Consider the following 72089-nt stretch of genomic DNA (forward strand, 5'->3'; position numbering starts at 1 on the left):
AATTTACTGGCATAGGCGCCAACATAAATATATTCGAGGGAAAGGGGAGCAAAGCATGTAGCTGTGTTGTTGTTGTTTTTAATATTAAACTCAAAACTATACAACAGGCTGTTTGAGTTCTGCCCACTACGGGTATCAAAACATATAGTTGTGCCACTGCAGGGGGGAAGAGTATGTAGGGGATCAGCTTTTACAAAGTAAGCCAACAGGCTATAAAAATAAGTGTTATGTGTATTTAAACGCAGTTACAAATTTACAGTTTTAATATAAATTACTCGTATTCATTTAACTACGATATTAAGTTTACACCATAATACATGCAATGTTTTGAAATGTAAGGGAAGACAGACGCCTTTTCCTGTCCCTTCCTGCAGCTATATAATAACTGTTAACTGGTACTAAACTTTCTCATCATCACAGGCGTCTGCTGGAGGAGCCAATGCTCGTGACTGATTGCTTGAACCTATATCTTACTGTTATTTCTACATATTACATTAATTTCCGTGAGCTTTCCAAATCCTAACATTATGGGTCCTCTAGCAAAAAAATTAAATTAATGCATTGAAAATATAGCTTTAATAATCATGAATATGACATTCAGTCTTAGTATTCCGCTCAAAGGGTTCGACAAAGTTCTTGTAGCGGTGAGCGCTACTGGCCTTCTTGTTCCATTTAGTAGCTAGTTCAAAATTAGAAACAGTATACCTGAACACCCAGAGTCTCTGACCTAACTGTTTAGCTTATACGTAACATAATGTGTCATTGAGGTTGATATCTCTGTGTCGAATCTCACTCTTATTTATGAAGTTTCTGTTTTTCCAGGGAACGCCATACAACCACCAGCCACAGATATCGCAAAATCATACTATAGCAAAGTTTCACACATAAAATGGCTATATAATAAACGTAAAACTACTTTCTACCGCTGATCTTCATGCGATAGGAAATATTTTCCCAGTGTAGTGTTAGCTAGTAGAAATTATGATATTTTTATTCAGTTTTAAAATAATTACACGAAAATTACGATGTTATTGTTAAAGTTGGAACTAAAAAGATACTATTATATTTAGTCAAAATGTTTAATGTAAGAACATAATTAGTGAATAAATCAGTAACAGTGAATTTCGTGTAAGTTTCTAATTAGAGTCTCCCCATATGTAATATGTATTGTGCATAATATGTACATGACTGAAACTTATATAGTAATGTATAAAAAATCTGCAATCTAAATTCAATGAAACAGCAATGAGAATGTAACTGTTTTGTTGACGATGAATAATGAATGTGTGTGTTTTACAGCAAAGCTAAATCTGGCTGTTTACTGTGTCCACCAAAAGAATCAGTTCACTGATTTTAGACTTAAATCCGTAGACTTACTGGAAACTTAACAATGAAGATGTAAAACAGGTACTTTTAAGTAGAAACTGATTTCCCGACAATTATTATATTGTTATACCTGTTAATAACAGCAAATTCAATCAGGAAATAAGTAGAGTAATCCGTGTTTGATAACTTGATTGTGTTTTTGTAGTGTGTTTTAAATAATGAGAGTGTACAAAATGAACATAATTTTTATATTGTGTGTGCTTTTCTTATAGCAAAGCCACATCGGGCTATCTGCTCAGCCACCGAGGGGAATCGAATCCCTGATTTTAGCGTTATAAATCCGGAGACATACCGCTGTACCAGCGCGGGGCTTTTTATATTGTAACAGTTTAATTTGTTTTGTTTTGAATTTCGTGCAGAGTTACACGAAGCTATCTGCGCTAGCCGCCTCTAATTTAGCAGTGTAAGGCTAGAAGGACGGCAGCTTGTCATCACTAACCACAGCAAACTCTTGAGCTACTCTTTCTATCAACAAATAGTGGATTAACCAATATATTACAACGGTCCCACAGCTGAAGGTGTGAGCATGTTTGGTTGGATGGAAATTCGAACTTGCGACCCTCAAATTGTGAGTTAAGTACCCTAATCAGCTGGTCATGCTGTGCCTGTTGTAACATACAAAAAGAAAATTCAACCCACATATTGATGCACGCATGAAGAGACAGTTACTTCTACTGAATTGTGATTTGTTCCACACTTTTCTTTTATCTTGAGATATATCTCTGCTGAACAAAACGTACTATTTTTCAAATGGAATGACTTTTTTTACCTCCAGGTAGAAAATCATTTAAGAAAGCAGGCATAAATTCAAGAAGTAAACTCACTGTTCTTGTCTAATAGACACCATCACCTCATGACCTTAGTTCTTTTAAAGCATTTTTAAAACTAAATCCTTTAATGGGTTATGTTTACATTATTAATTCAAAAATAAAATTAATTAGAAATTGCTTTCCACTTTAGGGCAAAATTCTCTGTACTATGGATTGTCTTAGTATAACTACATTCAAACGTAGGTCGATTGTAACATACAGACAATGTCGATTCGGTCAGAAAAGGATGTAGCAGTCACTGCCATATCCATCTAGCAAAATAGATATTATTTACTTTATATAACAAAGAATAAAAGCTGCTAGAACGTAATCACGTGTTTATAATAAAACTGCATATGGACGACATATATATGTAGTTTAAATTCATACATAATTAAAACAGATAGAAAGCACGAAGTTCATTAATATAGGTGTAGTATTCGTGTTCATTGATATCCAACAGAAAAGTTTAAGAGTATTTGAAAAATTCGGATTTTGGAAATGTTAAGCAGCAAGTAAATCAAACTCAGAGAGTAAAGAAAATAAATAAATAAGGGAGAATTATTTAAAATAATTGTTTAAGTCTTTTTTTTTTAATTTCACGCAAAGCTACACAAGGGCTATCTGCGCTAGCCGTCTCTAATTTAGCAGTGTAAGACAAGAAGGAAGGTAGCTAGTCATCACTACCCACCACCAACTCTTGGGCTATTCTTTTAACAACGAATAGCGGGATTGACAGGAATATTATAACGCTCCCACGGCTGAAAGGGGCGAGCATGTTTGGTGTGACTAGAATTCGAACCCATGTCCCCTCAGATTACGAGTCGAACGCCTTAACCCACTTGACCATGCCGGGCCTATATAAGTTTTCACTCATAGGCCAAGTTATAGCTTTCTGTTGACTCTTACTGACTGTCGTGATGAGAGGCTTTCGACAGAGAAAACTCTTTAACGTCCAAGAAGATAACTGATTTATTGCTAAGATTCAGGCAAGACGTAGAAGTGTTATCTATCATCACTCAATGCTGCATACATCATCAACTTTTCCAATAATATCTATAGAGGAGAAAAGTCGTAACTCACATCAATTGTACAGCTTTTGAGAGTGGCTCACCTCTTTCTAAGGGAGGTCGCCCTGTGGAACAGGGGTGAGTTTACAGATTTATAACTTTAAGATCAGAGGTTGGGATCCCGTCGGTGGACACTGTAGATATCTTGATGTGGCCTTGCTATGTAAAAACACACAAGTTCTTCACATGTGGGAGATGCCAAAGATATATTATTTTCAAGCAGCTGGCATCTGCAAGCTAATTTTTACCTCATTAAAATAATTAAATAAATGTTTACAACCTTTTGGTACTGATTAATAATAATAATTCCATGTTACCTGAGAATACCTAATATTTATCCTAATTCTTGAAGTGTGAAATTCATAACGAGTTTTGTCATTATATTAGATGATACAAACTGTTTATATTTTTCATTGCATTATTATTAGTGCTAACTTAGTAGGCCCGGCATGGCCAAGCGCGTTAAGGCGTGCGACTCGTAATCTGAGGGGTGCGGGTTCGCATCCCCATCGCGCCAAACATACTCGCTCTTTCAGCCGTGGGGGGGGGGCATTATAAATTTACAGTCAATCCCACTATTCGTTGGTAAAAAAAGAGTAGCGCAAGAGTTGGCGGTGGGTGGTGATGACTAGCTACCTTCCCTCTGGTCTTACACTGCTAAATTAGGGACGGCTAGCACAGATAGCCTTCGAGTAGCTTTGTGCGAAATTCAAAAACAAACAAACTAACTAACTAACTTAGTACCACAACGACATTAATAAAATCTGAAACAACTAAAAAACTTAATTTATGTATTCGAAGTTTTGTTTCAACTACGTCAGTGATAGAAGTTCGTGTGTGTGTTTGTACTCTTACATTGTTGTGGGATAAATATGGTGATTTTTAGTAATGCAGTATTTGAATGACATTTCGAAGTGCGCACGGTAGAATTTCAACATTGATGGGATAGCTGGACGATAATCATTAGTAACTTAAACTCTTAAGTATGCTTAGATTTTTACGAGATAAACCACTTTTTAAAAGGAATTCCTAGGTCATTGCTAGTACTATTACGGTAATGTATGCGTTTTGTTAAAGTTTCTTGTGTTAATGACGTAATTTGCTCAGAAACTGTGATATTTGAAATAATAAGTTTCGTTTACAATTGAAAAAAATCATGATATCGCTATTACGTTTACGTTACACTGTCACCCTCACTGTACTGTTAATGTCGCACGCTAATTGAATCACTATTATGCTTTAAATTACAAAATCGTCAGAGGATTTTTTTTTACCCTTTACTGTCACAATTTGTGACAGTGTAAGTCACTAATAGTGTATTAGGGTGTATGAATTTATAACTAAGTTACAAAATGACTAGAGTATAGAGTAAGGCTCAGGTTATTGTTTACTGTGATGTAAAAACTGTATGACACCTATCATTCACTTATTTAATATTACTTATATATTACAATATTTAAAGTTGTTATACAATTCTGCCCAACCTTCTCAGTTAAACATAATATTTCCTGATGTGAAGAACAAGCCTACTATTAACAGAATTTTGAATTATAAGCTCATAAATGTAAAGTAATTTGAACTTATTAGAGCATTTAATGTATCGGTGACCTTAATACTAGCAAAACTAAATAAGAAAAATAAGAGTTTCTTTTGATTAGGTAGTTCATAATGCTGGTATAAATGTTGTAATTCCTTGTTTTTGTTTTATGAAGCAGTTATACAACAAGAATTATGGTTTAATAGTTTAATGTAGACATCAGAAAGAAACTCTTAACTTACCTTTTGAAACTTTTTCTTCTTTCTGTTATTGCTTCAGTAAGACCTTTATTATAATTAACAAACATACTGTAAAACATTTTAATAAAATTTGTTATAGCAATTTGTAACCAGGTTGTTATTTTGAAAATTTCATCAGATATGGTATTCAATTGTGGTTGTGTCTTATAATTGTATCTTGTCATGGGAAAGATTTAGACACATCTGTTGTGCACAGATTTTATAAGCTGCCACACATCATATTAGTCATGCAAATAATGCCTGTGATGGTTGGGGAAAGACTAATTAGATTTAGGGAGAGAAAGAAAAAGGAACTGTTACTAATAAAATATAATCAAACTAGGCCTTTGTCAGGGGACAATGCTCGATTCTATGCTGTTTTTTCAAAAATAATACATTATGTAATGAACAAATTAGTAAAGTTTCCTGATAACAGTGAATATTTGGGTATTTCTGACTGTATTGAAGATGTTTAGTTACTACAGAATTACTTGAATCAGTTGGTTAGTTTGACAGCTATTACAACTTTCAATTACAGTAAGTGCAAGGTAATGCATTTGGATTATAATTTGGAATGCACATTTGATGTAAGTGGGAATCCCTTCAATAGAATAACTAAAGAAAAGGATGTCAGCATTGTGGTACATTTCACTCAATATGTCAAGGCAATTTTCTGTTGTTGGTATTAAAACTATAAGAATTTTAGGATATATTTATAGCTAAGTGAGATAGGCTTTTTGTTTTCATACAAATCATAAACATAACATTAAGGACAATACGGGACCTGTTGGTCTATCTAGGCCACCCTATTCCTTGAACTAAAAAAAAAAAAGAACAAAACAAAGCTAGCCATTATCATTCAAATATTTATCAAGCCTTCCACTGAACTCTCTTAAATTTATTTGATCTTCCATATCTGAAAGCAACTTACTTCAAATAGTAATCATCCTATTTAAAAAATAAAACTGTTCACTAAGGATGACTGTTACCCTCCCAAAATGTACCTTTGTGTCCAGTCTTTTTCATATACAATGTCATTTTCTGATTGCTTTTTAATCAACTGTTTTCATGAATAAGAACGATATGCCATTTAAACCTTTATTATTAACTACTATAAAATCAAGGATGTTTTGCTACGTTTTGGCCAAGTTTGTTTGAGACGTGAGGTAGAGTACCTTTGTTTTGGCTATAATAAAAAATTACTGTTTACTTGGTGTATTATTTCAATTTATTGAATATCACAAGATATATGAGTAAACCATTTTAATTTTTCATGATGCTTCAAGTCTTTTGTCAGAAGTAAACTTAGGTTTCTTTAGTTTTATCCCTTATACTTTTAATGAGCCAATGTGGTCTTTTATGTAAAGCTTCCTTTTTTTAATATGAGGAATATGTCTGTCTTGGATATTTAAATATTTTCTACATTTGACCACTATCTTCAACTAATTCAGCTGTGAAATTCATGAATACTTCTTCCATTTATTCAAAATTATAAAAAAAAAAAAAAGAAATTGTAACCAAAATTTCTCTATTTCTAATATTCATATTCTTAATGTGGCTTAAGGGTAGAGTTGAGATTGCTGATAATTGAGACAGTTTTTAATTTCCCTTCATATTCTGCAGATAAATATTAATGTTATTTCTATAAAGTTGTTGTTTTTTCTGTTTGTACCAGCTTTGATCTGTTTCTTAGGATGCAAAGATGAGTGAACAGATCAAGTTTATTGTTCAAGAGCTGAACAAAGAGCCATTTAACAGGAAGTTGAATCTAATCAGCTTTGATTCTCTGAAAAGTGAACATCTGTTACAAGTTCTCAATGATGTATTTGCTGAAATTGACTCAAGAGTAAGTAACATATTTTAAATTGTACAACATTGTTATATTAAGTACTAACTTTTACTATATGTTGTTTCTGATGTATTCTTTGGTTCCTCCATTAAATATTGCAGTTCTAATTAACTTTCAGACAAAATTCATTTAGCTTCTCCTTCAAAGGTAAGAGTCTTATGGGTTTTATTTTTAAATATCTTACACAGATAAGAATAAAGTGTGAATTGAGTATATTTGTATTATTACTAAGAATTTCACAAGGTGTTACATAGAAGGTGAATTGTTGAAAAAAAATGTCCATCGGTATAAGGGATAAGTCGTCTTGTTAGATCAAAAAGTAGCTGGATGGAAGAAAACGGAGAAAGTTCATTGGAACTGGATTAATGTCTCAAGTGAATTATCAAAGGATTCAGTGTTAGGATCTTTGCTTTTCCTAATTTGTATCAATGACATGTGTGTAGGAATGGCCAATAAGTTATTTAAATTTGATGATGACATTAGGATCTCGAGTATTGCTTGCTGTGAGGATTATTGTAATGCTTTACAAATGACTTAGATCACTTGGTAGTTGAGCAAGTAACTGGAAGATGGCTTTTGATTATAATAGATATGATGTAATGCACGTGTACCATCATAATTTAAATTATATCTTTAATTTTAATGGGAGCAACATTTGCAAAATTATAGAAAATGCATTTTGGTGTTTTAGTCATATAGTTTCTCGAGTGTTCTAAGTAGTGTGCTGTTACCAGCAACAAGGCAAATATGATTTTAGGTCATATTTACAGAAATATTAAATACAAGTTGAAAGAGGCTATGATTTCATTGTATAAATAACTGGTTAGCTCATATTTGTAGGACTGTGTTCAGTCTTGGACTCCTTACCTTAAGAAATATATTGAACTTTGGGAAAGGTTTTGATGGAAAATTTTCTAATGGTACACGAGATGAAAAGTTTGTCATCCAGGGACACGTTAAGATCTCGGAAATTGTTTTTTTCTTGAGAAAAGAAAAGTTGGAGAGGAACTGATAAAGGTCTTTAAGGTTGTTATGGAAATGAATAATGCTTATGCTTTTTTTTTTTTCTAAGTTAATAGTAAGAATGTAAAGAAAGGAGGATGGAGATATTCATTTTGGCAGAGCAGGAGTGATTTTCAGTGAAAAAGGTTTTACTTTACCATCAAAGTAATTAGCCTTTTGAACTCTATGTTTTAGATGTTGTGGTTTTGATGAATTTAAGAAACTTTGAGTGAAGGTTTGATTTAATATTTAATTTATAATGACTGTCTATGTAGAGATCTTTTTATAGTTTAGTAAATAGGATAGCCAATAGGTCCCTTGCTATCCTTGAGTATTATTTTGTATATCTTGAAGAGATTTAAGAAAAAGCCATTTTTGTACTACCATGCTATTGAAAAATTTATGATATACATATAGAACCAAGAGTATGTATATATATTTGTTTGAGGTTATTTATTTATTTATGAAAATAGTGATAATTTCAATAATTTTGTTCTTGTTACTTTGTATGGAGTAATATTTATGAAAGCTGCAGTTACACAATAATTTGTATTGGTTCTACTGTGCACTAGTTATGATGATGAATGTAAATGTTGATAGATGATGACATGCACTAATGTGTTAGAGTGTCTGTACAGAAGCTGAATGATTTCTCAACTAAACAACTAAATATCTCAACATACTGCCAAGAGTTAACAACAGGTTGTGAATTCTTAAATATAGGCCACAAATATTTGGCATGTAGCAAACTGTCAAAGATACATAATCAACAAAGCTGAAATAGATGTTACATGGCTTTAAAAGAGTAAGATATACAATCATTTTTAAATTAATGATAGATATGTACACATTTTTTTGTGTCAAAGCAAGGGAAGAATTGGGCACATACCTACAGAATCTGTGATCTGGATGATTTTACAATGCTCTGAACCTATGTTAAGTAGACTGTATTATATTGGAATAATATTATAATTATTTTAAGTAGTAGCTATTTCTCAGGGTTTAACTTTGTTTTGGTAGCTAGCAGTGCTGCTGCCTCAAATTAATATTGAATAATAGCTAGGTTTTTTCAAATTATAATGGTAAAGATGTTTAAATATAATGTAAGCAAAGTTTAGTTGTCAAGGAAAGTGTTTGTTTTAGAAGATAGTGAAGGACATGAATTATTATTATAAAATAAACTTATATGATAGCTATAGAAATGTAGTAGCCAGTGCTAATTTTTTGAAGTTTACTACAATTAATTAAAACATTTTATACTCCTTATAAATATATTTAGTGCAAAGTTTAGCTGTGAGGATAAATATCTGTGTATGTGTTCCTTATTGTTTATAAATATCATGTTTATTCTTGCACCATATTTGGTTTGTTATATTTAGACTGTGATTAGGTTTAAGCAGTTGTATGTGTAAGTTAAGAAAGCACACTTTGTAAGTTTACTCTTGTATGGTTAACAAGTTACATGTGCATAAATACTGAATAACAAAAAAATCTTTATAAACTAATAAAACAGTTTCAAACTGAAAGAGACTAACAGTTTTAAGCTATTAAATTCAGTATTAAACATGCTGACAGGACTTTAATACACATCATTTATTAGTGTATGTATTGTGTCAGATTATAGTGAAGTATGCAAGATAGTTTGAAATAAAAAAAAACAAACTTGCAATATGATCTAGTAACAGTTGGGAACTTTAACATCATTTACTTTTTATTATATGCTAAATGCTTTACTGAATGTATTTTTTACACATTTGGATAAAAAAACATTTTTATATTTTAAATCACTTTTGATCTTTAGCATTTCATGTCTACTAAAACTTTGGGGATGGGGTATTTTGTTTGTTAGACAGTTTTTTGTTGCTGCAATTTTACTCTTCTAATGTTTTTAAGACTTAAAGAATGTGTTTTGGTACTATCAGGTGAAAGTGGATGTCAGAGAAGAGGATCCAGAACAGTTAGCTGTGAAGATGTTAGGATTTCTGCGAATTTTGAAATATAAACCACCTCCAGATGTGGATTTGTGAGTGTAATAATAATAATAATAAAGTGATTGTCTTTTAAAAGTTAATTTCTTCCATTTAACTTGGTGAAATAAAATTTAAGTTGTTGTGAATTGATAAAAAAATACGTAGACAAATATATAAAGAGAAACTTGTACACAGTTGGAGAATTGTGCACTGGCAGCTTTAATTGATGAGCTTTGGGGTTATCATGAAAACATGAACTTGTTCTGTGTGTGTAATGAGATCAAAAAGTGTGAGCTTTGGGGTTATCATGAAAACATGAACTTGTTCTGTGTGTGTAATGAGATCAAAAAGTGTGAGCTTTGGGGTTATCATGAAAACATGAACTTGTTCTGTGTGTGTAATGAGATCAAAAGTGTGAGCTTTGGGGTTATCATGAAAACATGAACTTGTTCTGTGTGTGTAATGAGATCAAAAGTGTGAGCTTTGGGGTTATCATGAAAACATGAACTTGTTCTGTGTGTGTAATGAGATCAAAAGTGTGAGCTTTGGGGTTATCATGAAAACATGAACTTGTTCTGTGTGTGTAATGAGATCAAAAGTGTGAGCTTTGGGGTTATCATGAAAACATGAACTTGTTCTGTGTGTGTAATGAGATAAAAAAGTGTGAGCTTTGGGGTTATCATGAAAACATGAACTTGTTCTGTGTGTGTAATGAGATAAAAAAGTGTGAGCTTTGGGGTTATCATGAAAACATGAACTTGTTCTGTGTGTGTAATGAGATCAAAACGTGTGAGCTTTGGGGTTATCATGAAAACATGAACTTGTTCTGTGTGTGTAATGAGATCAAAAAGTGTGAGCTTTGGGGTTATCATGAAAATATGAACTTGTTCTGTGTGTGTAATGAGATCAAAAAGTGTGTTTTATGTCTTAATTACAAACAAGAAATATTTGGATGTTTTTAAAATTCATAACATGGTTAAGTTTGCATGCACGCACACACATAAACAATGTGCATTGTAGTCCCTCAATGTGAGAACTAAAAGCTCTCAACTAAAGGAAAACTACTTAATGTGGGGAGAAGACTCCATATATGTTTTACATACTGAAATAGAAGACAGATCTGAAGCAGTGACATAGAAGGTTATTATAATGTTATCACTGCTTTGGCACTAATTGATATACATTCTAGTTCTTTCTGATCAAAATGTATTATCAATCTTTATAAAAGAAGGTGGTGTTTTTTTCTCTGTCAGTTTTAAGTATTTCTCAACTGTTTTTATAGCTATTTCTTATATTAGTTATTTTTCTGTTTTAAGACAGTTGGTAATATAGTAAAGTGGATGAATTGTATCTTATTTCTGATTCTACACATAATAATGGTGAGTTGGTGTCTAATAACTTTCATGTTAACAATAGTTATTTTAAGTCTCATTCCAGTATAAATTATTTCATCCTCGTTCCACATTTTGTATATGTTTAAAAATTTCTTTTTTTTTTCACCAGAGGTGAAATTTTAAAGAGAACCTGTTATGTGGAAGCCTAAAGCATTATTTGATTGGCTGTACACTCCACAATGTACTGCAGTTTTTCCAATTCAAGGCTCATCAGTACAACTTGGGTCAGCAAACAAAAGAAATACCATTATGGTTCTCATAATGATGAAGTGTTTATAACAAGTGGTTTTTGAGTCTCATTACTTCACCACATAGTATATATTGTATTTCAATGCAGCTCTTTCTTTATGACATCCAACGTGGTATTGTCTGTTATTTATCATGTATGGACTGTGAATTTGTGAGTTTATGGTTTGGGTCCTGTTACTGCAAACAATTGCTCCATGTTTTGGGGCCATGAATGAAGTATAACAGTAACGGTCAAATCGTACTAGTTGTTCAGACAATAGTAAATCAAAAGTTGGTGGTAGGTGCTGTTGCCTAGCTAGCTGCCTTCCCTAAGTTCTAAATTAGAAGTGGCTATGTGCAATTAACCTATATATAGCTTTGTAAATAAGCACACAATAGAACTTCAGGAGTTGAGTGACCTTCAATTTATAACAATAGTTTGTACAATAAAAAAATAATAAAAAATACAAACATGTTACTTTGGACAAAGGAATTTTAAGAATATTGTTACACATTAAGAATGTGAACTTTTGCCTATCTGATATAATATTCAGTTTCTTTTGCAGAGTATCTTTTAACTTGCAACATTACTACTCTAACATACATTTCAGTTAGTTGTATATATGTTTCTTTCACTAGGAGTGAATTTCGTCAAGGTATTGTGTATGGAGAGAAAGCAGTTATACATCATATTCTGGAATGGGTTTTGCGTCGCTTGGAAGAACTTAAGAAAAGGGCTTACTTGGCTCGGTATCTTGTCAAAATTGAACTTGCTCCAGCTGTTGAAGGTGATGCTGATGTCTTAGAGTTGTATCAACAGGTAAATCTCCCATTTGGTGAAGCATTTCTTGTGTGATGTTAGAAATATAAATTTGGCTCCTTGTCTTTCTTTAACAAGCAGATGTAAAATTCCAAATTGTAAAAATAACACACAAATTTCATGAACTAAAGAGATAGCTTGGATAAATTGTTTTGATTTCAAAATATTACTTTGTATAATGTATAACATCAGTTTTTACAGTCATGATATTCGTGAAGCTTTATCAAAAATTAGATTTGACCTGAAAGTTTAAAACTTTAGAAGGTTTTTTTGTACTCTAGACTAAATAGGTTATAGCTTATCAATATAGACTTGAAGATAGATTGTAATTGAGACTGTTCCAAACTGTGTTTAGGTCACTTTACAGAGCTGGTCATTTGTAGCTAATATCTTCATATTTTCTTGGAAACTAATCAGTGATGATGAGAAAACCCACTTGTGAGAAAAATATGTAAAAACGGCTGGTTTGGGTTGAGAAATATTTTTATGTAGAGGAGCTAACAACGTTTCAACCTTCTTCAGTCATTGTGAACCTGACGATTTAGCTCCTCTACATAAAAATATTTCTCAACCCAAACCAGCCATTTTTACATGTATATTTTTCTTGGATACTGTTATTTTTATCATGCAACCATCATTGATTGGTTCAATATTTCAAGGGAAAGAACACATAAGAATGTACTGACGATGCAGAAAAACTAGATTTAAAGTATGAACTTCTTTACCGAAAAGTATGACTAAGTGGATTGATCAGATACCAAAAATGGTAAAATGAATAGAGGAATATCCAAAATCACCTATCAAAATTTGATTTAGTGGTAATGATTTTTAGTCTTTGTAAAATTTTCTTTTAAAAATAAAACATTTTAGGAATGTATCAATAAGAAAACTGTAGCTTTTGTTTGTGTGTGTAGCTGCTGTCCAGTGTAAATTTCTGATTTTCATTGGTTAACTGGAAGGATACTTCTAACTTGTTAGAAATCCTAATGGATTTCTTTGTAAAAACCATATACTTTCTTCAAAATCTCATTCTGTGGGAATTGGTTTATTGTATTAGCAACAAATGGCTTGTAAGTACTTGTCATTGGATCAAATGTTTTGTTATTATTTTGTAATTGATCTGATTTTTAATTACATGTGTATCAAAAATCCCTAGTTTGTGCTTGATCTAATTTAAACTGTTTTGACTAATAGTATGAGCAACTAATTGAAGATTTTAAAGAAGTCCATAAACAGTATGAAGCACTAAAAACCAGTGGCTTCTCACCACAAGAAATAAGGAAGGATCTTGGACACATGGAAGAAGAAAGAGAACAGCTGACAAAGAAAATTGAAAGAGTGAAACGAAAGGTAAAAAAAAACTTGTTTAATATTCTGTTCTTAAGATTCTATTCTGTTGAATATAAGTGGTGTAGATGCATTCAGCGTGATTTATCTAAAATTTGTAACAGTGAAGCTGCCTAATACTTCTAATTGTTAATTATGTTATTAAAAAAGAAAGTATTGTGACATAATTAGTAATAAATATGTCATTACATATATTGTTGTTATGATAAATAAGTGTACTACTAGCCTGGGAAAGCATTTGAATTATTGCAACAACTCCTTTTGTCCACCTAATATCACACTTTTACTGTTAAGTGTGACAAAAATTCCTTCAAGCATAAACCCATGAATGAATTTAGTTTTTAAGATCATTTATAAGTTATTTTCTACCCTGAGCTAGTGCTTTTCAAATTTTATTAATTTGTAAAAAGGAACAAAAACCGTATCAACAAAGTATTGCATATTATTTTTATTCTCAACAGAATTGTCTGATTTAGATAAGATTGAATTAAATATAATAAATTATGTCCATCAGCAGTTGTAGTTTAAACTGATCTTATTACATCACAGCTGGTACAATAAAATATTTATATTAGGGTAACTCTTTTTATTGGAAAGATTTAGAAAGCCTACAATATTTTTAAAGTACTAGTTTCCACTTTATATGTAGGCAGTACAAAAATTCGGATTTGAGTTTTCATGCCTTTATTTGATAGCTTTTATTTTGAATGATTGAAGAAGTGACCACAAGAAATTATGTTAACAGCAACTTGATTTAAAAATGGGTTGTACCATTTGAATAAATACATGCATGGGATTTTGTTATACATGTCCGTGATTGAAGGACTATTGTCATTGAATATTTTTCATTCTACTCTTGTTTAAACTAAAACATCATGAGATGTACATGTCTTTACATAAATAATTGATTGTCAACCTTCCTAGTAAACATAATTTTAAGATGTACTTTGATAATAGCTGTAAGGAAATCATTGCCAAATATTTAGTTTCTTTGAATGAAAGTCTTTAATGTTTTTCTGTGGTAAAGTCAGCTGAATACATGTTTGTAGCGAATTGCTTTAATTAGTTGTTTAAAGGAAATGAAATTTTATTTGTGATTGTCACATGTACAAACAGTTTAACTAAATTTGTTCTACTGCTTTGCTGAGATTCAATTCTCTACTTTTTTTACAAGTTTTTAATTTTAATTTCCCTGTTCCTATTTTTTTTTTATTATGTAATAGTTTTCCTATCTCTTCAAACATATTTCAATGTAGTAAAAATAAATTTTATGATTCTATATTTCCCGTTTGGTGTTTTTATTGAAATTACTTGAAGAAATTCACAGTATGTTAATATGAAATTGGACTTTTTTCGTTTTGTTTAGGAACTTCCTTTTGCAATATAATTAGTAGTGTTTGGAGACAGTACAATTAAGCTTATGTGGTAGCAAGGTCAATATTTGAGTTTATTTTGTATGAAGTATAAAATTGATGAGATTGATTGTTGTATGATATAGTTTAGAAATAAACAGCTCTTGGAAAGTGTTGGTTACATATGTGAATCTGCATTGAGTTACTGAGTTTCAATATAAAGTTAAAGATCAGTGTTTGTTTTCTATTTTCCTCACAAATGCAATTTCAGTTTTATTACATGTTTTAAAAGTTTGTGTGTGTATAGTAGAGAAAAAATAGACATTGAAGTTTGAATGTTAAATATTTTTTTTAATAATAAAGATGGTTAATTTCACTAATTATTTTATTCTGAAATTAAGGTTGATTCGCATCCAAATAAAGATGAAATGTTGGGAATTGCTCGTAATCTGCGTGAAGAACATGACAGAGCAGATTATCTTGCAAAGCAGAAGACTGACCAGCGAAATGGGGTAAGGATAATTTAAAATGAATATAGCAATACAGACGTTAAAAGATAATACAAAACATTACTTAACTTAAATGCTACATGTATAGACCAGAAAAATTGATTTTTTCTAGTATTGCTAAATTGATAGTTATAACAGAAAAAAAATTGTAAAACAGCAAGAAGTTTAATAAGTTTTAGAAATATGTAAACACACAAACAAACACAAACTCTGAATGCAAGATGGAATCTTTTACCAGATTATACATTTTAATTAATATTTTCCACAAATTGCTTTTAGTTATGTTTATATTATTTAATGATGCCACATTACATGAATGATTTAAATAGTCACACTGCTTGTGGGATAAATAAGCACAAGTATCTGCTTTATTCAGTAAAAGTTTTGTTAATTATTGGTTCTAAGAAATAATTTAGTACTTTGGATTTAAGAGAAAAAATAAATAAACAGATGTAAATAGCATAACTTTGTGCTAAATTGTGATTATGTTCACTGTTTTGGGCTGTTGAAGTGCAAAATAGCTTGAAGGGTAACAGTTGTGCTCATTTTGTAACTGAAAAAAATAGAATTAGCTACACACACAAATGTGTGCATGTACATATGCATTTTTGAAGGAATGGTTCTAGAAGAGATACTTTAATAACTAATTTAATTAACTACAAGTACAGGGTAGATTTTTCCTTTTTGTTTCAGTTAGCACATGCAGAAAAAACAATTCAGCGTTTAAATCAACAGGTGAAAGAGCTGCACCATGCAGCTTTAGGAGCAACACCTGAAGGTGGGTAGAAAAAAATGGAGAAATTTATGTAAACATTTTAATGGAAAAAATAATGTAATTGCTGGGTGTGCACGTGCATGCAAGTAATGTGAAATGTGATGTTATTGTAAGAGTCCTACTCATATAATGTAGATTAACTTTTATTATATCCTGAATTATTGGTATGCAGAACTATATAAAATTTAAAATATGTACTAAATTTTTCAAAGATAAAAAGCTATTGTACATTTTTAAGTTATGGATGTGTTTTGGAAGATAATTTAACATAATTCGTTGAAATTAGGATTATTAAATTCATGTATACGTGCACAAAAAACATTAAATTTTATGATCCATTGAATAAAAAAATTATTTTATGAAGATTTGTATATACTATTAGAAAAATTAAAATATTTCTCAATACTTAAATTGCATTTATTTCATAAGATATTTTCTTACAGGTTTGATACAGAAACTTGAAGAAGAGATACGTGTTAACTCATACTTAGTGAAAGAAAAACTTCCTAAAGAGATAAATGTCCGTCAGAAGTACATTAAAGACCTGCAACATGTTGTCAACCAGCCAGCCATGGGTCAGTCAGATATAGACAAGCTAAATGCAAAGGTAAAGTCATATGCAACTAAACTAAACAGGTATATTGGAATAAACTTTGAAGCATGGTGATAAAAAGTGATGGATTGAAGTGTAAAGTGATTCTAAAATATTACACAGTTGGTATGTTGAGAATCAAATGAGTGCTCTTTTAATACCTTTTTTATTAACCAAATGTATTTTTCTTTTTTTACAGTTAGTTTTGGAATTTATTATTTGTATTGAATATGATTATTGATATGAAATAAATCCTTAAAAATATTTTGAGATTATTTTTCAAAAGGTAATAATGCCATCAATATTTCTTGCTCATGAAAACTTGGTTATTGCTTTTAGTGTGTAACAAAGACTGGTTATGGAAATATTTTTGTTTGTAAAACTATTCCTTTACAGATAAAGAAGATGAATACAGAAGTTAATCAGTTAATTGAGAAGAAAATGGCTAGCAGTGAACCTGTTAATGACAAGCTGTCACTCTTCAGGCAACAAGTTGGTATTCTGTTTTCCATACATTAAGTTAGATATTTATTGAGGATTTTCAGTTTTTGTTATAAGAATAAAAGCAGAGTAATCTTTTATTTAGTAGAAATGTAATAACATACCCGATTAATAAAATGTATTTATTATAAATACTTGAAACAAAGAGTGTTTGAAGAAATTATTAATGAAAGTGGTTGTTAATGTCATTTCTTTAATACTATATCACTTAGTGTCAGATATTATATCAGTTTCTCTAACAAAAAATCATATGTTCATAATAAACAAAAGAAGAAAAAAAGACTTTTATTTTGTCCAACATTTCACTGTTCAAATTTTAGGCTTGCATAAGCTATAATTTCATAAAAGTAAGTGTATTTTCTGATGTGTACATTATGTGGAAAACAATTCGTCTTTTTGTAATATGTATACATTGTTTGGGGTTTTATTTTTATATATTGTTTTTTTTATACAGGCTGCCATGATTGCTCGTAAAAAGGAGACAGCTGCTGAGCAGCTGAACGAAGTGCGAACTGAACTTGCACAGCTGGAAGAAGAACTACGAGAGAAAAGAGAGCAAACTAAAGGGTTTGATGGAGAAGAAGTTCTGAAGGGAGACGAGGTACAACCAGACTTGATTGAAATATGACAATAAGTACAAAGCAACTTTGTAAAAATTGATTGTTACCTTTTAAGATTTGCCAACATTCTAAGATCATTGGTGGATACAGTTTTTTCATACATAACATACAATTTGCAACAAATAAGCATGTTTCTAAATAATATGTATTGTGTAGGTAAAGTCTTTTCTAATATATTTTTAAATTAATTTAAATTTATAAAGAAAATCATGTTGTGTTCCATGCATTACATATGTACATTTGTGGAGTTGCGTATTTATATTGGATATTCAGTTTCATCCACTTCTGTCGATTTTTACTGACAAGTGTTGAAATGTTGGACCCAGAAACTATATCTGTGATTCAGTTTTAAAATTAACCTAGCATTAAAATGTGATTTAAATTTAAATCAAATTATTTTTACTCATTGACAAAAAAGGCCAGCATATTTCTTATAATGCACAAAGTTTTATTGATGAAAAGAATGTGTGTATAATTCTACAAATCAATTAAATATGGCTGAATGTAGGAAATCTTTGCATTTGACACCTGTCCTCCAAGATAAGTGCAATTTTGATAGAAGACCTGTTTATTGTTCTTACAGTTTAAAACAGTAACTGGTTTTATGAGAATTATCTTAGGTATAACAGGAACACTGTGATATTAGGCAAAGATTAATTAAAAAAAAAGTCTTCATCTTTCTGGGAATTTTTTTTTTTTTTGAATCTCCTCTACTTTTAAATTTTGTTGGTTGATGAACACTATTGAGCTCTTTTGACAGTGCATGTTCCATATATTTTACAAAAGAATTAATAACATACCAGATATATGCTCACTAGAGGTAGAATACCATAAATGGTATGGTTTATTCAAAGATCCATTATTGAATAATAAAACTGTAACAGTATGTTTGGGCATTTAATTTAATTTTTACATCTACAGAATGAACTATACTGATGTTTAATATTTTGCTATGAAATATTATAATGTTTCTAGTAATGATAACTTTGCCTAAGCATGGAACTGTTACTTATACCATTTTTTATTAAAATATTTTACAGCACTATTTCACTAGCAGAGAATATTGTAAATAATGATGTCATTCAACATTATGGTGTATATTAAATTTTCAAAAGATATTATGTACATTGTGTTTTTAACTTTGAACTAAATCATTAGTACATAATGTCACAATCTTTTTGCATGATTCTATATTGCAAGCATTTTAAAGATTCCTAAACATTAAAGGCCCAGCATGGCCAGATGGTTAAGGCACTTGACTCATAATCTGATCGTCACTGGTTTGAATCCTCATCACACCAAATATGTTCACCTTTTCAACCATGGGGGCATTATAATGTGATGGTCAATTCCACTATTCATTGGTAGAAGAGTAGCCCAAGAGTTGGTGGTGGGTGGTGATGATTAGCTGCTTTCCCTATGGTCTTACATTGCTAAATTATGGATGGCTAGCATAGATGGCCCTTTTGTAGCTTTGCAAGAAATTCAAAACAAACCAAAACTAAAAATTAGGATTATGATGCATCATATAGAATCTATATGAATAACAAATTAGTTTAAATAAATTATTAATTTACATATGTACAACTTGTTCTTTTACGTTATTTATTTCTAATATACAGGAATGAAGCTAGATCTTTGTTTTAATACTGTTATTGTGATGCTAAGAGTTACATTGTAGAAGATAGCATAACTTAAAACTGAAGGGAAACTTGCATCTTTCAAAATGAAATTATTTTTTATTTCAACTTTCTGATAGTTTAAAAAGTATGTGACAAAACTAAGAGGCAAGAGTACATTGTACAAGAAAAAGAAACAAGAACTAAGTGACTTACGGGCAGAAACGGGTGTTTTGGCCAGAACCAAAGAAATTCTGGAACAGAGAGAGAAGTCTGTTTCAGAGAGTTTGGTAAGTTTTCACTATTTATCTTTAAAAGCAAATATTTTAAAACAATTTTTCTAAATAAATGAAATACTGATATTTTAAAAATATGCTGAAATAAGCTGAAATATTTTGGATTCTGAATAATAACTTGTGTGTTTTAATATATTTTAAGAAAAAAACTAGTAAGTGGTTTTAACTGTTTGAAAATAAAATTTATTTTCATTAATTTGTTTACCTTTAGAAAATGCAAGTTAACAAAAAAGGCTTCCTGTTAGTGAATTTATTATAAGATTGCCATTATTTTCATTAGCTCCTATTCTTTTGTATATCAATATTAATTCAAAGTTCATCAGTGAATGCACAGGTTGACCATATGTACATTCTCGAATGCTGCTAACACCACTTGTCTATTTTTGCATTCATGTAAATTTTGGGATATTTCTGTAACTTTTTCATTCATTTTTATGAACAGTTGGATATAAATGACTAATGTAAAATAAGAATTTAATCTTATAATTTTGGTATTAAAAGTTTGTGAATAGAAGACACAAATCTTTATAATAAATTGTTTTGGGTCAGTCTCTGTTAGAGGATCAAAAAGGAATAGGTGGGTTTCATTCTACACAAGAGGAACTAGAGAAGGTGTCTAGTGTTAAAGCACAGCTTGATGAAGAGAAAGGTCATACTTTGGAAGAGATGTCTACCATGGTACGGAGAATAAATGCCCGAATAAATGAGAAAAAGGCTCATTTGGCTCCAGTAATTAAAGAATTGCGGCCACTGAGACAGCAGTGCCAGGTATTTTAAAATTAAATTTTATATTTGCTTTTAAACCTTTTTTTTTTTTTTATTCATTTATTTCCATATGTGAGACTACCAAATGGAGGTTAAGACTGATAGTTGGTTTATCCCCACTACAATGTGGGTTTTACTTTTATAGTCACCTCCAAAACTAGGGTACATTGTGTATCCTACATTATAACCTGTACCCTGAAATCTTTTAAATGGATGCATTGTTTTTTATTTTTGTTTTGGCTTGTTTTTTTGTTATAACAAGCTAATATTAGTTAGAGGTTTGGATTTGATATAGTGGAAATAATTATGAAAACACACAAATACCAGTATAAAATTCAATGAGTAATAGCAGCTATATGTTAATATTAATGATATAAATACTATCATAGAAAATACAAAAGAAAGTGAATAAGTTATTCAAAGTTATGTATATAAAGTTGTGGAATATTGTTCTAGATATTCTGTACTATCCCTCAGATCTCAGCAAAGTTTAGTAATTTTTTTTTTTGGCAATTTTGATTTATGACATAAGCTTGTACTACTTCAAGAATGTTGATACTGTGACTTTCTGTAGATCAAGATACATTTTACCACATTTATTGTATGTTGAGGATCATTGTCTTACTGGAAGCTTAACTTCTCCCCATTTGGTGAGTCATGTACCTGAGGAAGCGGCATGATGGATTATAATCTGCCTGCAATTTTCAGTAGTTTAAAGTGATATTAGTTTTATGTAGATTACCAACAATGTTGGTTGAGATACAACCCTAAGTTTTACTTAATCTCTCCTCACCATAAGGTGTATATTAATTGTTGTACATTCCCCTGACCACTGTTGAACAAACTGTTGGTGATTGTTGTCAAACAATTGGAACTTCAATTAAGCTGTAAAGAGCACCCCTTCCTCTCCAGCTTTATTCACTTCACTGTTTGTCATGTATATATAACACTTAAAATACCAGAATATCAATTGTTAATGTTAACTTAGAAATCCACTGATATATGTGAACTATTAATATTAAACATTTTATTTGGTGGCTTGATGCTGTCTGGTTTATTTTTAGTGAAATTTGTTTCTTATTATTAATTAATACGGATATGATTGAATATTTCAATGATAAAATCCTGTTTTGCAGGATTTGAAGTATGAATATGACCAGAAAAAATCAGCATATGACTCCCAGTCAGCTGGGCTTGAGAGCAACCTATCAAAGCTGGAACAGGTGGAGAATAATGATAAATGAGTTTCATGTTGTGATGTATCTTCATACAAGTCAATTCTTCTGTGTTCCATTTGAGATGGTTTCAGATTTTTGATTATACTCTAAAACAATGAAACAGTTTTTAACTTGATGAAACTTTGTAAAATGGATGAAGGCTGCTTTTTGTGGTCCTGAAGACAAAAGGTGGAAGATTTTCGAAACGTCGTCCTCTACACTTGTTTCGACAATCGGCAGTTACAGTCCATTGTACAAAGTTCCATCATGAATACTCTAAACAATATATCAAAGAATAGTTTATAACTTTCTTGTATGTAACTGCTCATCATAAGTGTTCCTTAGGATTATTTATTAGATAATAAGGAACAATTATCATCAGTCATTTCCTTGACATTCCTCTTTTCAGTTCATCATAATGCATAACTATCACTACATTTTGTGCGTGTCATAAAGAAACTCCCAAGATTAGTGATTTACCTTACATTTGTCTAGAAAGTTATTTTATTATAAAATGATATTATTTATTATAATAGTAATCACTAAATTTTTACAACGTTTCTAACTTTAATACTTATAAGAATTGTGTAATTCAGGTAGTAGAAACATAATGTAGCTTGGCGTCTGTGTATTCTTTTAGCTTATGGTATCTGTGCTGTATATTTTGCTGTCAAAAAACGTTCAAAAATGTTATTTACAGTGGAAGTATCACCTACAGTTCTTCATTCAGATAAGTGGTAAGAAGAGAGATTAAATCATATACAAATACAGAACAAACCATTTTAAAACTGTGTGTTTAAAAACATGATAAACACATTAGTGATTCCATCAGAAATTTGTTTCAAGCATTTAGTTAGAGTTTTCATTAACTCTTAGAAATGAATGTGATTGATTTTGAAACCTGTATTTCTTGCATACAAAGAATAAACTAGTTTATAACCGCATTTTAGTGTAGTCTTCATACTTCTAAATATATGAGCATAATATAAACTTTAACAAAGCTTTTGCACTGATCAGATCTCAGTAAAGTGTGTGTGTATATAAAACTAGGAAGTCCAGAATCTGAGAGAGGAGGTATCGGCTGAAGAGTCCAGATATCACTACCTGAATGCTGCAGTAGAAATCCTTGAAGAACAGCAGCAGAGCGTGAGTGAGGAGTTAAAGATTTACGTATCCAGTGACTCTCAAGAAAGAAAGAAATCATTAAGGTATGTGAAATCGGTTGCTAAGCCTAGATTACACTTGAGAAGGAAGATACATGTCATTGAAAAGTTTGCTTTATGCAATAATATTTTCAGATTGTCTGTGTTTAATGTGTGTAAAATTAATATATTTAGAGGGTAGATTTGTTTTGACCAGTTATTTTGTGTTCTGAATGTTATTATATTTCTCAAACATAATGAAAATAGCTGGATCAAGGCTGTTTTATTTCTTTCAGTTAACCATCACAGATACTGCTGTTAAAGGTACAGGTTTTATGATTAGATAACATATATTGAAATAAATAAATATGAACCATAGTGAAAACAGATTACTGTATGTTAAATTATTATTTTTTAACACACACACACCAAATAGGACAGAAAAGTTTATTTAAAATTGAAATAAAAGTAGTAATTGCTTGTACTTGATTAAATTTTTACATTTTTTTTTCAAATTTTCGTTTTAATCTTTTGTCATGAAAGACAACCTTTTATCTTTCAGTGTATGGGGACAATTGAAAACATATTGTGTTTAAAAAATGTGCATTTGGTCAATGAAAAGTTACACTGCACAACAAAGTTTTTGCTTCTTGAACACTGTTGGGTGTTTCTTATAGATATTTGGCTGCAGATCACGAAAATCACATCCAAATTTGCCCATCACGTACCGTTTCATCGAAATTTTCAGTTTCGTCATGTTTTTCCTTACATTTGTGTCAAAAAATTTTTGTTTCTGTAAGGGACCTATGAACAATGTTTTGTGCAATCTGGGCATGTCCAGGCATGAAATCAGGCCAGGTTGGAAGCTGTTCTGTGGAAGTATGTAGCCTGGGCAGGCCAAAGCCAGCTTGACACTGTCTCAGCAGGCTATAAAAGTGGCTTGTATACACAGATGCTGCTCATTGTATTAATATAGACCTTATAGTGTGTACCTTTATCGTATTGTTTCAGAACATAGCATTGCCTCAGTAACACTATAACAAGTAAGTTAGATGTTAGACAGGACGATTGGTGTTGGTCAGTGTGTGTTGTCAATGTCATAACAGCCGTGACACATTCTGCTATATTTGTGGTGAGTATACACTTGTTCATTAGAGACGCTCAATGATTGCTCTTGTGAAGAAAGCATAACATCTGTACTTTGGCTGTAAAATTGGTGATCAAGACCAGGAATGTGTGCCTCGCATTTGTTGTGTGACATGTGCTGTCTGTCTGAGAGTTTAGCTCAGAGGCACTCGAAAGACAATGCTGTTTGCTGTCCCGATGATATGGCGAGGACAGAAAGACCATGCGACAGACTTACTTCTGTTTGACTAAATTGTCTGGTTTCTCTGCAAAAAATAAGAAGTCAATTGAATACCCTAATCTGCCTTCAGCAATGAGACCCGTGCCACATGATGACAGTCATCCAATTTCGAAACCACCAGAGGAATGGACCTTAGACGAACCAGATGAAGAAACTGCAATGCAGGGAACTGGCAGTGACATTGATCCGGATTTTGAACCGTGCTCCTCAAGTGATCCACACCTCATAGGACAGTCATAATTAAACAATCTGGTTAGAGATTTGGGTCTGTCAAAAGCAAAAGCTGAATTGCTGGGTTTGAGACTGCAAGAATAGTGTTTGCTGTCACCAGGTACGAAAATTTCTGTGTTTCGAAGCTGCCAAGATAATATAACCAAATTCTTTGCACAAGTTGACAGACTCTCTTTCTGTGTTGACATTGAAGGATTGTTCTCTGGTTTGGGTTGTGACCATGACCCGCAAGAGTAGCGTTTCTTTATTGATTCATCAATGTTAAGCCTCAAAGCTGTTCTGTTACACAATGACAATGTTCACCCTTTTTATATGCAAAAACGGCTCGTTTGGGTTGAGAAAATATTTTACATAGAAGAGCGAACAATGTTTCGACCTTCTGTGTAAAATATTTTCTCAACCCAAACGAGCCGTTTTTGCATATAAATTTCTCAACAAGTGGGTTTCTCGACATCACTGATTAATGTTCACCCTACGAAAACATGGAAAACCTACGAGAACATGGAAATGTTGCTGAAGCACATCCAGTACAGCAAGTACAACTGGAATATCTGTGGAGCTCTGAAAGGCATTGCTCTGTTACTGGGACTGCAGCTCGGCTATACAAAGTACTGTTGTTTCATCTGTGAATGGGACAGTCGTGCCAAAGAGTCTCACTATTCTAGACAGAGCTGGCCACTCCATTAAAAGTTAGTTCCAGGACAGAAAAATGTGGTGCATGAACTGATTGTTGAACTGGCAGAGATTTTTTGCCTCCTCTTCACACAAAGAAGGCAAAGGTTTTCATTATTTAAGACAGATGTTCCCAATAATAACTGAGGCCAAGATCAAAGAAGGCATTTTTGTTGGCCCTCAGATCAGGCATGTTATAGAGTGACAAGCGGTTCGAAGATCTGTTAGTTGGGCCAGAAAAGATTGCCTGGAAAGTCTTCAAAGACGTTGTTGACAATTTTCTTGGTTAATTACAGAGCCCCACATTACATTCAGCTGGTAGGCAAACTTCTCAAAGCATACAAAACAATGAAATGCAACATACCACTCAAGATTCATTTCCTCCACTTGCACTTGGACTTCTACTCCGCAAATCACGGTGCTGTCAGTGACAAACATGGTGAAAGGTTTCACCAGGACATTGCTACAATGGAAAAACGATATCATGGCAACTGGAATCCGTCAATGCTTGTTGACTACTGTTGGACACTGCAATGTGATGCACTGGACATTGAATACAAACGAAAATCAGGAGCAAAACACTTTTAATTATGTTGAACTTAATAGCATATTAGAAACATAAACGCAATTAAACACGTTATTGCCAGTAAACAGTTAACTGTCTATTTTTCAGAGTTCCAACGTGATGAAGCAAAACCAAAACTATATTTGTGCATATCCACCAAGTACCTGTCACAATCAGCAAAAACTTTTCAGGAAGCAAAACTTTTCAAAAAAATTGTTGTGCAGTGTTATCATTGGTCCACCAGGGACATAGTAATATGTCTGCAGACTTACATCATTAGAAACTAGGTTTTCATAAAAATATGGGTCAGAGCACAGATAGCCCATTTTGTAGCTTTGTGCTAAACTGCAGACAAGCCATTATTGGTTTATGCACTTCTTACCAAGTTGTAAATTTATAAAAGCATATAACTGACAATTAGCATGTGTTAATAAATGTAGTTAACTTCATATTTATCACCCTAAGTCAGAAATAATACACCAATAGAGATTAGTTTAGGTGTAGAGATAACAAAGAGTCAGTTGGACCATTTTAACTAAAATTTGTTTAAAATTCAACATACATGTTCTTTTGGCAGAGAGCAGTATAATAAGAGAATTCAGGAACAAGAATTGCAAGCTAAAATGCTTAGAGACCAACAGAAGGAAGTCAGGGATAACCATACTGGAAGTCAACATCAGGTGAAAATGTGGAATGATCTCCAGAAACTCTTAGAATGCAAGAAACAGTGTTGGGAGAATACTGGGACTCAACACAGACCTGGTGTTTCAACAGCTGTGTCTGGTGATAGACTTGTTTTGTGATTTAAGCCACTAGTATTAAAGAAGGCTTGCAGGAAATCATAGGAAAGAAGAATAGCACGTATCAATAATTCCTTCTTTTTAGGAAGGTTTATATTACTAAATGAGATAGTGCACATTTAAAGTAATCAAACATTGGCCATATATATGTATATAGCACCAACCTCATAGTAGTGGATGTTTAATTTCCTAATTTTAACCAATGTGTCATTAGCTGCCATGTACATATAGCTAGTTTAAAGCATTATTTTTTGTTCCAGACTTTGAAATGATTCCACTAACTAATTATAAGAGTAATTAAAATTAGAAGGTAAGATTAAAAACTGCTTACTTGTTTTCAGTATTATATTTTATCAAGATAATTCATGCAACAGCTCAAATGTGGGAAAGTTTACTTTCTAATGGTGATTAGGATGTGAGACCTTGTTTGGTTCAAAGTAAAAGAAACACAATATCATCAGAAAGAATGATAATGCAAGAAATCTAAAATATTTTATAACTGGTAGGTGATCAGTTGGAAGAAAGAATCATAGCTTAATTAATAATGTCATTTAGTTATACTGATAGTTCAGAAAACTTTTTTTTTAACCTTTCTAAATTTATAGAAGGTTAATCTTGTGGTAAGTCTTTGTTTTACAACATTCTCTATTCACTTTGCCTGGGCCCAGCTTGGCCAAGTGGTTAATGCACTCAACTCGTAATCTGAGGATTGCAGGTTCAAATCCCAGTCTCACCAAACCTGCTTGCCCTTTCAGTCATGGGGGTGTTATAATGTACAGTCAATCCCACTATTTCTTGGTAAAAGAGTAGCCCAAGAGTTGCCTTCCTTCTAGTCTTACACTGCAAAATTAGGGACAGCTATCACAGATTGCCCTCGTATAGCATTGTGTGAAATTTAAAAAAAACTGTCTGATGCACATTAGTAAACACTGTTTAGAAATTCAGTAGTTGAACTAAAAATAGGTTAGACATGTATATGCAATGTTTCTTTTTCTCCTACTCGTATGAAGTAGCCTAAGTGATAAGACTGTAATACAAGTGCTGCAAATAATATCGCAAACAACATGATTAATTATCAATAACATTTGTTATATAGAAAGCATTTAAAAAAAAAAATTCTGCATATTGTGAATCTGTAAACCTGGCGAGGCAGTGACAAACCTAGAAAATTCTGTATGTTTTTGTTAAGTGATTCCTGAAATAGCTTTAGAATTTTTAAATTGGTTATATACATGTGTATATCACAGTTCTAAGCAGTTAATAAATGTGTATTCTATTAAATGTATATAATCTGAAAATACTATGCCAAAAAACTATTCAACAAGTGATCAGATTTCTAGTTTTTTATTTGTCAATAACATGAGAGAATAGAGCCTTAGATGTTTGAATTTGTAATGACATTGAACTTGAATGAAATGCAGTATCATACATTTATCTAGTCATCAAAATTAAAAGTAATATAAATTTAATGCATGATTATACTTGTGGTCAAAGAAATTGTCCAGCTGTTTTAACCAAATATTGAAATGCATGTGTTGGTTAGAAAGGAGTTAATTTCTTTGTATTGGTAATTGTTTTTTGGTTTTTTTTTATGCTTTAAATCACAAAAACATAATCTTAGAATCCTTCCACTAGATGTCACTGTTAGACTGAAAGCAGCCAATCAAAAAACAAAAAAATCAAGAAAGCTAAAACAGGCATTTTGTTGAAAAGTGTGAAACTTTAACAATTGAAGAAAGAATTAAAGGAATGAAGACTAAATATTTCAGTGCAGAAATAAGAGTTACATTTTTATAAAACATGTACCGTAGAAAAGCAACACAAAGTTGTTATTGTTTAAAACTTAACATTTTTCACTGTAACCCTAATATAATGTTCCATAAAACAATAATGTAGAGGTTCCTTTTGAAAAGTGCATAAAAGGTAAGTTAACCTATATTGTTGTACAGAATAATGATTATCTATTTCACAAAGTTTTGTATCTTTAGTAAATCTGACTGTGTAAAGTACTTTAGGGAGTAGTTGTTTATGCTTAAAATGTTTGTCATATATAAAATAAGTGTAACAAAATAGAAAATAAAATGTCTGATATTCGTTTAGGACATTTTCAGTAAGAGTGTGTGCAAAAATAAACGTGAAAAAAAATTTCAGTTTCATATTTTGAGTAAAAGAGAATCGGGAAACAACTATGGCAATGAATTTGGTTTAGTTTAATTTAACAGACTATTCTTTGTGAACATTTGTAATGATTTTTGCATATTGAACTATGCAAATCCTGAAATTCCAAGTAAATGTTATCTCTGTTGTAAGTACAGTCTCTGTTGCATTGAACATTTTATTTTGAGTAATATATTTACTTAGTCTAATAAGATTCTCAACATGCACTCGCTTATTGCTGTTCTGCCTTTTAAGAACTGGTTTACATAAAGTCTATTCCTCTTTTTGAAGAAAGAAAAAGAGTATATTTTTGGAAGTATATAGTGAGAATAGGTTTAGTATTATAACTTTCTTATTCCTCATGATGGGAGTCCTCAGGGCCACATGTTTGTGGTAGATCTTCTCATTATTATTGCCTGTGATGGAGACCCCCAGAACCACGTGTTTGTGGTAGATCTTCTCATTATTATAGCCTGTGATGGAGACCCCCAGGGCCACGTGTTTGTGGTAGATCTTCTCATTCTTATTCCCCGTGATGGAGCCCCCCAGGGCCACGTGTTTGAGGTAGATCTTCTCATTCTTTATTCCCTGTAATGGAACCCCCCAGGGCCATGTGTTTGTGGTAGATCTTCTCATTCTTATTCCCTGTGATGGAACCCCTCAGGGCCACGTGTTTGTGGTAGATCTTCTCATTCTTATTCCCTGTGATGGAACCCCTCAGGGCCACGTGTTTGTGGTAGATCTTCTCATTCTTATTCCATGTGATGGAACCCCTCAGGGCCATGTGTTTGTGGTAGATCTTCTCATTCTTATTCCATGTGATGGAGCCCCTCAGGGCCACGTGTTTGTGGTAGATCTTCTCATTCTTATTCCATGTGATGGAGCCCCTCAGGGCCACGTGTTTGTGGTAGATCTTCTCATTCTTTTACCAGCCATTGCTTGAACTTGTAGCTGTTATCAAAACTTTAAATTTGTTTTAGTTCTTGTAAAGAATGTCTTATGCTGTACAGTGAAGCCTCTTGCTTGCTTTATAGACCTTATTCATCTAGTAGTGATCTGATCTTTGAGAATTTTGATTTAAAATGCAGTGGTGAATAAAATTTCACAAAATCTTTGCATGGCCACAGATGTAGTTCATTGTCTGTTTATACAATCGAGACATTTAGTACAGTTGATACTGCCCCCTGCTTGTTTCATAAATTAGTTTTGTTTTGTCCTGTATTAATAGGCATAATTAAAAAAAAAATTCCCACACTTATTTGATATGTCCTACTTCCATGTCTGACCCAGCATATGTATTACCATTAAAATTTTGCTTTATAACTCTTAAACCAATGAAAAATAGATTAGTTTTCTACTCAAACTATATATTTGAATAAAATCTTATTATTTTACCTTATTATTCAGTGCGGATTAATCAGTTGATAAATAACTTAGTTCATGAGTAAGCTATAAATGCTGCATTTTTTTTTTTCAAAACACCGTGTATTACAATTAGCTTTTGTCCAAAGTCATTTAAAGAATATATTATGATGTTCATTTTCTATAAAAGAGTTAGAATATCTGGGAAATCAACTCTTTTTGTGGTGAAAGCAGTATTTGATACTTGACTGACTCATGTTCATTGTTTATGTCAAACTGTCTCATGATTTTACTTCTAAAATTTAGTGAGGTTAACTTTACTCATAGGTTTGTTGCTGAATTATGTTCATTGTGTTTATCAGTAACTGGCTTTTTTTTTACAAAGAGGAAATAAGTAAGTAATCCACATGTAGTTAATTGCAGAACATTGAAAAACAAGTGACCATTATTTAAAGAAAACTAAAGTTTTTCAGTGACAGCTGATTCTGAGAACATTTCTTTTTAAATTGTTTGTTAAACCTGAAAAAGATAGTTTTGTAGTTGAAGTGAATTTAGGGTTGTTTCAAGTCAGTAAAAAACAAAATTGTTTGATATTGTACTTCTATTCACTTGTAAGATTATCTATTCTTGTCCAGTGCTTCCTATTGTATGCAATTATTTTAATGCATTGCCACAATTCTTTTACTCCCCCCAATTGGAAATGAGCATTTCCAACATATCTCTGTGTAAATCCATCATGTACTACTTCACCACCAATAGGAGTGTGACATAAGTAATGTATGTAATTTCCTTTATGAACCTCTGCTAAACTATCACTTCTCATTTAGCAGTTCTTGTACTCAGACATGTTTTTTTTTGTGTGTGTAAAGTTTCACATTAGTCTTTAGCATACTCACAAAATGGTCTCCATTTTGTTCACTTCTAATTTCCATTAAGACTTTTTCTTAACTTCACTTTAATCCCAGTTTGTTATGGCTGCATTATTATTTAAACTTTTAATTATTAGTTAACTCTTCCTCACTCTTAGTTCCATAGTTTGTTACCACTTTGAGTATCACACTTGTGACTAGCACTGTGTCTCAAGCCTCAGATGTGTGTGAGACAGGGGAGAATTTATATTTGTTTATTAGCTGGAAGATTGAATGTTACATGGGTGAAATTCTATCTTTAGACCTTGCTCAACTTCCTCCCAAACAAGCTGAACCTGCAGAGTGAACAAGGATGTGGATCATCTGTTTCCACCTTGTGATTTAGTTGTGCCTTCCCATGCCCCACCTGAGGAGCCAGTTAAGCCAAATATGGTCTTTTTTGGATTTAGCTTCTTAGGTATGCGGAATTTTTCTCTTTTTCCCTATTTTCTATGAACTGTATATTTCCTCACTACATGATCAATCTCCCCATCCATATTTGGTCTTTTTCCCTCACCTGATATTTAGGTACATGCTTTACTGATTTGTCTCACAGTTAAGTGTTTGAATCAGTTTACTTTACTTTTGCAAATCATAATACAGACTGTCATTTTCTGGATAAGCAATGGTTTGGTTCCATTTTGCCTGTTTTGGGGTGCAGTCCCCAAATGTTCTGTAAGTCTCGCCCATACAAAAAATTCTCAACTTTTATCTTACCCTCAAAACTCTTTTATGGTATCTTTTAAACAATCCAGCTCCTTTAGGATCCTGAGGGGTTTTCTTCGGACATCCTCTCCCCTTTTTCTCCACTTTGGCTCATTTTTCATCCTTAGCTCTGGCTTTATATATACGTGGTTTCTCTGTTGTTGGGATCTTCTAGATTGAAGTGAAGATGTCCGTTATCATCATCTTATATTTGATTTTTATGTATGGGCCCCACTTCTGCAATGATACATCTTTCACATTATCCCAAAGTCTTTGGAACCACGAGTTACATCAGTAAAACAAGTCACCCTTTCTAACCTTGCTTCTCATTTGTCTCAGTCAGAGTCCAGTATGACACCTATTACCATTGCGTGTGTCTTTCATTCTCAACCCATACCTATCTCTTTTTCTCGGGTTGTCTTGTTTCATCCTTTTGTTTTATAACACAAGTGATGTCGCCAAGAGCGTCAGTGACCAACCTGGTTGGAGCTCCACTTGCTGATTTTCATATTCACTTGCGTTCTTTTGTTAAAGATCATTGAGTTCTTCAAGTTTTATAAGAAGGATTTGTGATCCTGCTTCCCCTTTCCCATTTCCCGTGTCTCTTGTACGCTTCTTGTATACACTGTGGGATTAAGTTCCATGTATATTTACCTGGTTAGTATCAGTATCCTGCTACAGTTTTCTCCCACTTGTGTAGCAAATAATGGATGGTTGAAGAATATACCTGATTCAGAAGTGATGCAGTTCCTCCCCGTTGGATCTTTGAATCTGACTCTCTCTCTCTCTCTCTCTCTTATTTCCGAGGATATCTTTCAGACGCTTCTGTCATTCCCTCGCGCTGGTCCCACAACCTAATCATTAACTAGAATCTCACAATCTTTTGAGAAGAGGGAAATAAAGTGTCGGAACTTATAATTTTTCTACACTGAAAATACATATCCGTTAGGTATTTCTCTCGCACTTCCTCCCCACTTTCCTCCGTCTTCTGCCCAACCTTGAAGTGATAGTTCAGTAGAAACATGAAGAGGGAGTCGCGTGCGTCACACTCCTCTTGGTGGAGACTTGACACATGATTATTTACATGAGATACGTTGGAATCATTCGATTTCAATAGGGGAGAGCGAAAGGAAAAAGTTCCACATAGAGGGTAGCACTGGACGAAGCACCTATCGGAAATGCATTTTCAGTATAGGAAAATTATAACTTTTCAGATTTGACTCGCAAGCAAACAAAAGTGTAGATGTAGAAAGATATTTGTATTTGTGTGTTTAGAATGCATTTGTATTCTAACAAAGATACAATAATGTAAATTTCCTTGTGTACAAGGCTCCCTGAACGAGTAACAAGACTTGCCACAATTCTATGATAATTTAAATTGACTAGATTTAATATTATCATTTATGATTTGTTCTCTCTGTAAAGACTATATTTGTATATCATAGTATATGATTTTTATTTTAAGGTATTTAAAACTACTGAAATAACAGCAAACGTATCTAAATAGGTAAATATGGTGAAATCCATTATTTGTATAGGAACTAAAGATAAAGATCAAATTTCACAGTTTATAGTGCATAAAAATGTCTGTAGAATCGTTGAAAAATAGAGCAGGTTCGTATATATTAATGCAGGTTTCACGTTTTCTGCACGTACGTATTTAATATATGAGTGAGTCATTGGTTTACAACGTTTTCCGTCCAGTTATGTGATATTACTAAGAGAAATAAAGTTGTTCACTGCTGTTGTTGTTTTGTCTTAAATACTGTTCTTACATCAATTACTTTATTTTCTTAAACAGATATTTTTTATTATTTAATATTTATAATTAACTTCCAAAGTTTTTACTTGCATATTAAATTTATTCTGAAACGTTGCATTGAAAACCGAACAATCGCATTAAAAAGTTAGATGTATGCAACTATTATTTCAACATCATGTTTTTACTGTAACATAATGTAAAGAAGATTAATGAATTTGTTAACGTTAGTTGACATTGAGAAAATGTGTTTAAAATTTCCCTTGGGACCATTTGGTTAACTGAGAAAAAGATAAATATGAAAACTACTTTCAACATTACCAGAGGTATTAATAACTTGTGATAAGTTATACGTATTCGTAGTATTGAAATGTTTGAAAAAAATAATCACATAGACAAAAATGTATGACATCCTTGTCCACATTATATCACAGAGCTGACTTTGATGCTAACCTGTCGATAAGTCGGTTATTACTGACAGAAAATTTCACAGAGTTATAGATAGTGAAGGTTGCTTTACATTGTCAGTAACTGTTGCTGATGCAAATAACACGTTGGAGTAAGACTCGTGAGAGGTAGAACTTCTATCTAGTTTTCAGTAAGGTTAGATGCAAAGACTTTGTGTTTTCCAATGTAAACCATGCTGCATAACCGATAATAACGTAATCTTTGAGTGTGCTGACCATGAGGTAAGAAATATAAAATACAATAATATAAAAGCAACTTAAGTATCCAAATAGTAGAGTGATTAAGATTATTTGTAGATTTTATTTAAGTTCATCTTGCTTTACTTCTTTATTCGTTCCCCGGATTTGCAACGCTAAAATCATGGGTTCGTTTCCACTCGGTGGACACAGCAGATAGTCTGAGGTGGCTTTGGTGTAAGAAAACAAACAAACTTCTTTATTCTGTGCTTTTTTCTTCATTTTGGTTTGATAGCTTTCAGCGTACAGAAATTCTACCATTACTTGTATGGTAGACATATAGGTAGATCATTTATTATTCCACACTCATGACGATTTATGGTCTAAAGAAGAGAATTCTATCCGTTGCAACAACTTGCTTGAATACTAGGTCCTAGTTTTTTCTGCTTATATGTACAATATTGAGTGCAAGAGTGGCTCTGATATCTCATACTAATGGATGTTAAGATTACCATTGAATATTCCAGATAAGAACAAAGTTGGTTGATTTAATATACTGTAGTAAAATATAACTACTTCCAGTTAAGTATGCCAAAGTTCCACACACACTAAAGCAACAACTAGAAGTTGACCCTACAGTTTTCCAAGTTCTAGAGCAAGCTTCAAAAGATAGGTTGGAAGCAATAAGTGTTGCAAAGAATGTAATTTCATCGTTGTGTACTCAACACCACGAACTTCCTGCTTATTAAGAATGGCTAATGCGGGGTATCCATGTTATCATACCTTCTAAACTGAGAAGCTATGAGTTAAGCATGCAACATGAAGTAGGGTTCAGATTGAAAGTCTTAGCGAGAAGTTACTTAATACGGTTTGGAATATATGCACAGATTGAATATGAGGCAGAACATTGTGCACAATATTTATGTTTATTGTGCTGGTCCCTACAATCTACAAATATTTTTATTGTAGTTTATGCTAGCTCAAAGTGACTAGAAGTTCGTATTATGGAAACCAATACTACTGCAAAATTCTTCCAAACTATAAGAGGACTATTTAGTGTCTATGTCATTCAGTGCAACTTATTACTGAAAACGGCCTAAAGTTTGTCTACAGTGAATCTGAAATATTTTAAAAAATGAACGGTGCAAATATATTAGATCTGCTGCTCTCAATAATCGAGCCACTTGTGGTTCAGCTGAATAACACTATGTAAACTAAATTTTCACTTTTTTGTTCCTGGGCAGAAAATGTTATTTCCCAATTGCTTATATCTAAAGTAAATGGAAAAGACCTATTTTTCTTCTCAAACTTTGCTTTTGTGACATGGTACCGACATTTTCAAATTTACCCATTTTCCAGAACATTCTAGGTAGATTCAGTGCTGAGTAGCTGATAGAGAATTTTCAAGTACTTTCTAGAATGTTGTAGAACTTACGAGAATTTTCAAGAACCTTTTAAAATTTTCTAGAACTTTCCATAGTAATTATATATGTGCAGAGACTCACCATTTACCACTTCAGTTTAGTTCTAGCTGCCTAACACATAGACCTATCTGATTTTATCAGAGATGGCATCAAAAAGCTGCAAGCATTCTGCTATGTATGTGGCCAATTAATCAAGACAAGAGCGAAAAGGTACTCTGTGACAGCACCTGCTAAAATGTGTGAAGCCTACAAGGCATATTTCGGCATGCCTCTTGGGGATCAAGACAAACCCAAGCCACCTCATTTTATTTGCGAACTCTAGAAGGTAAGATGGACAATTTTTGCTTGCTTGAATAGTAAGATTTTATAATATACAAATTTTAGACCTTTTAAAATTCAAATATCTTTTTTTTTTTAAGTTTCCAATAGTATAGAAAAATATCACAAAAAATATTTTGCCTTGAACGTCTTACACATTAGTTGTGGATGAAATAAATTCATTCTTCATAATAACTTTTATTTTGCTCTTTTGCAATATGGGAAAGAGAGACATGAAGTTCGCTATTCCAAGAACTTGGCGTGAGCCCACTGACCACTCAACCAATTGCTACGTCTTCATGGTGGACCCTTCCAAACGTCGGGCTGGCAAGAATGCATCTGCTATCATATATCCGGACCTTCCATCATTCATTGTCCCAGTACCACACTGCCCTGAGCTCCCTGTAACCACTCCAACAGAGAGAAAGCAGCCATCTTCAGAAGAGAGCAGTAAATCAGAAGAGGAGATAGACGTTGAAGATCCAGATTACAAGTTCAGAGGTGCAGCTGGCGAGAAAACCCACACTACCCCAACCAAAGAGACCTCAATGACTTAATCAGAAATCTTGGTCTAAAAAAGTCGAAGGCCGAGCTTTTGACATCTAGACTCAAGGAATGGGATTTGTTAGATGAAAGTGTTCAAGTCACAAGTCGGAGGAAGCGTTACCAATATTTTTCAAGCTTCTTCACTTGTCAAGTTGGGCTCTGCTTCTGCTACAATGTATCCGGTCTGTGCGAGGCAATTGAAATTTCCTGTAACCCGAACGAGTTGCGCCTTTTTATTGGTAGCTCATCCAGAAGCCTCAAAACTGTGCTGCTCCATAACTGGAATAAGTATCCGTCTCTTCCCTTGGCTCATTCAGTGCACCTCAAAGAGGAATACAACAGCGTCAAGACCTTGCTAAAAGCCTTGACGTATGATGAGTATGGCTGGGAGGTTATTGGAGATTTCAAAATGGGAGCATTCCTGATGGGTCTCCAAGAAGGCTTTACCAAGATTCCCTGTTATCTTTGTTTTTGGGACAGCAAGGACACCACAGCGCACTGCAACAGAAAGCACTGGCCTCAACGGACCGAGTTCTTTGTGGGGAGGCACAATGTCAAGTTTGAGCTACTAGTAGACCTCTAGAAGATGTTCCTACCATTGAACATAAAATTGGGTCTCATGAAACAATTTGTCACAGTTCTTGACAAGGAGTTTGCAGTCTTTAAGTACCTTCGAGACTTCTCCCCTAAACTGTCTGAAGCAAAGGCCAAAACTGGTGTCTTCGTTGGACCACAAATATAGAAGATCTTGGAGTGCACAGAATTCCTTAAGAAACTTAGTAGGAAGGAAAAAAAAACTTGGGGCAGCTTTGTAGCAGTGGTTCGGGTTTCTTGGACAGTCACACGGCCGAAAATGATTTGTGGAACTGGTTGAGGCTCTGGTGAAAAACTGTGGCAAAATGGGCTGCAGGATGTCCCTGAAAGTCCATATCCTTAACGATCATCTTAATAAATTCAAAGAGAACATGGGAGCATACTTAAGGAGCAAGGCGAGCGCTTCCACCAAGATATACTGGACATTGAATGCCACTACCAAGAAGCGTATAATGAAAACATGATGCGAGACTATATTTGGGGGCTGATACGTGAAGGTGACTTACATTACCCAATTTAAAACAAAACAAAAACTCATGCACACACACACACAGCAGGACCAGTATTTGCTGCAACTGTTGAAAGACACTATTCAATTTGGATTAAAAAAACCAATTCACCTTTAGATTTTTTAGTTTTGGAACAGTTTTTGAAATGAAAAACAAATAAAATAAGCACACTAACAAAATGTTAAATAGATAAAATTTGACATGCCACAAGAATTGGACAAAATCCTCTGAATAGCTATAGGATTAGGGCTGTCTACCCCTTACCTTAAGTTGCGTTAATAATTGATTTATGACAACCACATTGAGCAAGTACATGTAGATTAGTGAGAGGCTGCGACATCTAAGTATATTTATATATCTCATTGATAATATGTTGTTCAACTGTTCCTAGATTAATAAAGACAGCATATTTCAACATGGTATCTGTATATGCTCACTAGATATACATCTTATAGGAATATCACATGCTTCATGCTGCACACGAAATACCAAACATTGCTAAAAGGTTTTTCTAATACAATTAATGGTATGCCATTCAAATACAAATTAAGAAACTTAATGGGGTAGTAAAATAGTGTAAGATTTTGTTCGGGCACCCTGTACAAAGTGTGTTGATGTGTCTGTTAACCTGAAAATAACGGTAACGATTTTTTTTTTAATTTCATAAGTACATGATCAAATTAAACTGTTGATTTTCCCAAACTATAAGCCAGAAATGCTACGATCGTGTTGTTATTATTAGATATTTTAAAGAAATGCGTAGAGAATATCTTAAGTAAATATGATGTCCTAATGTAATAAACTGATTAAAAGTTGGCTCAATGGCTTTTATGTATGTATAAAATACATCTGATTGTCGAAGAGTTTGGAATATACGTTGAAATACTGTTGTAAGAGTTATTATAGATATTTTGTCAGTAATTTAATCAATAAAAAAATTCAAGATAAAATTACATCTTTAGAAATTCAAACTCAGTACATTTGTCAAAAGTACACTCTAAAATGCAAAATTATTTACTATGAAAAACAAATTGAAGGCGCACATCTATGCAGGGCGAGACCGAAAGAAAACTAACGCAAATAAACTGATACATAAGGTTTAGAATTTATTTCTAAACATACGACCCTCAGATTACGAAGCGCACGCCTTAACGCGCTAGGCCATGCCAGGCCCTAGGATTTTTGGGAGCTCTGAATGGAAACACATACTGTACTACTAGGCCTGTTAAAAAAATACGCGGACTGTTTGAATTGCGCGGCTCCAGTTGGTTCCAGGGGAATCCGCTTGGTGTCGCTAGGTTCGCACAGATCAGCTGATTACGACGCCATTTCCCGATTGCAGATATCTTCATTTGTGTATTAGCTACGCGGTTTTAAGTGAAGTGCGATTTTTTCGTTTGGCGGATTTCAGAATGAATGACCTAAACGAGCAACGACTTGCTGTGAAATTTTGTGTTAAACTTGGAAAATCTGCGACTGAAACTTTTGCTATACTTAACACGGCTTACGGTGATGTTGCTATGAAGTGTACGGCATGTTTCAAGTGGCATGAACGTTTTAAGAATGGTCGACAGTCCATTGAAGATGATGAGCGTCCTAGACGTCCTTCCACGTCAACTGACGACCCACACGTCGACAAAATCAACACCCTGGTGCGGGCTAATCGACGTCTGACTGTCAGGGGAGCTTGCTGAAGAATGTGGGATATCAGTTGGATCTTGTTACGAGATTTTGACCGAAAAATTGAAGATGCACCGCGTTGCTGCGAAATTCAGCCCTCAGAACTCGTAAGTTTTTGGCCAAACACTCGATCGCTATTCTTCCCCCCCCCCCTACTCACCTGACCTTGCTCCTTGCGATTTTTTCTTGTTCCCCAAACTCAAAAGACCCTTGAAAGGAAGAAGTTTTGAGACGATTCCCGAGAATTAAGGCAAATGCGACGAAGGAGCTGGAGGACATTACAAAAGAAGCGTACCAGGACTGTTTCAACAAGTGGAAACACCGTTGGGATAAGTGTGTGCGTTGGGGAGGAGAGTACTTTGAAGGGGTCCCAGACCTGTAACTTCTAAATAAAGTACAATTTGTTTTATGACGTCAGTCCGCGTATTTTTTTAACAGACCTCGTACCTCGGAAAGTTGTTAACTATCACAGAAACTGCGAATATTAACATACTTTAGAAATTTGTTATGTTGTTAAATAATAAAACAAGAACGATACAATACATTGCGCTGGAGAAAATGTTTTTTTTCACTATCAGCGACTAAACAGATTAGCACAATTTATAACACTTGTACATAATAGTAGAATATTTTGTCTTTGATGCTGATCTTCCGAAAATAAAAGAATATCTGGCACCCTGTTTTGGTAACTCTATTTTATTATTATATGAGGGTATCTCTCTAAGTCAGGGGTCGCCAAACTTTTTTTCACAGGGGCCCAGATTATTTGGGGAATGATTAGCGCGAGCCGCATGATCATTATGTTCAATGCTAATAAGCTAGAATGAAAGCTCTATGTAAAAGACTTAACTCTGAGTTTAGGATGCCACATTAGCCATGTGGGAGTAGCATGCAATACACATATATAATAAAAAACAAACAGAAATACAACCAACATTTTTATTTACCAAAAGGTCATCAAAGAAGGTGACATTAGCAAAAACAATTGTCACATCGCACATAGTGAGTACATATCTGAATTTCACTAAGCTGCAAAAAAGTTAGTGAGATTTATGAAATTGGTGTTTGACTTTCAAAATATCTTCAATGTTCGGTTTTGAATTGCAGCATCCAATCATTAGAATTGCTTTCAAATGCCCATCAGTCAACCTTGATCAATGTACCGACTTCACAAACTTCATTTTTTGAAAATGCTTGTTCACAGACTTAAGTTGTTCCGAACACTTATGCCATACCAGATGCGAACTGCTTCAGCTTTGGAAAACCATCTTCAGGTATGCAGCTGTAAAATTCAATAAGTTGCCCCTCTCTATGTTTTGCTTTCAACAAGTCATTTCCTTGCAAATCGATGACCTTCAGCTGAAGTTCCACTGGCACTTCATCAATGACACAATCAAAAGGATTCTGAAAAAAGAGAATGTCACTTTCGATTCTGTCGAGATCAGAAAATCTCACTAAAAATGCTTATTTAAATCACCAATAATCTTTTTTTGAAACTCCAGGTTGAAATCTTCTGTGATTCCAGCATGAAACTCATTGAAACACTGAAAATGAGAGAGGTTTTCTCCTTCCAAATGTGCTTCAAACAATGACAACTTTCTCCGAAATCCTTTAATGATTCTATAGAGATCACAGACAAGGTTATTCTTCTCCTGAAGTTTCAAGTTCAATTCATTCATGTGCGATGTGATGTCAACCAAAAATGACAACTCTATATTTCTCTTCTCAGCTTATACAAACGAGACAAGACTTTACCGCAGCTGAGCCGCCTCACCGCCGTGTGATAAGGCAAGTCACAGAAATCCAAATCAATTTCTTCAAGAAACGCCTTGAACTAGCGATGATTAAGTGCATGACCCCGAATGAAGTTCACTGCAGAAATGACTAGTTTCAGTACGCAAGAAATATCTAAGTCTTTTCCACAGAATTCTTGCTGATGTATGATACAATGTATGAACAGAGCGCTTGGGAGTTGAAGATCTTCCAACTGTTTCCTGATCAGCCCCACCAGACCCTTCTTTACTCCAGCCATCTTTTTTCCTCCATCAACTGTTACACCTCTAAGCTGATTCCACTGAAGGTTATAGTCTTGCAAAGTTTTATGTACTTCCATGAAAATGTCTTCTCCAGTTATTCTTCCGTGCATGCTGCAAACTGATGCCAACTCTTCCGTGATCTGAAAGTCCAAATTAACTCCACGAATGAACACGAGAAGTTGTGACGTACTCGAGAGATCAGTAAACTCATCCAGTGCCAGAGAATACCATAAGAAGTTTCTAGCTTTTTGGCGTATCAGTAATGCGATGTTCTCTCCAAGTTATTCTGCTCTCCGTACAACTGAAGTTGCTGAAAGGCTCATACTTTCAAAGAAATTTGCTTTTTCAGGACACAGCTCATTTGCTGCTTCCATCATACACTCTTTGATGAAGTTGCTGTCAGTAAAAGGTTTTCTGACTATATGCACTATTCTATGCCATTCTATGCACTATTTTGTAACTTGTACGAGTGACAGATTCATTTTCAGCAAACTTTCTCTTGAAGAGATTCTTTTGAGATTCAAAAACACGTTTCATGGATTCAAATTTCTGAGAACGAAACTTTCCTGGAAATTTCAAATATGTTAATAGATCTTTTGTTTCATAGTGACGCCGAAGATTGTACTCTTTCAAAACAGCAACACTTTCGGTGCATATCACACAAGTAGCTTTCTGGTTTTTTGTTTCCACAAAGAAGTACTTTTCTCCCCATTCTTCATTGAAAGCACGACACTCAGAGTCCACTTTTCTTTTTTTAAAAGCAGCCATAACGATGGGTGAAGAAAAACAAAACAGGATCTGAAAATGAAAAACACAGAACGCTGTGATAAAAGTATTGTATTGGTCCAAGAACGCACAAACAAAATATATTGAAACGTACGTTTGCCACGACACTTACCTAAGAAAGAGTTAAGAAAAGCGTATAACCCAACTACTAAGAGAAATGAGCTTGCTGAAGCGGTAACCCTAGGCCGCTGAATTTACGAGTCGATAGGACGAGGGTTAAGTCTGTACTTGTTTTCGAAATCCTCATGCTTTTACAGATACGTTCCTCGATATGAATAAACGGGTAGCAAGTATGAAAGAAGAATTTTCCTATTGGTTAAAAATGCGCGTGACAGCCTTGTTTCTTTTTATCATAACGTCTTGTGTTTGCCATCTTAAAGCGACCATCGGTGTGATTTATTTTGTTATGACAGTCAGACAGTTGATGAAATGTCACTTTTTATTTCCAAGCGGCTAGCTGTTGGCGGGCCGGACAAAATGACCTCGAGGGCCGTAGTTTGGTGACCCCTGCTCTAAGTGTAACTCATAAGATTTTTTGGGTCGCTAAACAATCATTGTAAGATATTAGAGGGCGCTGTTAACACTTTTGAGTTAAATTTGTTGAGGATTTGTGGTGGTGTTAGTAGTGGATTCAAGTAAGTTTTGTGTATATTGTTTTCAGAGTATTTGTATTAAACAAAACCATGTCTTTATTCGTCGGTGGAAAGGAAAGTATTTTTGTAAGTTTATGTAATTTTGTTTTTCACAGCTGTTTTATCATTATCTAAAAATACCGTGTAAATATACTATACTTGAACATCAACAATTTTAATAATAGGATATTTAATTAATAACGATCGTGAAGGACAATAATAGCGACCGTTGGACCGTCGAAAATGCCCAGACCACTTCCATTTAAAAACAAGCACTCAGTCAGGTACAGTCCTGATTATTAAAGTATTTATAGTCTTTAAACTCGTATTAAATGTGTTGTACATACTACCACAGACTGATATGTTAATATATTTATTTGCAAGGACAGGTTAAGATATATGATATGCATGTGAAATTTTCTTTAGAAAAGTGAAGAGTTTTAGTGGATCTGAATAAGATGTGCAAAGATATCAAAGGAATTAATAGTATCAATTCAGCATGCTTTTTCAAAATCATGTTTAACTGCGGAAATGGTAAGATGGTGATAAATACAAGTTTTGGCAGTGTAGAAGTGATCTTGTACGATTATTAATTTTTTTATGAGAATTGCAAAACACTAGCTAGTACAATTTACTTTTAGTGAGAGTTTTACTAATAGTATGATGTTTTTATACTATGTACTTGTGTATTTATAATCATATTGATAATTTCTGTTTTGAAAGATGGACCATGGGCATTCTAATGGTAAGCAAGGTTGTTGTTGCAATGCAACCACGACAAGTTCTTCAGTTTATCAAACCCTGAATGAGATGGAATTTGAACGAGGTATTTGGTCAGCAGGTGAGATATATTTAGACATTTTTTATTATGAAACCTCTTCTTTGCAGGAATTATTTAAATTCATAGGATATATTGGAGGAAAAGTGTAGAAGTAAAACAAACAAAGACTGATTATTGATGATAATCTATGGTAAGTGGAGAATATTTTCTTAGTCTATTGGTTTTACACTATATCAAGCAGATAAAGTCTTTACTGTACAGCTGTTTTTAAAAGAAAAAAGTCAATATAAGTTGAAGTATTTAACATTTATTGAAAATTCATAACACCATACCTAAAGGTCAAATACATTTCCTCTCCACAATACAAACTTAGTTTAAAAATTCCATTATAGATGTTCCAAGCATTCTATTATCCAGCATGCTCAAATACAGCCATCAGAATCAAACCTTTCTCCAGATATGTTCCCATTAACCTTCTTTTTGTATTATTCATTTACCCTGTTCAAAATTACTTGTTTGTTCCTCCATATGTTGAAGAACCCTAGGAGGAGTTACTTCACAATTGTTTTTATTCAAAACTGTTAAATTTTGGAGTAATTCTTTATAAATGGATGACACTGAAGGCATCCAAATGATGAATCATTATATTCCAACCATTAATATAAGTTTTCATTTTGTAACATTACTTATTCCTCATTAGACCAGTATATTAAATTAGCTACATTATTCATTGGATGAATTTATTTGTTCTGGTTTAAGTAGGCATTTGCTTTGATGAGCATAGGTATTTTTATATATTTAGAAAACATGTAAAACTTAATTTCCTCCTACTTGATCAGCATCCACAAATAGTTACTTGCATCCACCTGAGACCTATTTCCTTGATCATAAGTTAACATTTCATACCTTAGTAAACCTAACAACTTTCACTTTGTTTTTCCATTTCAAGAGTAGGCTTGACTGTAAGATTCTCTGTTTTCTTGTGTAACTTTTTCACTTGCTCTGTTTTTTTAAGCACTGTAATTTTACAATGTTCTCCAAAGTAGATTCCAGATTGTTTTCCATTATTTAAACCCTTGTTAATTGTTATTTATTTATATGGGTAAACACTAATGTTTTATAAGGTATAGTTATAGACATCATGTTATCTTTCAGTTTTGGTTTACTCTCATGGGTTATATGTTGTATCGAAAAGAATAAGTACCTAATGTTTTAACCCTGCAATAGTATCCTTGCTTTATGGAACAATCTTTGTACGATGTGTTTGCACCACATCTTACACCAAAAAAACAAAATGAAAAAAGAAACATATTAAGTTTTATTAGATCATTAATCTTTGTGTGTGTGCATTTAAACTAAACATCTTGTGAGTGATTTCATACAACATTATTCTTTTTTTTTTGTCTTGGTAATGTTAATAATGTAACTTTACTTGCAAAAAAGTATGTGATTAAAAAAGTAAAAGTATTATTTTTTTCTAAACATCTTCCTGTGAATTATTTTAAACTAAAAATATCATTGATTGAGCAATTTCAATGAAAATGATAAATAAAAGAAAGATATAATCTGGGAAAACATACATTGGTTTAGTAACATGAGGTAATTTGTTCCCCAATCCACAAGAATGTGTGTGTTGCTCTTAGCGCAGCAGGTTTATGAAGCTACCAGGAACAGGAAAGGCTTGTTCTTCCATCTGTTCATGAGAACGTCTAAATGGTTTTTTGGGATGAAAAAAAAAAAAAAAAAACAACCCATAGTATGAACTTAGGGTTAAGAAATGGATATTGGTTTCCAAAAGATCATTAAAAATAATGTGTTTTATTATTAACACACAAATGTAGATTAATATTTTGATTTGTAATAAAATTGTTGTTGAATTATGATGCACCATTTAATGGATATTTTGACAAGCTCAGAGCTACAAGAATAGCTTCTAAGTATTTTAATTTAAATAAAGTATATTTAAATGTGTAATTAGAGGCAAGGAACAGGATAGCGAGTTTTCAAACAAAATAAATTGCAAAGTTTATGAATCACCTAATATTTTACCAAAACTATGAGCTTGGTCAATGTACAGTATATAATAGCATTATATCATTCCGTGGAAATGTAAGGAAATTCTTTAAGTTCTGAGCAGCCTAGAATCTGAGTCCCAGATCCTTACCACAATAATGATGAACAATGTAGACTCTCAAGTGAATTCAAAGTGAAACTTTTTTTAAAAAAGGAATGAATTTATTTCGTGTCTAAAAATATTGGATTTTATAAAAACAATTTATTAGTAAACTTAAATTGGAATAAAAAATTTAGCTGAGTACTCAAAGTTTAATTTTCAAGTATGTGTGAAGTGATAAGTTATGAGAAAGACTTTCAATTTTGCTTGCTTATATAACCATCTACCTCAAATTTGACAGAATCCACAAATAATAAGGAAAAAGGAAAGCAACATTTGGATAATTCATGTATTGTTTAGTTACTTGTTGAGAAAGACTATAAAAGATAGTTGGATATCATTGTACTTATCCTAATCATCATGAGCATTAAACCTGTACATAAAGCCAGTATAAAGAAACTATACAACAAATTAAGTTTAGTCATAGTCACCAAAGGGTTTTATGAACAGAAACTCTACAGTTATTGGAGATGTAAATTTTGAAGCAAAGGTTTTTTTGCAAACCACTAGAATCATAATCATTTATGTCATACTCACTCTAATTATAAAATGTTAGTAATTTATTAAAAATGTAAAACCTGTATTTAAGTGACATCTTGTAAATAAAAGTAATGTTTCTTTGAAAGGAGTAATTTTTAGTTTCAAAATAAGATTGTATTTTGCTTTTGTACGGTGTGTACCTGGTGCTTGCTTAAGCTCTGATGGTAGATTATTTTTTAAAAAATATGCACATAATTTTTAATTACCAACAAACTGCAAATACATAAATATATTTCATGAATGCCATAATTATAAAACTATAGAACAAGTGGATACATTAAGAGTTATTCTATTTTATAATCATTATTTAACCTTGAATTGTCAGTATAATTCTGTAGTAATAATTGTCTCTGTTTAGTTGAATTGTATGAAAACCGAGTTCATCATTACTGTTTTGTAGCTATGAATGATGATCTGCCTAAAGTCAAGTTCTTAGTGGAAAAGGGAACTGATCCAGGAAGTAAGGATGCAAGTGGGTACACAGCATTGGTTAGTTGTAACTTTCTGTAGTTTTTTTTTTTAAATGCAACTTCTTGTGCTTAGAACTTCAAGTTACGTTGTAGATTGTTTTAATGATCTATACACATGTTACGTGCAGAGGTTTTAACTTTTAACATGACTGGAGTTAATGTAAAAATGAAAGGCACTTACAAATGTGGACATTTAAACTCTAAATTACCAAATGAATCAGAAATAATATTAACTATAAAACATTGTTAGTCCAGCTTTTTCACAGTTATAGACAACTCAGTTGTTGATTACTTAGTGTTCTTCCATGAAAACAACATAAAGGTAATTGGAAATTATTTTGTATTCAACTATACATCAAATATCAATTGATGAAATTAATATAAAGATGCATTATAATTTCTTTCTTTTAAATCACTGTGGAAACATTTTTACTCAATGGTAGTGTACTATTAGACTACTACAAAATCATGTTTTAGAATTTTAGAATTATGATAGAAATAAGAACTGGAAAGTGAATGAACAGTAAAAGAACAAATTGTAGTGGGTTATAGAAGAAAGCATGCATCCTTGAATTAGAACGTGATTTAACTTCTTTTAATATAGGTTTTATCAAAAATGTTCTTAACTTCTGTTGAACCTAATGTCAACTTTCAGTGTTTGCGGTACTTAGATGATAAACAGTAAAGCATTGCAATCACAGCTGAAGAATATAAAAAGTTTTTATCATAAAGTAATTTTCACTGGATTGCATTTTCAATTCAGTAGTCCATACAATGCAATATAATGAATTTTACATACTTAAGTAATTTTTTGATTTATCACTTTGTGAAGAGTCTTAAACAATGAAAAATCATGTTTGGAGGTCCCTGTTGGGTGGTTCTTCACAAAATGGTGAATTGCTCCTAAACTGGACCTTTTAATATTTAAGTTATATTTGGATTTATTTGTGTGATATAAGTACACTACACAATAAAATTTGGAATCAGCTTTCTTGATACACCAGTAAAATATCTTTGCCTTTTTTTAATGTGCTTTTTTTTACCTTCAATGTGCTTAAACTGTTGCTCTATGTGCATGTTTTTAACCTGTTAAAAGTTAGAGGAAAATAATAATTTTTAGCCTAACATAAGGAGATATTTTTATTGAATTTATATACTGTGTAAAAAGTTAATACAGTATAGATGAATTTCTTTAAATTCAGTTATTTGAATGTAGTCAAATAATTTTCCAGCTTGTCAGATATAAGACTGTTAACTGTAGGTAGTATTAGTTTTTGTGTTTATAATTCATTGATGTCAAGGCTATCAAACTTTGTGTTTACAATCTATGGATTTTGAGGCTATAGAGATATCTAGAAGGCCTAACTGATAGATCTATAAGTGGCTGTGACCAGACAAGCAGAAGGAGTAAAAGTAGGATCATATGAAAGAGAAACTCAGTTGGAGAAAAGTAAGAAAACATAAAGTTAATCATTGTGGAAGTGAATAGTTGATATGTTAAAGTGAGATTAACAGTTTGAAAGAGGTAAGGAGAATAATTTGTTTTGAAAAATGGTTTTCTAAACTATTTGAACCCATGTGTGTGGACTTTGACAAAAGGCAAATGATTATTGGAAGTTCAGGATAAAACTGCTCTATCTCACATGACATCATAAGTGAATTATACATGGATGTTATTACCATAAAAACCGAGAAAAGTAGTTTGACTTGTCTGCTGAATCCTAAAGCAATTGAATTGTCCCAAGTGGACTTTTGACAAGAAAAGAACTGTATAGTGTTTAAGATACAACAATAATCTTGATGGTATCAAGAATTTTTGTCCATATATTTCAGTTGCTTTGAATACATATGTATGTATTATTTTATAAATGATTGGATTGTGTGCTGTTTGTTTATAGTCAAATTTATCACCAAGAAATCACAGACATCTGCTGTAGAAGAATCCATAGCCCAACAAACTTACATATTTACATTACTATATATACTGCTACAAGAGTAGTTTCATACAGAGCTCATTAATTTATTACATTCAACTAATGCATTTTGAAGGATTTTTTTTCTAATGCATAGTTTTCTCTTTAATAAAATAGCTGTTAATAAGTGTATGAAGTGTTTTCACAGCATTATGCAGCTAGGAATGGACACTTAGAAATTTGTACTTTTCTTCTGGAGAATGGAGCATGTGCTAATGCTCAGACCCCTGGTGGTGCCACACCTTTACACAGGGCTGCTTTGAAAGGCCATGTAGATATTATTAAGATACTTTTACATTTCGGTGGAAATCCATCAGTTTGTGACAGTGATGGGAAGACAGCCTTACATAAAGTGAGTAGTAAAAGTTTAAAATATTTCAAGCATCAGTCAAATTAATGTGCATCCATGTTCACTACCATGCTAAATGTTTAATAGTATTTTCATGTTCACCACCATGCTAAATGTTTAATAGTATTTTCATGTTCACCACCATGCTAAATGTTTAATAGTATTTTCATGTTCACCACCATGCTAAATGTTTAATAGTATCCTCATGTTCACCACCATGCTAAATGTTAATAGTATCCTCATGTTCACCACCATGCTAAATGTGTAATAGTATCCTCATGTTCACCACCATGCTAAATGTGTAATAGTATCCTCATGTTCACCACCATGCTAAATGTGTAATAGTATCCTCATGTTCACCACCATGCTAAATGTGTAATAGTATCCTCATGTTCACCACCATGCTAAATGTGTAATAGTATCCTCATGTTCACCACCATGCTAAATGTTCACCACCATGCTAAATGTGTAATAGTATCCTCATGTTCACCACCATGCTAAATGTTTAATAGTATCCTCATGTTCACCACCATGCTAAATGTTTAATAGTATCCTCATGTTCACCACCATGCTAAATGTTTAATAGTATCCTCATGTTCACCACCATGCTAAATGTTTAATAGTATCCTCATGTTCACCACCATGCTAAATGTTTAATAGTATCCTCATGTTCACCACCATGCTAAATGTGTAATAGTATCCTCATGTTCACCACCATGCTAAATGTGTAATAGTATCCTCATGTTCACCACCATGCTAAATGTGTAATAGTATCCTCATGTTCACCACCATGCTAAATGTGTAATAGTATCCTCATGTTCACCACCATGCTAAATGTGTAATAGTATCCTCATGTTCACCACCATGCTAAATGTGTAATAGTATCCTCATGTTCACCACCATGCTAAATGTGTAATAGTATCCTCATGTTCACCACCATGCTAAATGTGTAATAGTATCCTCATGTTCACCACCATGCTAAATGTGTAATAGTATCCTCATGTTCACCACCATGCTAAATGTGTAATAGTATCCTCATGTTCACCACCATGCTAAATGTGTAATAGTATCCTCATGTTCACTACCATGCTAAATGTGTAATAGTATCCTCATGTTCACTACCATGCTAAATGTGTAATAGTATCCTCATGTTCACTACCATGCTAAATGTGCAATAGTATCCTCATGTTTACTACCATGCTAAATGTGCAATAGTATCCTCATGTTTATTACCATGCTAAATGTTTAATGGTGTCTTTTAAACATACATCTGGTTTGGTTAGCTTGTTTTGCGAGGAAACTGTATAGATGGATTAGTAGAGTGGATTTATAAGCAAGGTAGTAAAATGGCTAGGATTGTGTTCATTTAGAAGTCTGAAAGATTACTAATCAATATATGTGCTGAAAATTGATGTGTGACTGAAATGTAATACACAATCATGCATACCTAATGTAAATTCAATGGTATTGGGAATTGTATTGGTCCAGAATAACTTTCAGAGTATGACAAAGGTCACTTGTAAGGGATTTGATGAAGTATCAAAAATTACCTTTAAGTAAATTCACAGTGATATTACTGCACCTACTAGGATTACATGTGGATAGGCACCATGTGCAAATCTTGTGTTCTCTTTTAATGTGAATATTTTACAAAGCAGTAACTTGTTCTCTCTAACAATTTCAGCATATTATTTGACATGTGTGCAGACCATTGACATTGAAAATTTATGTTTGGTCGTGGTTCCTGTAGATTAATGAAAACTGCTTTGCCATTGGTAAAGCGATAACCAATCATGGACCTGAAGGCTAGCAGATAAACTACTCAATCATAACTTTATTATGATAACATTGAAGGAGTGTGGTGAAATTTTAGGATGTGGGTTGTATTTGTGTGGTACTTATGTGTGAAGTGTCTATATTCATGGGATCATGAAAACAGTATGTGCTCTTTTAAATGGATTGTATAGAATTAAGTGATGTTAAAAATATCAGCTTTAGAATGGTCTGTCCAGAGCTCATGTCTCAATTCTATAAAATATTTTGGGACCACCTGAGGGTTGTTTGGAGGTTACATCACAACAAATTTGAGTTTTTGAAATAATAATGCAGACAATTTGCATTAAATTCCTTCTGGAATATAGTTCAGTTATTCAGACCAGCATGGTGTTACACACCATTGAACTGGTATTCACTAAGACCAGTAGTGCCTTGTGGTTAATACTGAGGAGGAGTTGGTAATATTTTATCTCCAACCCCCAGAAATATAGAATGGTAAAAGTGGTGCTTCCTTTAGATATTTTGATTTATTTGTATGGAGATTTATGTCATCTATTCTTTATGGACTGTTTTTAAATTTGGATACTGATTAGCTTCCTGAACTAAGTGGTCAACTTCAAAATCTTTTTTAAACCAAGTTAGAGGGCTTGGCTTTTCAATTGCAAGTACAGAGAAATTGTATAGATAGAAAAGCAAAGAGCCAAGATGCATGTTCTATGCCTCGCACTATAAAATGTCACCTTAATGAGTGGTATACAATGCAACATGGAGTCTTTTGAGTTTTTTATGAAAATATATAGTTGGGTAGAATTTTACACCCAAATAGTAAATGTGTCAGGTCATTTCATGAATAATGTCTGAAAATTTAATACAGAAAGTGCATCATCATTTCTGTCTTTCTAGGTTTTAATGATTAATTAAAATCAATAATCAAATAAACCCTTATGAAGATGGATGTGTCTGAGGAGCACATTAGGCATATAATGCTTCATGAGTTTAAAAAAGACAATAGTGCAGCAGAAACTACATGAAATGTTCAAGATTTTATGCTGTGGAGTCTCTCAATGAAAGAAAATGTCGAAAGTGGTTTCAGAAGTTCAGATCAGGTGACCACAGCTTAAGTGATGCATCAAGTTCAGGTTGTCTTGTTGGATCTAATGATGACTTGCTGCTGGTTGCATTTGATGAAGATTGTGCCTTAACACTTGAATAATTAGCACAGAAGCTTAATTCAACTCATTCAACAGTTCACCATCATTTGCAACAGCTTGGAAAGTTGTCAAAACTTGGAAAATGGGTCCCTCATGATTTGACAGAAGCAAACCTCAGAGCAAGTGTGGATATTTCCACTTCTCTGCACTCTCATGAATGTAACTCACCATTTTTTGGACAGGTTAGTGACTGGAGATGAAAAATGGGTATATTATAAAAATGTTAAGCATTGCAGACAATGGTTCAGTGCAGGTAAACTGGCTAAAGCAGAGCCCAAAATGGACCTCCACCCTAGGAAAGTCTTGTTAAACGTTTGGTGGGATATTGTTGGTATGATCCACTTATAGTTGCTTCCACTCAATCTAACAATTATGTAAGACTTCTATTGTCAACAGTTAGAGCTCTTGAATGTTTCATTGAAAGAAAAGAGGCCTGCTTTGATTAATCATAAAGGTGTTGTGTTACACAAGGATAATGCATGACCCCATACAGCAAGGACCACATTTGCAAAAATTGAAGAGCTAGACTGGGGAAAATTTCCACATCCTCCTTATTCTCCGGACCTTGCCCCATCTGATTATTATCTGTTCTGAAGTTTACAGAACTATCTTGATGGAAAAGAGCTTGGAACACATGAAGATGTCAAAACTACCTTCTCTACATTCTTTTCCTCCAAACCCCAATAATTTTAAGGAAGTGGCATTCAGAAGTGTGTGGATTGTTGTCAAAAGTATTTAATAATAGTGAAACATATATTATTGATTAAATAACATTAAAAGCAATTGAAATCCTTTCTCTTTTTCTGAACTTAACTGAAGGGATGACCTGATAGATATTAAAATAAAAAAATTAGAAATACTTTATTTATTCAGAATATTTGAGTAGGCATGCTTTCCTTTTTCTCTTCTGATGAGTTGCCATTAACTGTGACTAGTTATTATCTCTCTAGACACATTTGTAGTGGTAATGTATACAGCTATTTGATTGTTTCTAAGGAGCTTAGTATTTTTGCATTTTGATGTGATCAGCAGATGAATCAGTTTAGTATAGAAATAAATAAAATCAAATAACATATTCTTGCATATAGTGAAACCTTGTCCATACCAACATACTTGTAATGAATTCATTCATCCATATTAATGAGACATCTGGGTAGTTGAATAAGTAATATTTAAATAAAATAAATCCATTAATAATGTGCATTGTCAGTCAATAGGTTTAAGGGTTCATGTTAATAAGGTTGGACATGCAACTGGTAAACAAAAAAACAACTATATGTACAGTGAGCTTCATTAGTTTATTGATTGTTACTCTGTTACCAATTGCACAGAACATGTAATCAGCTTGTTTTCTTTATCTTCAGATAGATAATTTTGTTCAAACCAATTATGTATTTACAAAATATGTAGTATTGGTTAAGTATCCCACACATCTCTTTCCCAGAAAAGATGTAATCACTGTGTGTTTTTGAACTAGGTGTTTTTTGTTGGAAGTTTTACGATGGCAAATAACATATTTCTATGTCATCTTCACATAAGTTACTGTTTTATTTGAATAATGTGATAGTGCCTTTAAACCTTGATTGTGATTTATGCAGGATGACTGGTTTAACTAATGGATAATTTTTGATGACTCATTCAGTGTCATCACACTCTTGAAGAGGCTCGATGGAAATTTTCACCTGATAGCTTCTTACCAAATTTTGTTAATACTGAGCCAAAGACCAGTGGACATAGCATTATCATTACTATAGGCTCGGGTGTGACTTCCAGAAGCAATGTCATTGATGACTTCTGACATCTTAACAAGCTCAACAGTTTCAATCTGTCCAAGCTGTTGCCAAATATTAACATATTTGAACACAGTGACACTGGACCAAGCAAAATTTACCATTTTTTAAAGCCTCACAGACATTTATAGTGAAGTACAATCTATGTCCTTTATAATCAACTTATGGTGGTAGTAAGCTTTGAATGATCTGATTTTTGCCAGCATCCCAAGGCTGTATCACTGATGTGGTGGGTATTGGCAAGTGGTAAAGTGTTAGTTTAAACAGCTGTTCATTTGGTGCAGCATAACTAGCAGTACCGTCCACAAGGAGAATGATTTTTTCTTTTCTTTGAGTGCATTCTCCTGTTCATCTCTTCAAGGCACTTAAAGAATATTGTTGACATCATTCAGGCTTTCTTATTCCACCTGTGTCGAAATGGTCAGTAGAGTTAAAGTAACTTCCAAAGCATCTTGATCACTTGTAATTTTGTAATTACAAATGATTGCAATTAGTCACTGCCACTTGCAAGTAGTTAGGGCACTTGGCTCATAATCTGAGGGTCATGGGTTTGAATCCCTATCACACCAAACATGCTTGCCCTTTGGTCATGTTTTTCACACATGAGGTCATTATAATGTGATTGTCAATCCCAATATTCATTGGTGTTGTTGGGTGGTGAAGACTAGTTGCTTTCCCTCTAGTCTTACACTGCTAAATTACATTTGGCTAGTGTAGATAGTCCTTTTGTAGCTTTGCACAAAATACAAAAAACCAAATACTACCACTTAGAAATATTATGCAATTTTTGTATCTTGTAGATGCTGGATTTTCAAAAAATGACCATGTTCCAACCAGCATCATCTAGGTTGTAGATGTCTACCAATTCATATTCTGCCAAAACCTCTTGTGGATTTCTTCAATATTTGGATTTTGATCAGCTCTTGCTACTTCTATTTCTAGCTTTGTCTTATTTATTCCAAAGCAACCTTTAAAACATTGCAGTAAACCTCATGGAGTAACCAAACTTTGTTATGCCAATCTGTTTTCCGGGTTGAATAGGTTCTTAATAAAAATTGTCATTAGCACACACATTTCATGATATAATATCACACATTCATAGGTAAAGAGCTTGCATAACTTGAATGTCTTGCACTTGAATTTTCTGGAATATTTACCCACATTTTGTACTGCACAGAACATCGGATGTGTTTTCAAGCACATTTCTTACAACACTGAAATCTTACTGATGGTATCGAGGCTGTATATAGATTTGTTTTCTTGTATAAAGAGATTTCATGTTTTAATGATGGTGATATTTCTGTGCATCTTCATTCTGGTGCACTGTGATTTGGTATGACAATAATGTGAAGAATTCTGTTAACTACTTAATATCTATTATAATTTACATGTACATCCCCATTGTGAGGTTTTTCTTAGAAAAACTGTTGTAAATTGATACTCATTGGTTAACACAGATGTTTTGTGATCAGTAGGTATCACATCATTTCCTGTTCTGATCAATTCCTACTTGAACTCTTGTGGACTTGTGTACAGTTTACTGAATCCTATATAAATAGGAAATCCATGTTTATAATAAGAAATAGTAGGTTGGATTCAGAATGCAGATGCATACAGATTATTTGTGAAGCTTCCTAATGTGATGATTCCTCCATGTGATAAAACCATTTGTATTGTGAATAAAACATATAGTCAGTAATAGGACTAATAAGGTTTCACTATGATAAAATTTGACAAAATGACAGAGGTTCTACCTCTCCCAAAGATCTAAGAAAAAATGGTTTATTAAGTTGGATCATATTTTGAAGCTAAATGTTCTCTCTAATGAAATAAAGTACAAGGTAAAATGTTCTCATGATATGAACTTTAAGCTTTCATTTTTATTTTGCACTTAATGAAACTCTAAATACTGCAACTCACCATGAATTCTTTTACAGATAAACTTTTACATTTGTTTCCAACACAGATAAGTAAAGTTCAGGTCATGGCTAATTTTTGTGATATTAACATTTGTAAATTTTATGACTATTAGAAATAGTATCTTCAGTTATATAATCTTGAGTTTCTACTAAAGTAGCTTACATTTATTCTACTAAAGTGACAAGGAATAAATAACCTTATGGTTTATTGCACTATTTGTTGCTTAATGACTGTGACTAAGAATCCTGAGTCAAACTGTGTACTGTTACCTGTGCTTAGTCTTATTGCAGAAAGATTGAATTGTAGGCTAAGGTAAAGTAACAGCTATGATGGGTGACTTATAATCCTACTGTTCCAACAAAAGTTGGTGTATTTTAGTAAAACAAGAAAGTATGTTTATGTTATAAAGTACCTTGAAGTCAGCCATTATTAACAGAAATTCTATAGGAGGAAACAAATATTTGTTATTTAATTTTAATATATATGTTAACAGACAGAGTCCTCTGAAAACAGTATGACTCATGAACAGTTCTAGGAAATGGTAAAGATCAAGAAACTATGCACTGTTTGGTTCCTCAGCTTTCTGTATACTGTGCATTGTCTCTTACTTCCTGGTACATTTAGCCATTTGTGATTAAGATATCATATTCAATCCAGTAGTTATCCTGTTTTTTTTACTTTGACAAAGATTCTACATATTGATAAAATGAAAGACATTTGCTGTTATTCATTTGTTTTAAAATAACTAGTCATGCAACTTTTGTGTGTGTTATTTCCACTTGTTGGTAATTTTGATTTGTTTTTACACTGTTTTTTGAATGTGAAGAAAACTCATAGAACTAAACAGTTTAACACTTGTAAGAAACTACTTTAATTCATTATTTTTCAGGCAGCAGAAGGAGGACACTTAGATGTTGTTAAGGTCCTAATAGATAGAGACAGAAGCTTGTGTTCAGTGAATGATAACCACTTCAGAATACCAGCTGATTGTGTATCAGAAAAACACCCAGAGATTCTAAGCCTTCTAAGACAGAACTGTTAAGAGTATTGTGGATTATTGTACATATTATACTATTCCTTTAGTAGGTATGCTTTTATTATATTGCATATTGGTTTGTTTTTGCATTTTCATGTACTTAAAAATCCAAATAGCATAGGTTCAGTTGTTGATGATATAACTAAATTATCACATATATTTGTCTAGTTATTGTTGAAATGTTTCATCCATATGTAGTAGCTGCTATTATTACACTCAAAATAAGCAATAATAGCTTGAAATTACAAACATTTCTTAATCAAGGGAACTTGTAAAAATTGTAATAAAACTTCAGTCTTTGTTTATTCTTATGTGTTGAATTTGTTTCACATTACTTTTTACCTTAGTCCCTCAGTAGGTCAATGAGTATGTACTAAGTAGATAGTATTAGTTTCTGCTTAAGGTCAACTACCATTGTTTATAAAGTATATGTGGATGTCTGCAGGAATTTTTTTTTTGGGGGGGAGAAGTGTGATATTCTGAATTGAATACAAAAATATGTATGCTGAATGAATAAAGAATTATGCTTCTCATTTTATGAGGGGGCAGTGCCCCTTCTCCCACCTTTCATAGATACCCATGAATGTACACACATAGGTGAAGTGATTGGTCCATTTACAGGTAGCATAATTATATGCAAACATTTCACTGATATCACATTTTAGGGACAGAAAAAAATGTCTACCAAACGTTTTATCCAGTTGAGTCATTGGAAAGTATATTTTTTAGTATTTCTTTATCTTTCCACAAATGACTGTTTTCTTAACTTGTTCAAATCTCAAACTTTTCCTTGAAAAATGTTTAAGATTTTTATTTGTGCATGTTCAAAGTTATCATCGGAATTGGCCACAGTTTGAAATTCAATATAGTAGTCATACCCCCCCCCATGTAAGTGTAAGCATATTTGTCAATGCTATACTTGTATTCTTTTTTCTGTGGTTATGACATCTTAATTATATTTTACATTTTTCGTACTGTAACATTTATTGAAAGGAATTACAATCAATCCAAATTAAAAAAAAAATTGTATGTTGTCTAATTCGACTCTTGAAGACCTTTGAAAGAGAGCTAAATGCATTGTAACTAATCTTATGGGTATTATCTCTGTTTTGAAATTTATTTTGTAACCTAGTTTTCTTGAACTCATCCTTCAGAAATCTTAGGAACTTTTTGATTTACAAAATATCACAAGCTCTTTTTAAAGTAAACTTTACCAAACTGAGAACAAAGAAATACTACAGTAGTAATTAGATTTAACTTATTTGTAACAAAATCCAAAGTTAAAAAAACCTGAAAAGTGCCTGTACCAAATAACTTGTTTATTTATTTCAAGCATGTGCCAGTTTGTTTTTTATTAAAGTTATTGGTGCATGCTTGAATGTCATGTTTTAACAACAAACAAAATAGCCATTTCCTGTAAAAAAGAAGACAAATATATTAGCAATATATTATATAATATGCACAGGTAAAAGCCTGTATTAATATGAATAACTAAACCATTATTTGTTTTTTCTTGAGGATTTGCATTAAAACTATTGTCTATCATTTTTAATAACCTGAGGTATCCCTCCTTTGTCCAGGTTATGAACTTAAAAAATGTGGATGGATGCTATGATGAACAACACAAAAATCCTAACTTTCACACAATTTATTTATAACATGTTACAGTGCTCCTTATTACCTCACCAAAATTTTGTACAAGCTTTATGAACTGAATATGTATATACTTTAGTCGTGGTATACTCTGTCAGGATGGCTTTAAAGGAAGTGGTAGAGGCCATGATAACAGTGATATGGGTTCTTTCTGCTACCTGCTCCCACAACCAGCTCTTGTTATCACTCCACAGTGTTTCACATGATCAATTAATTGATGGTCACTGGCTGTAGAAATATTCTCCAGGCCAAAATTGAAAAGTCACAGGTCGAGGTAGGAAGTGGATATATATTAAAAGGCTCTTCATATCACCTTTATGGTGGCTTTTGGAGTAGAAACTTCACCTGAGTTTATGTATCATTACAATAATGGCAGCTATTTTTTACCCATCTCGTTCCTCTATAGAGAGTATAGAGACTGTGTAAGGACCTAGCACCATCTATGAATGTAGTCAATGTTAACTTTCATTAAAGATAATAAATGCTCAGTGGCAACAATAATGGGGATGAATGGAGGTTGTTAAAGCCCTATTAACTTGCCCATTGTTCAAAACTATCATCCCTCAAATTTTGGGTGAGATTGGTCCAGTTAGATATCAGATAAACAGATGCACATTTCTGTGAGTTTGATATGAACAAAAACAAGTGGAAACAAAAATAAAACATGCTGTACCAACTGAAAGGATCCCTAGGGTACAGGTTGTGATGTGGAATATAAAATGTACCTTGGTTTTGGAGGTGACTATGGAAGTAGGACCCACATTTTGATGGGGATACACCATCAGTCAGTCTTAACCTCTGTTCACAGTGTTGGTCCTGCTTTGTTTGTCTCTCTTAAAGAATAATTAAATAATAATGAAAAAAAAAAGGAATAGAAATTAGGAGAGTGAGATGTTGGTACTCAAACCTACAATGTCCTACATCTATATCACTACTGGCCCAGCATGGACAGGTGGTTAAAGCTATTGACTGTTAATCTGAGGGTCACAGGTTCGAATTCCCTTCACAATAAATATGCTTGCCCTTTCAGCTGTGGGGGCATTATAATGTGACTGTCAATCCCACTATTCATTGGTAAAATAATATTTCAACAGTTGATTGTGGGTGGTGATGACTAGTTGCCTTCCATCTAGCCTTACACTGTTAAATTAGGAATGGCTAGTGCAGATAGCCCTTGTGTAGCTTTGCTCAAAATTCAAAGGCCAACAAACATTTACATCACCTTTCACTGCCTGCAGACAGTTGTGGGAAGGTGACTGCTTTCCAAAGTAATGATGAAGGAGGAAAATAAATATTAAAAATTAAATAAAAACAAACAATAAGGTACTATCATTTGGGGGCAGTAAGTTAAATAAACTTGCATCTTGAAGTTAGCATTCCAGCCCCTATTATGGTGGTAAAGCAGAAATTAATGGCACAGTAGATGAATTATACTGGTATGAAGGGGTCCCCACCAGTTATATAAGTTAACTAGTGTAACTCCCAACCACCACCCATTAATCCTACTGTAACTATCAATCTTCATACACTAAAAAAGCCTTTATATGCAGTAAGGTGTCTATCTGTATAAAGTAGTGCCAAGTTGTTTAATGACCTTATTTACAACTAAAAATAGTTATCAGAAACTTTTAGTAAAATTTCTCTATATTTATGTAATACATTCTTATATTTTATTACATAATATTTTGATAATTTTATTTATACTTTTTTAAATTTAATCCATTGAATATTAATTTTTATATCAATATTTCAACATTAATAATATTGTAATTTATTATAAATTTTACAAAATCTGAATAATTGTGAAGTTACAATGTTTTTAACAGAAGGGTATGATACATTACCACAAAAAGAAGGTAAACCATATGTTAGAAAAGTAAAATATTTTCTTTCATCAAAACCTGGCGAACCGGAGGTTAAGACTGTTAGACGGTTTATCCCCACCGCAATGTGGGTCCAACGTTGGCAGTCATCTCCAAAACCCAGGGTACATTTTATATCCCATATTGTAGCCTGTATCCTAGGGATAATTTCAGTTGGTGCAGCATATTTAATTTTTACTTCTGCTTGTTTTTATTTATAGAAACTAGCATCAGTCAGAGGTTTGGACTTATTGTTTTTAACAAAGCCTTTCCTTTTCTTTTGTTCTGTTTTGTTTTTCTTGACTCTTCACTATTAATATTTTTTCCACACACACACATAGTAATGTTTTAACTGTTCTTCCCTTCAAAAGCTCCATTAAAATTACAAGACGTAAAACCACTTTTCAGTTAACCCATTTTTTTTCTAGCGCGTTTTGCTCTATAGGATAAAATAGTTTTTCTTACTAAATGCTGTTAAGGGTGATCTTAATATTTTATATCAAAATTTCAACTTGTGTCAACAGCCGGCGCTAAAGGAATAACGTACTATGGGTAAAACTGTTTTTATGGCTAAATGCTGTAAAAAATGACCTTGATACTTTATATAAAAAGTTTAACTTGTGTCGACAGATGGCGCTAAAGGATTAGGGTAGTTGTTTGTATATCCATATGATTAATAATGTTTTTTGTGCTTCAGAAATGGCTGTGAATAGTCACTTTGTTGAGTTTAGAAGAAATCAATTTCGGCATGTATATGCTGATTACATATTTTACTTTTTCCTAAATGTTTTAAATATTTAATAAGATTTCACGATGTTAGTAGATAAGGTGTAAACGGTTAAATTTGAAAAGAGGTGATAATTACTGTTATTTTCTGCTAATTATTTTATATATTATTTACAGTTTTTATTATAGTGCTCTGGTATTAACTGAGTTTGTCTTAGAAACGTTCGGATAGTTTTTCTTACTGTTTAAATATACTTAATTTACTTGTATGATTAAGCCTTATGATATGTTTGGAAGAACTGTGTTCAAAATACTACGTAATATAGTCTTCGGAATAACGTTTACAATTTTACGTGTGTTTATCTGTTTTCTTTTGGCTTAAGAGTATGTTCTAATTTATTAAGGAATATTAGACTGGAACGAATTTTGTCTTGTCCAGGATATAGCTTGTTAATTAGAATAAAGCATGAAAGTTTCCATTACCGAACATGCTCGTCCTTTCAGCCTTATGGACATTGTAACGTGGCGGTCAGTCCTACTGTTCGGTAGTAAAGAGTAGCCCAAGCGTTGGCGGTGGGTGTTATCGACTAGTTATGGTTAGAGAAGCTTTGTGTGTAATTCAACTAACAAACGAAACAAAAAAGAAGCAAACGTTTCGTACCTTTCTTTTGATTTTCGAAGACGCATGCGTAGTACTTGAAACTTTCTATCACGACATTCATTAAGTGCCTCACACACACACACACAAAACGAAGTCGCTAATCCTTTAAGAAGATACTTCCACCTTATTATTAAACTATTGAGGTACACTCTTTATATATCACATTCTAGTGGATTATTTTACATTTCTTCGATTTATTGCCCCTCTCAGAACGGAGAATAAAAGAAACTCTATCAGAGTGGAATGATAAGTGTGTTTGAAATGCAAATAACAGTAAGAGTCCTTTGGGAAATGATGGTGGGTTTTAATACCCTTATCAGTTTCCTGCAGGATCTTGCAGGCAATGTTGAACGTAGGAACACACACAAGAAACCCACGTTAGTTTTTTTTTTCCAAACCACAAAAAGTGCAAATCATTTCTACCACATCATCCTTCTCTGTGGCTTCTGACGTGTTTGATAGCAATATATTTTTATAACTATTTTTGTTGTTACTATATAGAAAAGAGAATGGATGGTAAGGGGCTTAAAGTTGTCAGTTTTCCAATCGGATTTGACTGTACAGAAGCCAATAAAGAGAGTTGTACCTATAACTAGAAGTTGAATATCATTTTCAATTCAAATATAAAATAGTTTTGTACGAAGAATTAGGTTTTTTATCCAAATTACTTATTTTTGTATTGTTAATGGTTTTTACATAGTGAATGAATCCTACCACTGGGGCAATGTATCCTTGCATCTCGCTGTGATCGTTGTGTAGTTAAGCCTGTTTTACTCAAACCTGATAGATGCACGAGTTCGTGGAAGATTAAGACATGATTCAAACGAATAAACATGAACGTAACTGAAGAACCTTGTAATAGGCTCTGTCCCCTCGACGTAGTTATTTTATACCAAAAGTTTGCATTTTTAGGATAAGAAGATCATATTCTGAGGAAAACTTTGACTTAGGAAGCAGTGGTATTCTAATAATGAAGGTTTTGAGGGTCATTAGCCCAATTTTGCAGTCACAAGTAAATTATTGTTTCCATATATAACAAGAAATACTGAACAGCTTAGCTGATCTTATTTACAATTGAGATGATTCTTTCCTCGACAGGCTTAACGTGGTCAGGTGGTTAGGGCGCATGACTCGTAATCTGATGGTTGCGGGCTCGAATCCTTGTTCCACCAAGCATGCTCGCCCTTTCACCCGTGTGGGCGTTATAAAGTTACGGTCCATCCCACTGTTCGTTGGTAAAAGAGTACTCCAAGAGTTTGTGGTGGGTTGTGATGATTAACTGCTTTCCCTCTACTCTTTCACTGTTAAATTATGGACAGCTAGTGCAGCTAGTCCTCGTGCACCTTTGCGCGAAATTAAAACAAGACATTTAACAAACACGAGCGATCTCAACCCTTAAACCCTTTCGGCAACGGTAACCAAACCTTAAACCCTTTGATTCTTAGTCTTGCAGCACCATAATTACTACGAAGTGAGGACTTCAAAATTACTAAATGATATAATTCAATGTTTAATTCATTATTTTTAAGACCGATATCTTTATAAACATGTTTTAACCCTATTAATCATTCGACATCACTATTCTGTCAAGGATAGGAATATTATATTATTCGTCTAATTTTCGTTCCTCTGAACATTAAGTGGTTTTCCAGTGTAACTGACGGTGGACAGAAGTATTTTGTGTTGTTCTCTGGCTGAATTTGCTCTTGGGTCGAATGTACTTCAACGAATGTTGAAATCGTATGTGATATAACACTAAAAACGTATGAATTTCTCCCGATTAAGTCGGGTAAGATGTGAGCTCTGTTTTTAGGACATCTCATAGTAATAAAAAGAACTTCGTTTTTACAGTAGCTATTAATTAAAAAATTCCCCTGTTGCGTGGGCCAGCGATAATTTTATGGCGATACAACTCAGAAATCTGAGGTTTGATTACCCGCACTGGACAAAGAACATATATAACCACTGTGTAACTTTACGCTACAAAATATTAACCTACTTAGTGCATACAATGTTCAACACGTGACTTTACTAAGGGATGTTTTGGTTAAAGGATATAAGTGTATTGACCTTCTTAGTGCATACAATGTTCAACACGTGGCAGGACTAAGGGATGTTTTGGTTAAAGGATATAAGTTTATTAACCTACTTAGTGCATACAGTGTTCAGCACGTGACAGTGTTAAGGGATGTTTTGGTTAAAGGATATAAGTGTATTGACCTTCTTAGTGCATACAATGTTCAACACGTGGCAGGACTAAGGGATGTTTTGGTTAAAGGATATAAGTGTATTGACCTTCTTAGTGCATACAATGTTCAACACGTGGCAGAACTAAGGGATGTTTTGGTTAAATGATATAAGTTTATTAACCTACTTAGTGCATACAGTGTTCAGCACGTGACAGTGCTAAGGGATGTTTTGGTTAAAGGATATAAGTTTATTAACCTACTTAGTGCATACAATGTTCAACACGTGGCAGTACTAAGGGATGTTTTGGTTAAAGGATATAAGTGTATTGACCTTCTTAGTGCATACAATGTTCAACACGTGGCAGAACTAAGGGATGTTTTGGTTAAATGATATAAGTTTATTAACCTACTTAATGCATACAGTGTTCAGCACGTGACAGTGCTAAGGGATGTTTTGGTTAAAGGATATAAGTTTATTAACCTACTTAGTGCATACGGTGTTCAGCACGTGACAGTGCTAAGGGATGTTTTGGTTAAAGGATATGTGTATTAACCTACTTAGTGCATACAGTGTTCAGCACGTGACAGTGCTAAGGGATGTTTTGGTTAAAGGATATAAGTTTATTAACCTACTTAGTGCATACAGTGTTCAGCACGTGACAGTGCTAAGGGATCTTTTGGTTAAAGGATATAAGTTTATTAACCTACTTTGTGCATACAGTGTTGAGCACGTGACAGTGCTAAGGGATGTTTTGGTTAAAGGATATAAGTTTATTAACCTACTTAGTGCATACAATGTTCAACACGTGGCAGTGCTAAGGAATGTTTTGGTTAAAGGATATAAGGTTATTAACCTACTTAGTGCATACAGTGCTCAGCACGTGACAGTACTAAGGGATGTTTTGGTTAAAGGATATAAGTTTATTAACCACGTGACAGTGCTAAGGGATGTTTTGGTTACTTTGTGCATACAGTGTTCAGCACGTGACAGTGCTAAGGGATCTTTTGGTTAAAGGATATAAGTTTATTAACCTACTTTGTGCATACAATGTTCAACACGTGGCAGTGCTAAGGAATGTTTTGGTTAAAGGATATAAGGTTATTAACCTACTTAGTGCATACAGTGCTCAGCACGTGACAGTACTAAGGGATGTTTTGGTTAAAGGATATAAGGTTATTAACCTACTTAGTGCATACAGTGTTGAGCACGTGACAGTGCTAAGGGATGTTTTGGTTAAAGGATATAAGTGTATTGACCTTCTTAGTGCATACAGTGCTCAGCACGTGACAGTACTAAGGGATGTTTTGGTTAAAGGATATAAGTGTATTAACCTGCTTAGTGCATAAAGTGTTCAGTACGTGGTGACATTAACGTACGAAATGAGCTGACACTCTTCAGTTTAGTGAACATGAAAAGCTATTCAGACTTTTATTTGACAGCTTAAATAAGAGTTATCCTTCTTAATACGTTCTACTGATTTGATTCTGAAATATATTGTATGAGATAACAAAATATATTCATGTAAACCTTTTGTTTTTATTTTTCTGCCGCCTATTCGTTAATCAGGCCTTTGTAATAGACTGAATAGTGGATCCGCACGAGTTGGAAGGCGGTGACACGCACCTACAATTACTTTTGACTGGCATTTGTATTCTGAGGGAAACCCTCATGATCAATAGTAGTTAAGGAACATAGAATGAAAAATAAAAGAATATATATAATTTAATTTTTTTACTGACTGGATTAAGAGGCGTGGTCATCCATAGAGAGTGTAGAGTTAAATGTACCAGTAAAGCAGCGACGTATCCCAAGGTAACAGACGGGAAGTGTTTGTTTGTGACATTGTATTGTAGACAGCTGATGTAGAACTTGACATGAGAAACACTTTGTTTATTATTTGTATATAGCTAAATAAATCGTCCCCGGATATGAGTCATCCTCTGTGGTTTCACAGTGCAGCAAGAACGTATTAAACAGAGCTGTGACAAAATAACTTCATTTTATCTAACATTGTTTACTATTTGTATAAAACTAAAATATATCACCGTTTGGTGTATTAGAATTTCATATTTTTGCAGGGGAAGGATAGATGTTGTAAATGAGTATATTTCAATGACAGGCTTATGGTAATAATAGTAATGGATTTTACTTGCTTTATACTGACTCTCAGTGTAAAAACTGACGTTATACTAACGCATCTACAGTCATTTTTTAAAACTTAATCACCTGGCTGAAGTTCCCAAATCCTTCGAATCCGCTTTAGTCATTACTGCTATTAAAATGAAGGTGTGCTTGTTTGTTGGTAAGCACAAAGCGACACAATGGATTGTCGATACTTTGCTCACCATGTTATCGAAATCCGCTTTTTAGCACATATTTTCAGACTACCGCTGAACCTCTTGGGGGAAGGCATGAATTGAAGGATTCGAAAATCTGTTTTTTTTTCTCTCTCATTTAATAAATGTGTGATGTCAGCACTGTTTACAAGCTAGCGGAGCATGTTTCTAATTATATTTGTCATAAGGCATTACTAATGAGCCTATTATGTTTTTTCACACTGTATTATTTATCTGGTCCCTTAGGAAGTTTTAATAATTAAAAGAGTGTATAATCGTAGTATGCTAACCACACTATATTTGCCATATCCATTGCTGACGACGTGTTTCACTCGACTCGGAGTTTTTAGGGATTCTACAAAACACAGCAGTGGTCAGAAAACTGAAGTAATCACATCACAACAGTTGTTGTTGTAACAAATGGTTTATATTTATGTGTTTGAAGAGTTTTGGGTTGTACGAAACGCGTCACTGCCAATGAAGTGTGTATAATCAAAATTATACACTCTTATAATTTATAAAAATCGCTAAGGGACTAGATAAAGAATGCAGTATATGAAATACGATAGGCATGTTGCTAATGCCTTATAACAAATTTGATAGATTTATATTGAATATGAGGTTTGTGATGCTTCAAACAGAGTTGAATTCAAGGGACTCACAGAGCGCATTCTCCCTCTGTAACCCTTCTGAAGTACAGTATTTTGCATTTTGTAGAATTTGAAGTTAATTGATTCCTCTCAACTCCATACCCCTCATCGGAGGAAAGGTTTGTTTGTTTTTTGTATGTTGGATTTCGCGCAAAGCTACACGAGGGCTATCTGTGCTGGCCGTCCCTAATTTAGCAGTGTAAGACTAGAGGGAAGGAGGCTAGTCATCACCATCTACCACAAATTCGTAGACTACTCTTTTACCAATGAATAGTGGGATTGATCGAAACTTAATAATGCTCACACGACTGAAAAGGGCGAACGTGTTTGGTGTGATGGGGATTCGGATCTGCAACCTTCAGATTACCACAAGAGCGCCCTAACCAACTGGTCATGCCGTTGACGGAGGAAAGGTCTGGATTCAACACTACCTCAAAGGTTTCGCGTTTTTCTTTACCATAGATTTTGAAATAAAACACAATCATCTTAGAAAGAATAAGATTTAGCAAACAAATATTTAAAACAACATTGTTATTAATGCTAATTACATTGAAGAAACACAGGATAATATACATAGTAAGTGTTACGCAAGAAATCTAGACTTCTTATGTTCTGAAGTCCTGCTGTGGGGTATCTGTATATCTACGGACTTACAATGCAACAATCCCGGGTTTGATTTGCCATGGTGAACACATCAGATAATCCAATGTGGTTTTGCTCTAAAACAAACAAATAATCTTATGCTCTGAGTAAACATTTTGCTTATCTTAGAATGTTCAGGCTGTTAAAATTGTCTAAATACTGCAGTTATCCATTTTCACACGTTGTACTTCGGTTTTCCTGGGTTTCACTATTTTCTACTATTTCATACTTTGCTTCCAGCACAATTGCCAAGTAGTGTTTCTACTATTGGTTGCAATGTTTTACCCCCAGAATCGTCTCCAAACATTAATTGTACTACAATATCTGCTGCATTTGTTAAGCCTCGTTTCTATTGTTGGTTGCTATGTTTTATTTTCAGAATCGTTGCCAAATATCCATTGTACCACTACATTTGCTGCAATTGTTAAGCCTCGTTTCTGTTGTTGGTTTATATTTTATTCTCAGAATCTTTGCCAAATATCGATTGTACCACTAAATTTGCTACAATTGTTAATCCTCGTTTCTGTTGTTGGTTTATATTTTATTCTCAGAATCTTTGCCAAATATCGATTGTACCACTGCATTTGCTATAATTGTTAAGCCTCGTTTCTGTTATTTGTTGCCATGTTTTATCGCCAGAATCATTACCAAACGTTATTTTACTGCGCGCTACAGATTTTAGAGTAAGATAGAATACGTTGAAAACAGGTACGACATTTCGATCACTGGTGCGATCGTTCTCAAGAACACGATAAAAGCTGTTACTTATAACAAAACATAACTGATAATTAGTAACAAAACTTAAGACGAAACTGTTAGTTGCCAAACGTTAATCAAACTATGTATTTCTCACAATATTTGTCAGGCATTGTTTCTACTAGTATACACTCTACCTCTACAATAACTGCCAATCGGTGTTTTTATGTTATTTTGTACTTTAATACTTCAGTAGTTGAAGATAATATTAACTTTAATATGTTTACGTTTCTTATCAACCAATTTATATTTCTTTACGTTGATTCTAATGTCTCCTGAAAATTTATTATCCATTCCGACTTCTTAAAATTGTTTACATCATAAGTGGTTTTCTTAGAACTTATCTCATCTATGTATAATTGTATTAAAAATATAAATAACGATATTAATCTAATTTTTATAAAATTGCAAAAAAAACCTATCGTAAGAGTGCGCGTATTATTAATGTAGAACAGAAGTACACAATACAGTGAACTTACGTTAACGATGATTTGATGGAAGCAAGGTGAAAACGAGTGTTTGCATAACGTATACTTTCTTCTATAAGGACTTATTTAAGACCACAATATCCTTTCTAGTTTTCAATAACATCTGTTTACAACACACAAAAGGGTTCGAACAAAGGATCTGCCTCGTGTTGGAAAGCTGACTTGGTAAAAGAGTGAACGCCCTTTTGTTCTTTGATAAAGAATAGTTCAATAGAAAATCGACCACAATAAAAAAACCTTTTTAATAAACTCAGCTTTTGTTTTTCGTCGCTCATTATGTTTGAAATAGTTGAAAATTTCTAGAGGAGAGTACAAGTGACTTAAGATTGTCTTTGACCTTTTCGTACAGTAAACAATGTGATATTTCAGCATAATGAACATTTGGTAACAATGCATGTGTAAAGTTTCAGCTCTTTGTTATTAATATTAATAGACAGATTTGTTCTTTTAATAGTTTGTTTGTAATCTTTATGCGTTTCGTTCCATGTTTTAACAACAAGAACCCTTTATTTATTTCTCAATTTGGTATTTTTACAAAGAAACAAAGTTTATATATATCTGAAATACAATTATGTGGAATATTTGTATGTGCGTGTGCGCACGCGTAACTTTTAATTACATTGTTAAAGTACACATTTTTTTCATGAATTCGAAAATTTCTGAAAGAAATAAAAATATATTTTGATCGAAGTAACATCCACAAATAATATTTGACATATGATAGACACAAAATATTTCAAAGTTTCAAATTTCGCCAAGTGTTCAATAAATGCTCAGAATCTCAGCGTTTTCATATCTCCTCCCTTTGTGTGTGTAAAAGAGAAGTGAACGATAAAAACTTGTTTAAAACTATTTGTGTCTATTTATTAAAAAAACAAAAACAACAAGGCAGCATTAATATGGATTAGTTCAAATTCTTATTTCTGTTCTTAGGTATACTCTCCTTTTATTTGACAGAAAGCCCTCAAAAAACAAATAATAAAATCAAATATCAAAACACAACAAACAATTTAGTAAAATGTAAGAATTTCCTATAATATACAAATGGAAAATTAGTGAATTCGAAATTACATGCATCAGTACAGTCCACAACCATTTGGTCTTATAATTTGGTTTCTTAGCAAATTAATATTATGTGACCACTAATGATTTATAGTTGGAAGTTAATCAAGCAAGACTATTCATCGTAAATTTTGGAGGAAAAAAAAAAGTCAGTTTATTTTTGTGAAGCTATGACCCAAGTTCGATTTGTTTATTTTTCCTTTTTGCTAAACGGCTTGGTCAGAGGTTTCTGTTGCTCAGGTATAGCTGTGTGTAATTTTGAATTGTGGATCAGAGGGAAGACAATCTGTCACAAGCACTTATCACCTGAAGTGTGGCCACTCTTAACTGAATACTTTTATTGAATGACACCCTTGTAATGCGTTTACAGGTGTAAACGTGAAGTATGCTTGATAGCACCACGTTTAGAATCCAAGATCTTCTAATTTCTAGTTCAAAACTTTAACCAATTGGTCAGGTTCCTATTTTGGACAAGATGATGACAAAGCATAAAATAATGTAAAGTTAACATTTCGTCGAATAATAGCAAAGCCAGCAAATTTACCGTATGTGAAATTGTTGTTTTATCGAGAATCTTAAATTATAACGTGGTTACTTCAACTAATTAACTTTGAGTTGATATCGTTACAGTTCACTTAACGGGTAGCTAGCCATCTCTTCTGATCACATGCGAGTTTTTCACCGCTGAAGTTATATAACGTCTTCATAGTAATACTAACGTTCGATGTTAATCCGCTGAAATTAAACGGTTTGTAGTATGTTCTAAGTCTATAAATGTTCTTGGTCATATATCTCTAGTTTTCCGATTAATAAGCGTTAATCACAGTTATAGCTTCGGAGGTTTATAGTATACCAACTATAGCAAGCCATATTCAAATAAATATATAATAGTAAATCCGTTATATGTACAATATCTATCACACCAGAGACAATCACACTGTTATTGTGCAATACAGTATCGATCACACTATAGAGAACAATCACATTATTATTGTGCAATACAGAACCTACCACACTAGTGGTTATGTTTTGATCTGCCGTGCAACGTTTTCCTTCAAATAGGGATTGCATGAGTTGTTCTTTTATTCATTCTACCTTACAGCAAAGCGCACTAACTTATGTTTTATGTAGTATAACGCCTATCATAAGAGGCCCTCTCCTAATTTTCTAATTTTGTTTTCTCTATAGCAGAGACGAACCTCGCTCGATATCAGTTAGTAACAGGTGTTCAAGATGACCTTAACTAAGAAATGTTGGAACTGGGAGTGTCAGGTGGTACGTATCACCTTAACTAAGAAATGTTGGAACTGGGAGTGTCAGGTGGTTCATATCACCTTAACTAAGAAATGTTGGAACTGGGAGTGTCAGGTGGTTCGTATCACCTTAACTAAGAAATGTTGGAACTGGGAGTGTCAGGTGGTTCGTATCACCTTAACTAAGAAATGTTGGAACTGGGAGTGTCAGGTGGTACGTATCACCTTAACTAAGAAATGTTGGAACTGGGAGTGTCAGGTGGTTCATATCACCTTAACTAAGAAATGTTGGAACTGGGAGTGTCAGGTGGTACGTATCACCTTAACTAAGAAATGTTGGAACTGGGAGTGTCAGGTGGTACGTATCACCTTAACTAAGAAATGTTGGAACTGGGAGTGTCAGGTGGTACGTATCACCTTAACTAAGAAATGTTGGAACTGGGAGTGTCAGGTGGTACGTATCACCTTAACTAAGAAATGTTGGAACTGGGAGTGTCACGTGGTTGGTATCACCTTAACTAAGAAATGTTGGAACTGGGAGTGTCAGGTGGTTCGTATCACCTTAACTAAGAAATGTTGGAACTGGGAGTGTCAGGTGGTTCGTATCACCTTAACTAAGAAATGTTAGAACTGGGAGTGTCAGGTTGTTCGTATCACCTTAATTAAGAAATGTTGGAACTGGGAGTGTCAGGTGTTTCGTATTTCGTTGCCGCTAAATATTATAATCACGCCCATTGTTTGGGGGTCGTGGATGCGTTATAAGAATGATGGTCAAATCCCATCATTCAGTTGTTAATAGCTCGATAACTGGATGTGAGTGCTGTTGACTAGCTTTCCGTTGTTAATAGCTCGGTAACTGGATGGGAATGCTGTTGACTAGCTTTCCGTTGTTAATAGCTCGATAACTGGATGGAAATGCTGTTGACTAGCTTTCCGTTGTTAATAGCTCGATAACTGGATGGGAATGCTGTTGACTAGCTTTCCGTTGTTAATAGCTCGATAACTGGATGGGAGTGCTGTTGACTAGCTTTCCGTTGTTAATAGCTCGGTAACTGGAT

At 33.3% G+C, this 72089-nt stretch overlaps 2 protein-coding genes across 10 annotated transcripts; both read left to right on the forward strand.

Moving 5' to 3' along the window:
• The first annotated feature begins 4106 nt into the window (after positions 1-4106).
• On the forward strand, positions 4107-33552 carry LOC143256645 (intraflagellar transport protein 81 homolog). 2 transcript variants are annotated; one of them, XM_076514124.1, is made up of 15 exons: positions 4107-4244; positions 6735-6887; positions 9815-9915; positions 12124-12304; positions 13499-13654; positions 15405-15515; positions 16206-16290; positions 16731-16894; positions 17276-17371; positions 17835-17981; positions 19760-19909; positions 20465-20683; positions 21817-21903; positions 22948-23105; positions 26451-33552. In XM_076514124.1, the coding sequence occupies exons 2-15, from the start codon at positions 6744-6746 to the stop codon at positions 26674-26676; spliced, it is 2025 nt and encodes a 674-aa protein (XP_076370239.1). In that variant the 5' UTR covers positions 4107-4244; positions 6735-6743; the 3' UTR covers positions 26677-33552. The 2 variants fall into 2 exon arrangements, with proteins under 2 accessions (XP_076370239.1, XP_076370238.1); XM_076514123.1 differs by having other exon boundaries at positions 4177-4319.
• A 9080-nt stretch (positions 33553-42632) lies between these two features.
• Positions 42633-57063, forward strand: LOC143256646 (uncharacterized). Of its 8 annotated transcripts, none has more exons than XM_076514127.1 (5): positions 42633-42736; positions 43457-43574; positions 46586-46716; positions 48819-49022; positions 56606-57063. In XM_076514127.1, the coding sequence occupies exons 2-5, from the start codon at positions 43457-43459 to the stop codon at positions 56756-56758; spliced, it is 606 nt and encodes a 201-aa protein (XP_076370242.1). In that variant the 5' UTR covers positions 42633-42736; the 3' UTR covers positions 56759-57063. The 8 variants fall into 8 exon arrangements, with proteins under 8 accessions (XP_076370242.1, XP_076370246.1, XP_076370240.1 ...); XM_076514131.1 differs by having other exon boundaries at positions 42635-42736; positions 46628-46716; XM_076514125.1 differs by having other exon boundaries at positions 42663-42820.
• Positions 57064-72089: the final 15026 nt, after the last annotated feature.

Source organism: Tachypleus tridentatus, chromosome 7 (genome assembly GCF_004210375.1).
Source record: "Tachypleus tridentatus isolate NWPU-2018 chromosome 7, ASM421037v1, whole genome shotgun sequence".
In the NCBI taxonomy this organism is placed as follows: domain Eukaryota; kingdom Metazoa; phylum Arthropoda; class Merostomata; order Xiphosura; family Limulidae; genus Tachypleus; species Tachypleus tridentatus.

What these genes read in the sequence shown, in the direction of transcription:
- LOC143256645 (XM_076514124.1), top strand. Translation starts at nt 6,744, where the DNA reads ATGAGTGAACAGATCAAGTTTATTGTTCAAGAGCTGAACAAAGAGCCA. An exon ending in TTGAAAGAGTGAAACGAAAG is followed by an intron (nt 13,655 to 15,404) that starts GTAAAAAAAAAC and finishes TCTGAAATTAAG; the next exon opens with GTTGATTCGCATCCAAATAA. An exon ending in AGACTGACCAGCGAAATGGG is followed by an intron (nt 15,516 to 16,205) that starts GTAAGGATAATT and finishes TTTTTGTTTCAG; the next exon opens with TTAGCACATGCAGAAAAAAC.
- LOC143256646 (XM_076514125.1), top strand. Translation starts at nt 42,785, where the DNA reads ATGTCTTTATTCGTCGGTGGAAAGGAAAGTATTTTT. An exon ending in CAAGTGGGTACACAGCATTG is followed by an intron (nt 46,717 to 48,818) that starts GTTAGTTGTAAC and finishes GTGTTTTCACAG; the next exon opens with CATTATGCAGCTAGGAATGG. An exon ending in GGAAGACAGCCTTACATAAA is followed by an intron (nt 49,023 to 56,605) that starts GTGAGTAGTAAA and finishes ATTATTTTTCAG; the next exon opens with GCAGCAGAAGGAGGACACTT.